This window comes from Lissotriton vulgaris, unplaced genomic scaffold (assembly GCF_964263255.1).
Source record: "Lissotriton vulgaris unplaced genomic scaffold, aLisVul1.2 SCAFFOLD_3151, whole genome shotgun sequence".
Lineage (NCBI taxonomy): Eukaryota > Metazoa > Chordata > Amphibia > Caudata > Salamandridae > Lissotriton > Lissotriton vulgaris.
This window is the reverse complement of record NW_028245309.1, coordinates 165668-237756: the sequence shown is the minus strand read 5'-3', so window position 1 is coordinate 237756 and position 72089 is coordinate 165668.

The following is a 72089-nucleotide window of genomic DNA, read 5'->3' as shown; positions in this document are numbered from 1 at the left end:
CTTCGACCCCTCACAGTCTGGCTTCCAAGCCAACCACAGCACCGAGACCGCCCTCATCGCTGCCACCGATGACATCTGAGCCCTGATGGACAACGGAGAAACAGCGGCCCTCATCCTCCTAGACCTCTCCGCGGCATTCGACACTGTCTGCCACCGCACCCTAGTGCAGCGCCTCAGCAACGTCGGAATCCAGGAGAAGGCACTGGAATGGATCATCTCCTTCCTCGACGGAAGAACACAGAGAGTCCGTCTACCACCGTACAAGTCAGAGGCCACCGAAGTCATCTACGGCATCCCTCAAGGATCCTCGCTGAGCCTCTTCAACGTCTACATGAGTCCCCTCACGGCCATCGCACGCCAACACAACCTCAACATCATCTCCTACGCTGACGACACCCAGCTGATCCTCTCCCTGACCAACGACCCGCCGCCGCCAGAGCCAACCTTCACGAAGGGATGAAAGACGTAGCCGAGTGGATGACGACCAGGCGCCTGAAACTGAACTCAGACAAGACGGAAGTCCTCATCCTGGGTTCCTCGCCCTCCGCCTGAGATGACTCCTGGTGGCCCCCCGCCCTGGGCAGCGCACCCAAACCGACAGACCACGCACGCAACCTGGGCTTCATCTTGGACTTCTCCCTCACCATGACCAGACAAGTCAACGCCGTCTCCTCGTCATGCTTCAACATCCTGCGCATGCTACGAAAGATCTTCCGGTGGATCCCCACCGAGACCAGGAAGACGGTCACCCAGGCCCTCGTCACCAGCCGACTGGACTACCGCAACGCCCTCTACGCCGGAACCACCGCCAAGCTCCAGAAGAGACTCCAGCGGATCCAGAACGCCTCAGCCAGACTCATCCTCGACATCCCACGACACAGCCACATCTCCGGACATCTGAGAGACCTGCATTGGCTCCCCGTCAACAAAAGAATCACCTTCCGCCTCCTCACCCACGCACACAAAGCCCTACACGATCAAGGCCCGAGCTACCTCAACAACCGCATCAACTTCCACGCTCCCAAACGACATCTCCGATCAGCCAGCCACGCCCTCGCCGCCGTCCCCCGCATCCGAAGAACGACAACAGGAGGAAGGTCCTTCTCCTACCTGGCCGCCAAGACCTGGAACTCCCGACCAACCGACCTGCGCCTGACCCAAGACCACCTCTCCTTCAGGAAGAAGCTCAAGACCTGGCTATTCGAGCAGTAGCAGCACTCCCCCCCCCCCAAGCTCCTTGAGACCCTCCGGGTAAGTAGTGCGCTCTATAAATGTCTGTGATTGATTGATTGACTTCTGGTCGGCATCTTAATTTAATATTTTGATGAAAATGTCAATCTGTAAAACACAAACATACCAAATATTATAGTTGACTACTAGCATATAACGTACAAATTAAAACCACAGATTCATTTTCTAAGTAGAATAAAGAGAATAACTGAAAGTCTCTGAACAGAGTAGGAAATCCTGCAGTGAATGTTGATTCTAAATTTATCACAGTCCATAGCTGTTTTAACATTATAGACATATTTTTTTAATTCTAATTTTTTAAAGCATACAAACAGTACACTTTTTTAAAGAACTATCGGTCATCGTAGATGTTTGAATCTTTTTTACTACAATCTCTTTTACACTTCATGAGAACATGTCTTATCACTCTCATAAAGCAGATCAACGATGAATAGGAGAAGAAAACTGTTTTACTATCAAAAATATTTTTATTTATTCAAAAGTTCATAATTTAGTAGAACTTCCAGCATTACATCATCAGGGACTTCTTCAAATCCAAAGTCCTCATCCCCTTCTACCATCTCTAAATAAGCAGAGTCTATAGAAATGTCCGTAAAATCATCATTTTGATTGTCTATTTCCTCTAGAAAGACCGCTTCTAAAATTTCCTCCATCACTTCTTTAATAATATCGAAATGAATTTGTTTGTCTTGCGAGCAATTCTCCATGTCTATATTCACTTTATTCTTCTGTATCCTTTTAAAAAAATATAGAGACTATATTATATCTTTTTTCATAAATATATAACTTAAAAGTACCTTTACTAAATTTTAAACTACATATATTTTTGTAATTTCTAACTTATTAGCTCTATATATTTTAAGATAGCACGTTCCTCTTGTTTTGAAAAGAAATTGGCAGTATAACCCTAAACATTAACATTGATCCTTTTTTTTGCATTAAATAATTACTGTTGTAAAAAGACATTTTACTGTAAAATTTCTTTTTAGATTTTCCAGATATCAGAAATATTGATAAACTTTAGAATTAATTTTTAGAGATCCATTTTCTGAGTTCACCAGTACAAAGTGCTATGCAAACTATATACACTCTAAAGAGAAGGCTCACATTATACAAACCATAACATTCACCTAACAGATTACTACTTCCCACAGAGACAGTTGCTTTTATGTTTCAACAGCATACTCACCATGTAAATGTCATAGCATATACAAAATGTCATGCTAACCATGAAGAACCACATCATAATAAAGCTCTGCAAATATATGTAAAACAGTGCCTATACATAGTATAATCACAGATATGCAGGAAAGACGCCCATCACACCAAGAACCATATCATAATACCCCTCTGTAAATAAAAGAGAAAGACTGCCAAACATAATACAACAAGATTTCAAAAATAATGAGCACTTCACAAGAATTATTTAATGGAAACCGGAAAGAATTATACTCAAATGATCCGTAAATCTGAACTCCATCAAAAAGAACACATGCACCAAGCCCATTAAAGGATAATTTCAACTGTCAGTGGAGAAATATCTCAAAATACATATCTAGTATAAGCAGATACAACCATGGGAAAAATATAAGATAAAATCATGTTACAAACCGAAATTTTACAAACATTTAAAAAAATCTTCTTTATTATTTTAATGTGCACCCAAAAAAATTGCCTATGCAAAAATACCAACTCACCTGAAAAAAAGAATATAATTCCTGAAATTGTGTGAATCCGAAGGCAGGTTGTTGCTTTTCAGCACCAAACACTATAAAAAAGAAAATAATGAAATTTAATTACCATATTACAGACTTATTTCTTACACAACATACAGCCATTGTAGCAAAGAACAAGCATAACAGATAAATTCCCCAAGATTCTCTATCATTAGAATAAAATACAAAACGTCTCATTTATGAAAGCGTTGCGCCACAGATACGTCACTTTTTCCCATGTTAAAAGTGATGCACCAGCGGCACAAGGCCTTCATAATTAAAAGCCCATGTGACGGAGAACAACTGCATACACAGAAAATGCTGGGCCGGTCTTAGGCATATGCAGGCTGTACACCTGCACAGGGCCACCAAACCCCAGGGGCCACCACACCAATATATATCCTTAATATAATAATCCTCTGAGTATGGATACATATTTGCGTGGCGGCCCATGCCAGGTATTTGGCAGCCTCTGGCTCTGTTCCACTTCCAAACACCCTGACCCCCCCCCTCTTCACTGGGCTCCGCACTCCGCCCCACCCGGACCCCCTCTTACGGGGCCCCCTACCTACGCTCCCTGCCCAGGGCCGCCATGAGCCTAGAGCCGCCCCTGGAAAATGTATAAGACACAGCAACAGTAAAAATCAAAGAATAGGCAACATGCAGAAAAACTGCACAGTAGACAAAGAAACATATTTTTAGATAACCCCATTGAAAAACATGTAGTAATTTTTTTAATCTGCCATGCATCTAGCCCTCCAGGACCGGTTTGGAAACCCCAGCTTTAAACCTTTACATTTCATTTTCAAACGATACACACGTTTTTTTTCAAAGCTGCACATTAAACGCCTAAACACTTTTCCCTTTTTAGAATCCGAAGCCACAACTGCAACATCACTAATGCACAAATTTATTAGTGTACCTTTCCCGTTTTTTCACTCTTTAAATTCTATAAATTTCTTCACATAAATGGATACCACCGGCTCAGTACCTCCTACAGTCATAAAACGAAGTTGCTCCCTTTCACTTACAAATGCCTTTGAGACGGGAGAAAAATGTTGGGCAGATTTACAATCCCCTTACGCCACTTTAGCCTCACTTTTAACATGTGACAAGTGAAGCAAAACTGCCGCACGGAGCATGTTAATCTGCCCCTAAATGTTTATACAAATGACTGTACCCAAACATGTAATTAGTCGTCCACATGCAGGCACTTTCAATCACATAACTTATTTAACTAGAATCCCTGTAATGTTGCATATTTTTTCAAAGATACACCAGTGCCTGCTATTATGACGACTTTTTCTTCATTCTACATCAGTGATATTTTTTTTAACATATAATGAAAATTACTATGACTTTTTAAACGACAAAGCTTACGTGGTAAAAATCACTCTGCATTTGCTTCCCTTTAAGAATTTAGTTTATCTACCCCCGCATGTGAACCTTGATGTTTCCATCTGGCAGCGAATTCCGGCCTTGAATCACAAGACATGAACAACAGTCTTATTGTCACAAAAACAAGTTAGCGTAGCATCTGTTCGTACACATATCTTTCACTTAGCTAATATTCACAGAGAAGAGCATTCCTTATAAAATAGTTACCTTCCTTTACAATTTGCTGAGGTGACTCCCTTAATTTTTAACGCATCCTCCACTTCAGGACAGGCTATTTTTTTATAACTACTAAGCAATGGTTTAGTGACTACTCTGCCAGAAATTATATCAAGTCATTCTGCTACTCTTCACTCCATAGTCGGCGACCTATTTTTCTGGACTTCCTGTTGAACTGCCAGTGCTGCGACTTTTCTGTTCCCATCTTGTTTATTTCAAAATGGATGTCCCTCCTGTCTTCGCAAACGAGCCGGAACACTTAGAACTATTTCGCCAGAGGATGCTTGACTAGTACGGCATCTTAGCACTCTCGACTTTGAATGCATCATATCGATTATCATTTCGATATTCCTATTTCACCTGTGTGCAGCCTGTATTTCATTGCCTGAGCTGTGATTTCATGTGGGCCCTGGACTTATGTCTCTGCAACTTGGTACCTCCTGAAGTGAATTACAATCATCTCATGAATCCGTTAATTGATCATGAAGAGCTTTGTTGCAACAGAAGGATTATGGCCTTTGCAGCGATCAAGGAGTTCTGGGTCATTGGAATATATTCGCAGCGGCGCAAGATTTCCTGTCAGACAGCTACTTTGAAAACCCACCGAGCTGTCCTCTGATGGTAATAGAGGCTTCGGTAATAGAAGACCATGAATGCTGCTTTCTTCTTTTCAATTGGATGGCTGACATGTTTTCGGATGATAACAGTGACTTCCTTTTAGAAGCAGTTGCTGCCTACTTCGCCTACACAATTGTAGGATGACTCTTATGCAAGCCATTGACGTCCACATTTCGTTTTGCCTCCCTATCTTTTTCACATTTTCTTGGATATTTTTTTACATTAACAGACCTATTGGCTTTACTATCAGTGGACATTATGAATTCCTGCTGGTTACATTTTTGTCTTTTATGTGGACTAAATTTTTTTTCTTCAGCTACTCGATTTCAAACTTTATTTTTTATTAAACTCTAATCTCAACAATTCTATTGCATATCTTATCTTATGTTATTTCAAACGTACTCGAAGCAAAACTCGCTAATATATGCTACATGTGCCCTGATTAATGTGTAAATATAGCATGAGTTTTTTTTAACTGTAAACGCCATTTCGCCTTTGAACTGCTTATTTCCGGCTCACACACCTCTGCTCCTTTAATTTTCCATAAACTTAAATATTTATAATACATAAGAGAAAAATATGTTCTTTCACTAATATTTCCATTGCTTTTCGTGCTGTATTTCAAATGCAATACTGCAACCTTCAAAAGATATGTCAATACAGTAGTTCTTCTCAACACTGATTTGCGAACGATACAACAGATTACATACATGCACCTTCACCCAACTTCTCTCTTTTGGCGCCTTTTTTTTTCCTCAGACAACAGCATAACACAAACTTGATAGTGCTTCGCATGCACAGAGCTGATTGTTAATGAGATGATGTCTAACCACTAGCATTTTCATGTATCGTTCTTAAACTGAAAGGCCAGAGACCTTCTTACATTTATTAAAATATAATGTACTTCCTCATAACAGTGTACAATTAATTTAGCTAAACCATATTCATTTTACATCAACTATACCGTTTGTATTCTATGTACTAGTGACTATACTGATTACTTTGTTTCTTGCAATGTCTGTACTCGTATTAGATAAGAGACTTGCCTTGAAAATAGTGCATTTATGAATATACATTTCAAATATACACGTTCTCTCTTTTAATCCATAATCTCAACTGAAATAATTGTATACTAAAAGAATATTCATGTGTTCCACGTAACCTCAGCTGTACTAACTTCATGTTTTCTTTTGTCGACCTGACTTACTCATACTAGAACCCGCGGGCCTATGACCCGTCAACCCTTTCTTAGTGGGTCGTGCACCATGCAAACAGTTGTACCTCTGTAAAAAAATAATTGATTACTGTTACCAAGCACCGCCGCAGTTCCGCTTGATTCAGAGTTAATCACTGCTCCCACGCTTCTACAGACCAGACGCTATGTCGTATTTCACTCCTTATCACCCTTTCATCTCCACATTAACAAACACTTCTCCGCCAGCCACCAGAGAACAGAGTGCAGATGCAGAGGCACCAAGTAGTGAAATACGACATACCCTCTGCTCTATGGAAGCAACCGAGCGGTAATTGTGAAAGAAGACATTCACTAGCGCTTTAAAAAAGCATCTCAATTATATAAATATTTTTTTGAAAACATTCCAACTACTTTGATGCGACTATCTGTGTGTGCCTGCACAGCAAACTTCCTCAGCCCGGACTGAAGGCAGACGCAGACAGACACACACACAATAAGATAACACAGAGCAACGTAGACGGAAAACAGAAGGGAGATTAAGATGCACTCAAACAGCAGGAGTGAGAGAGATATTTTTATACTCGGTTTGCTACCTCAATGTATGAAGACATGTACTGCACAAACCTGTGTACAACCTCATGGTCAGAACTTTTCATTTTATTTTACTCGACCACCTCCCCCTCTCACCCCACCCCCACCAGTGCAGGCCACGGCCACAAACCACACTTTAATTTTGTCGTGTGACAGAAAGTTTATGAACACCTTAATCATTACCACTTTGGCCCCCTCCCCCCCCTCTCACCCCACCCCCACCAGTGTACGCCACGGCCACAAACCACACTGTAATTTTGTCGTCTGACAGAAAGTTTACGAATTCATTAACCATTAGCACTTTTTCACGACGGTATCACATGTAATTTACCATTTCTCTCTGTATCTGCATTATCTGTCTCTCTGCTAATACCATTTTTTCACTTCATAAACAACTTCTCTCATTATATGTAAACGCTTCAAAATCACACAAATAATTACTCTCTATATTAAACATATTTTATACTCCATATTTCACTGTTCACCGCCCCCCCCAAAAAATGTTGTTCCAGTTTCGTCTGACTCACAGTGATTTTACAAAACTAACAGTAAAACATTACATAACAATATGACTGAACACCATTTACCTTATTGAAATTTATTATCCAAAATGTAAAACTAATAATTTTTAAACAAATAATGTCGATAAAGAGTGATGAAACGAAATGGAAAAATAGTTTTAGAAATACAAGACATTATGACAGCCAAAAATGAGTTTAGCTTCAGACTATGAGGAAAATCAATCAATGTTTGTGACTGTCACGGGTCCAACAAGCGAGAGTCTGTTACACCCAAAGACTGGTGGTCCGCCACCCCCTTTCACCCTGCACATTTTCCCCACAGCCACAAACCGGTACTTGGTACGAGGACCCCGAGGACATCGAGAAGGATTGGCCAGACGAGGCTAACGCGTTCGGCTCCTTTAAGGCAGAGGATTGTGATTACGAGGCTCCACCCCTGATGACGACAAAAGCAGGAAGTTCAAGCACGAAGACGGACGGCGATTCCCCAGCGGCGGACATCGAGGAGGAAGCAGGACGAGAACGAGGACGTAAAGGGAATGTGAACGACAAGCCAGGAGGGGTACAAAAAAACCTACGACAAGGGAAAAAGGCTGAGAACCTTAGACGATAGAAAATGGGCTCTCGTGTTGTTGCCGTCTATCAGTAACAAGAACAAAAACGAGTGGCAAGGCCCCTATCAGGTTATTGAGACAATTGGAAAAACCACCTATCGACTACGTCTATCACCTACCAAATCCCAAACCTATCATATCAACCTATTGAAGGAGTGTTTTGGGACCGGTTCCCCAGGCAGGCCATTTCGTGGGACAGGTCGGTGTCCCGAACACCTCCACACTGGAACAGCTGGTAGTGAACCCGGCATTAAGTCCCGAACAAAGGAAGGAGTTAACAGATACATTAAAGCCGTATGCTGACGTGTTTTCTGACTTACCTGGAAGAACTGACCTAGCAGAACACCGCATCGAAACAATTCCAGGAGAAGTTGTAAAACAGAGACCCTACCGAATTCCGGCAGCACGGAAAGAAGCTGTACGTCAGAAAGTCCAGGACATGCTCAAATTAGGGGTCATCCGGCCCTCCCAGAGCTATTGGTCCTCACAGATTGTCATGATTCCTAAACCGGACGGAACCAAAAGGTTCTGTATGGACTTTCGGGCCCTAAATGCAGTCTCACACTTGGATACGTACCCTATCCCTAGGGTTGATGATTTGATCGACCATCGACCTCACAAAGGGGTATTGGCAGGTCCCCCTTCGCGAGGAAGATAGGAAGAAAACGGCCTTTGTGACAGACGAGGGGGCATTTGAATTCACCGTTCTTCCATTCAGACTGCATGGAGCTCCAGCGACGTTTCAACGTCTGATGAACAAGGTTTTACATCCCTACAACAGTTTTAGCTCGGCTTACTTAGATGATATTGTCATCTATAGTCACGAGTGGGAAGAACATCTCCTGCATTTGCAAACCATTCTTACAGCCCTTCGAAAAGCAGGACTCCATATCAACGCAAAGAAATCGCGAGCGGCTTTCCGGAGTGTGAACTACCTGGGATACGTACTAGGCGAGGGAACCATTACTCCACAGAGTGAAAAAGTGAGAGTGATAGCAGCAGTCCCGTTCCCCAGCTCCAAAAGAGACCTACAAGCTTTTCTTGGGTTAGTCGGATACTATCGACGATTCATTCCCGGTTTTGCTGAGCTAGCTGCCCCCTTGACCAACATGCTCAGAAAAGATACCAAGAATCAGAAATTTAGTCACCCCTCTGCAGACACCTTACAGGCGTTCCATCTCCTGAAAACCACCATGACTACTGCTCCCGTTCTAGTGTCGCCTGATCATAGTAAACTCTTCCTGCTTGCCACTGGCGCTTCCAATCAGGGGATAGGGGCAGTTCTGTCTCAAATCAAAGAGGGGGTTGAACATCCAATTCTATATGTAAGTAGGAAGTTGTTCCCCAGGGAGTGCAGATACTCTACCATAGAGAGGGAGGCCTTAGCTATAAAATGGTCAGTTGAAAAGTTAAGGTACTACTTGGAGGGCAAACCATTCATCCTACATACTGATCATGCCCCCCTGAAATGGATTCATCAAAACATCAGTCACAACCCCCGGGTATTGAGATGGTTCTTGTCCTAGCAGCCATATTCCTTTACGATTCAACACCGAAAAGGAAAGGACAATGCTAATGCAGACTTCCTTTCCCGTGTTTTCCCTCTCCCCGAACGGGAGAAGCCAGGGGGGAGGTGTGTCACGGGTCCAACAAGCGAGAGTCTGTTACACCCAAAGACTGGTAGTCCGCCACCCCCCTTTCACCCTGCACATTTTCCCCACTGCCACAAACCGGTACTTGGTACGAGGACCCCGAGGACATCGAGAAGGATTGTCCAGACGAGGCTAACGCGTTCGGCTCCTTTAAGGCAGAGGATTGTGATTACGAGGCTCCACCCCTGATGACGTCAAAAGCAGGAAGTTCAAGCACGAAGACGGACGGCGATTCCCTGGTGGCGGACATCGAGGAGGAAGCAGGACGAGAACGAGGACGTGAAGAGAATATGAACGACAAGCCAGGAGGCCAACGGTTGGATGCTTTGCCCTGCCATTCGCCCTCGGGAGGAGCGTGGCTTCGAGAGGTACGGGGCCGGGTCGCGGGTTGGGTTGGGAGGCGGAGGCAGCCACCACTGTAAAACCCCGCAAGAGAAACCCTTTCCCCTGAGTACGAGCACTCCTAGGCATGTCCGTTTAAATAAGTTTGAGTCTTCACCCTGGTTGTGTTCTCTCACTCCCGGCCCTTATCGCCATTCCCTGAGTACAGGACGTAACTCGTCTTCCTATTCATTTCTTTTATGGTACAACGCAAGAACCTTGTGCAGAGACGTTTCCTGGATGAAAACCACCAAGACCACAAGGCATCGCTACGGAACCCCTTATTCAGAGACAAGAGACTCCTTTTTGAGTTACATGAAAAAGACGTATATTCCAATAAAGCCCTCCTTGAAACCCTAATTGAAGGCACCTGTGTTTCTATTTGACCCACCAGCCCCGTCTCAGGTGGTCAACACCCCTGCTAACCCGGCACCCCCGGGACAGTGACTAAACCACATTTTACGGTACATGACAAAACAAGCAGTTACAGACTTACCTTTACCAATGCTTTGTACGATGTAGAACAATGACAGTCGCAAAACAGATATTCGTTTGACAGAACTCTCAATAATGCCTGTATCACTGCAACCAAAATTCAATGGCACAGATATCCAGTCAATACAGACTCATATATGTCTCTTCAGCCAATCATATTTCTTCCCGCAAAATTTTGAAATCAAATTTACATTTCAGTTGGTTGTCCCTCACAATATTTTCAATGTCACATAAAAGTCACCCATCACCCACTGCCATCTCTGGTTGTTTCCATGGTAACACCTCATTCTGCACCTGGCTGAAGGCACAGGTCAAAAGTTCATATCTCAACGTTCTACAGCAAACTAAGAACACTGTTTTCCCTCCAGAAACACCTGCCTATCCACAGCTCTGTTACATGTCATTTTTTTCACGCCCAATAGTACTTTTGGTTTTACATAACATTAACATGCAACGTAATCTTCAATCTTGAGGTATTACAATCAACCAATCATTTTCAGTTTTTCAACCACACCAAGCCTCATCCATTTTTTTATCCTGACTTTCAGCTTCCAACTACCATTCCACTTCCAGAACCCATCGGAGTACCAGTGCATCTGCCTTGAAAATGAAGGTTTGGCTTTTAGGACACAGCTATATTCACTGGAGTGGAAAATATGCAGCAAACAGACGAATTTCCAACCTTGATTTACCAAATGTGCAGATAACGTGGATTGGCCAAAGAGGATTGAGATGTCACCAATTAATACCATTGGTAAAAACGTTTATGCATCTCCCAGAACCAGACCTTATAATTGTGCACTGTGGTGGGAACGATCTAGGCACATTGACTGGGGTAGGTCTGGAAATGCTTCTAAAAGACACTTTTCGCCAAATGATGACACTTTTTCCTTGAACTGCCTTGGTGTATTCCAATATATGCCAAAGACAGAAATGGAATTGGTCCAATCAACATTGTGCATAAATTGAGAAAGCAAGGAGACATGTAAATAAATCTGTTTCTGCTTTCCTCAGAGATTATAGCATGGGTTCTATTTACCACAACAACTTGCGTTACCACATGCAAGACATCTATAGGAGAGATGGTGTTTATTTCACGGATGAGGGAAACAGAATCTTCCTCTGCAACATCAGGCTCTGCATCGGTACTTACTTATAAATGCAGACAAAACTCAATTAACACAAGGGCTCTTTTCAGAGCCACCTTATATCTAAGCACTCAAACTTCTGATTTATCTCCATTTTCACACTCTTGTAAATAGGTGTGCGCGACCCGGTGCGCGCACCCCGCAATTTAAAAAAAAAATATATATATATATTTTCGCGTTTAAGGGCCTTACTGCACACCCTGAGAAAACCTACGCGGCAAGACAATCTCTACCTTCTCCCCTTTCCATGTTCCAATGCTTTGAAATGAACAATATATTTACTCGCAGTGACAAAATGGCGGTCAACACTTCCTGATTTCCTTCGAATCGAACATTAACAGACGTCAGGCAGCAAAAAAAAAATTCCGCTCACGCGCAGCCGCTTGAGTGCGCGCACCCGTGCGCGCGTATAGATATATAATTGACTTCAACTTTAATTTTCTCAGCAACTACTGAACGGATTTACACCATTCCAAAAAAAGCGTAATCTGCGAGCCGGACTCTACCGTTTTGCCAAATTTCTTATAAATCCATTCACCCGTTCGAGCTGTAGCCGTGTCTAAACGTCCTATGGAAAATAACATGGAGAAAACACGTTTTGGGACCCCCTTTTATCTCAGCCCCCACTTGACGAATCCCCCCCAAACTTTCAGGGAAGGAGCGCAGTGGACCGAGCCATCTTCTTTGAGAAATTCGCAAAGATTCATCCACCAGGGCCAAAGTTAATCCAAATAGAATGTTGAGGATTTCCTATGGAAACCAGGTCCTAACTATAACTACCTACTGGCAAAGCCCAGTAGGTAATATATATATATATATATATATATATATATATATATATATATTTATCCAAGGATTCTCCCATATGAAGAAACGTACAACGACACGCCAGGAGTTGCTGTGCTTCAAGAATTTAATCGGCAGCAAAAAACAAACAACGCGTTTCACCTCACAGCTTGCTCACGTTTGTTGTGAACTCAAAACAATAGTCCTTTTACATTCTCAATGAATAGTCATAAAAGAAGGACTTCCTGTGCACACCCCCAAGTGAAATAAGTGCAGCGGACATGTTGGAAAAGAAATTTAAACATTACGTTTTAGTCCATTGTTAGATGTTAATGATTAATATCATGCTGTGGCAACAAATTACAACCATCTGTAGTATTCCAATGCTATATCTGCCAAGATAGCATTTAAAATATACTTTTTTCATGATCATTATCATCAATTGGTCTAGTAATATTTTTAGACAGTTTCTCTGGGAGAACCAAGCGCGTTAATCTCGATACTACCTTAACTGTATTCAGTTCATAGAGCCTGGCATTATATACATATTAAATACATGTTAACCATCTTCTTGCCATCCTGCCCAAGTGGGCGTTGGTTTAATGCATAATATGAGACTAGATAATAGTTTTGAAATTACCAATGCATGTAAGTTCCACAGAAAAACAATTTCATTCCTCTAAAATTGAGCCCAAGTGGGCATAGGAGCATTGTCGAGATCCAATACGTAAATGCATGATAACACATAGTTTGAATTAAGGTTACGGCAACATGTGGTCCCGTCTCAATAGTCCCAAATTATTTTTCAAGGTAGGCTCATATCATCCAAAAAGTTCTTGGCATCGTATGTTATATGATTGGTTATAGTCTCAATCTATCTTGTTCATACCATGGTTGATAAATGTCTCCTGTGCCACTTGAACTCATTGGTTTAATGGACTTTCTTGTTTTTTACTTTTCCACTGTCCCAAAATGCAAAATCAAATTCTGTGAATTAAAACATAAGTATACAGTTTAAAAAGACGACTATAAGGTAGACAGCCACTCAATTTGAGAATCATTGTACAAATACTCAATTTTCAAAGCTAAAAAGATCATTATTCATTTTTCAAGATGGACAGAAAGTTCTTCATGATTATTCAAACCCTGAGGGAACGTGCATTCAAAATCAATAATGAATCCGGATTCCATTTTACGGAGGCATGTTGTTCTATCCCCCCCACGTATCCCCAGATCCACCTTATCCAATACTACAATTCTTAGCAAGTTTTCATTTAGGAAATGGTGTTCGAAGAAATGTCTAGCCACAGGATATTGCGCATTGTGGTTCTTAATAGCTCTAAGGTGTTGTAACACTCTCTCCTTTGCTTTCAGAGTACTGCTCCCTATATACCACTTATCGCAAGGGCAAATAAGTAAGTATACACAATACATGGTGTTGCATGTCACATTTTTTTGTATAGTAAAAACTTTTCCCGTACAGGGTACAATTACCTCTTTACAGTTAATACTATTGCGACATGCCTTGCATGACCTACAGCACCTGACGCCAGGTATATCTTTAGGTTTGGTAGTACTGGTCACATAGTTTAGACTTAGCTCGTCCCTCAGTGATCTACTTTTTCTAAAAGTGATTTGTGGATTGTGGTTCAAATGAGGTTTCAGGTGTTGATCAGTTAACAGCACATGCCAGTGCTTGTTAAGGATCTTTTTTTAATTGTACCGAAATAGTAACAACTCGCATCGAGAGGCAAAGAATGTATACACATGACATGTATGATAGAATGCATGTCTTATCAGAACAATTTAGTCCAGATGGATTATATACATATAGTGCATGTTGTTTTAGCCACATTGTGGAAACAAATAAACAGTCCAGCCCCAGTGGGCAATTAGTACCCATATCCATTGATTTTTGAATTCTTAACCGCTAAACATCAAGGCCCCAGTGGGCAAATTCACAGTCCTTGGAAGTAAATCTGAGATGTCATTCAGATATGTGCAACTACATGTTCTTCCACATTTTATTTGTGTTGACCTCAAATTCCATAGCCTCACCTATCCATCCAGTACCTGTGAAAAATAAAATACATAGAACTGTTTAAAAGAAAGACCATATCAATCTAACTGCAGATTACAACTGTACTTAAGAAATATCAATTTCATCTTCATTTTAAGTGTACCGCTAGTTCTTCAATAATGTTCAAACCATTCGGGTTACTGAAGATAAGTAAGATACTAAAAGAATGCGAGATACCAAAACGAAATCAGGAAAGATAAGAAAATAAAAGGAAAATGAGTGAAAAGGAGAGGAGTCTAAAAGAGGAACTATTAATAAGAAAGAGGAATAGAAGATGACTGAGAGTGAGTGAAGGGGAGTCACAGAGTGAATGGATGAAGGGAATGAGGTTAATATAGAACGATGGAGGAAAAAGGAGTGAGAGAGTAAGTACACAGAAAAACAAAGGGAAGGACTGAGTGAACTGCAGTACAATGAGTGAGAAAGGAAAAAGAGTAAAGGAGCAAAAGAAAGAAAGAGAGGGGAAGACAACTAAAGCAGTGGTACTGAGAGAATGTGAGAAAGATGAAAAATGGTGGAAGGGAGAGAGAAAATGCAGACAGTTGAAATTGAATTGAGGAGTTGTGAATGAAGTGGAATAAAGGAACAGCGATGAAACAAAGTTAAAAAAATACAGTGTAAATGAGTAAAGAGAGCTAAATAAGGGTGGAAAAAGGAAAATGAGTGTGAGACAATGGGAATACAATATAAATTACACAATGCAAACTATAGAATAACTTCTACAATATGTTACATTGTTTATTTTTGCTGTTCTCAGAATATATTGAATTTCACTGAAATTAGTGAGTTCAAACTCTTCATCATATAACAGCGGGAAAAAAAAACACAATCTAAAAGATTGTGTTTAAAAAAAACATAAAAACTTACAACTCATATAACTCATATATGTACACTAATCTTTGATTCACATACTTTTCCGTGAGGCCAAATAGAAGATAGTGAAGGTCCTTTTGGTGGAAAAAAAGTCTGCCGGTAAGCGCTCCCTAAAAAAAGGTTGGAAAGTAATTTACAGAAAAACCACTGGAGACATTTTCATCAAATATAGAATAGGCCCTACTACATAGCAGTCCCTACCATTTACCCAAATTTGATGGAATTCCATTGAGACAATTATGCTGTAGGCCTGACTAAATATCCTGAGGTAAATTACATGACAAAAACACATATGAAGTGTTAGAATTGACAACCAATTAAAATGTAATTTAAATTTTCGACTATTATTTCAAGACATTTGATTGGTTATGTACCTGAATATATATAAAGAAAGAGAGAGAAACACAGCCATTTTGACTACTACTTCCTGAAGTACATTTCAAGAGCATTTTCACTGACAACTTAAACTTCTTTTTGAAAGGTAAGATGCTATTTTAAAAACTGAAGTATGTTGTGCACTTTAAGTTAATTTGGAAAACATTTTCTGATAGTTATATACTATCCCTCTGTAATAGTTATAGAATAAGATAGACTTCTCTGTTATAGTTATGGATGGAGTTAGGCTTGTCGTGTATAATTATAAATTTACTTAGGCTTTATCACATACACTTTTTTTTTATTTCTACTTCCAGTCAGATACCATACACTGCCCAAAGATAAAATCACTGTTAAAAAAACCAAAGTACCTGTCTGAACTTAAACCCAACTGTGCCCTATCTCTACTGATATATATTTTTTTAATGCAAATTACCGCACAAAAATGGAAGGAGAGCAAAAAAATTCCATCGAAATTGTTCTGGAGAGCAACAATAATAAAGTTATTGAACCCAATGACTCAGAATTCATGGATGAATCACGGGACTATGAACTACTTCAATGTGTACAATCAGTAGATTTCCTGATTCAAAATGAGGACATTTCTGACAATCAAATATTAGAAGTTCTGTTAAATTTGGAAAAGGGATCTGAAAAATCAATTTATATTTAATAATTCAAAAATTGTTTGAGACATTATTCATTTTTATATGTATTTCTTGAACTAGTACCAAATTGATTATAATGTAAAGTCAGACTTAAAATATGCTGTGCAACTTTTTTGTGTTACATAGTAAGTTTGCTCATAGTTACTTCCTTTCTCCCACTATATTATCTCCAATGTGTATTTAACATCTCTTTATCATCTCCTGCCTCCATATTGTTTCTGCTTTCCTGACAGACTATGCTATGAATTCCATATACCACAATAAATTCTGTAACAAAATGCAAGATATCTACAAAGGAGACGGTGTATATTAAATTTTAGACTCTGCATTGGTACCTACATGTTGGTACTTAAATAATTTTTTTTTTAAAACAACAAAAAGAACAATTAATAAACATACAATATTTGAAAAGTCTATCATTCTTTTTTCCCCATAGTACGCTCCCCGGTCCGCTTCCTGGTGCGCGTACCGGGCGCTCCCCCCGCAAAAAAACCAAAAACATTATTTATTTTTTTGCCCCGCGGGGCCCTTTTAAAGCCCCCACATCAAACTTAGGGGGTCAGGGAGGGTCTACTCTTCCCCCTTATGGTCATTTCCCCCTTTGTTTTGGCCACCTCTCATGTCTCAATCCTACCGAGACACAAGATGGGGGCCGCTCTGGACTGTTTAGAATGTTTACAGACACCCGAGAGCCAATCAGCTTTCCGTACGCAAGTCGTGTGGCGCGCCCGGTGCGCTCCCCGGTGCGCATACCGGGGCACGCTTATAGATATATATATTTATTTTAACCTAAATAACTCAAAATCCACTGGAGCACATATCTTGAGACATAGCAAAGGCACATCGGGCTACCAGTCCCTACAATTTTGCCAAATTTGGTGTAAATCCATTCAGCCGTTCGGGCTAAAAGTGAGGTCGACTGCCCCATGGAAATTAACATGGGGAAAATGCGTTTTGGGACCCCCCTTTTATCTCGTCCCCCGCTTGACGCATTCCCCCCAAACTTTCAGGGAAGGACCGGAGCTCGACGAGGCCATTTTGAGAAAATTTTCAGGCAGATTGGTCAACCGGCGCCAAAGTTATTCCAAATAGAATTTTGAGATTTAACATTGAAAAAAATCCTAACTATAACTACCTACTGGCGACCGCCAGCAGGTAATATATATATATATATATATATATATATATATATATATATATATATATATATATATATATATATATATATATATTCACTGAAAAAGCCATAGGTTTCAGGCCTTATATAGTTAGGAATTAGCATTTAATAAACCTTTAAAATTCACTCAAAAAACTATAAGTTTTAGGGGTGTTATAGTTAGCTGGACATTTCACTCATACAAAACCATTGAAATTGCTCCTATATAGTTAGTTGTACTAACTATATTTCGCGCACCCGCAATCCACTGCTGATGATGTCACATATTACATCATTCATGACATGGTAAGTGACATCACTGATGACATCTCAAATGACATCACTGATGACATCATCCATGTAACAATCACATACACCTTTTCATACACTAGTAAAATCTTTCATCACTCTTTGTAAAATACAAAATTTTAAAGGTTTTTTAAATGCTAATTCCTAACTATATAAGGCCTGAAACCTATGGTTTTTTCAGTGAATTTCAAAAGGTTTTTTAAATGCTAATTCCTAACTATATAAGGTCTGAAACCTATGTTTTTTTCAGTGAATTTGCAAGGTTTTTTAAATGCTAATTCCTAACTATATAAGGCCTGAAACCTATGGTTTTTTCAGTGAATTTCAAAGGATTTTTAAATGCTAATTCCTAACTATATAAGGTCTGAAACCTATGTTTTTTTCAGTGAATTTGCAAGGTTTTTTAAATGCTAATTCCTAACTATATAAGGCCTGAAACCTATGGTTTTTTCAGTGAATTTCAAAGGATTTTTTAATGCTAATTCCTCACTATATAAGACCTGAAAGCCCACCAGGAATCTCCAGTATGTGCCAGGGGACTGCATTGCAGAGAGGTGTAATGAAGCCACGCCCCTTTTTACAACTCTCTGCAACGCAGTCCCCGGGCGTGTTTGCAGAGGAGGAACTAATTCCCTTTGCATACTGGGGGTCCCTGGGGGCCAACTAGCTCACCTTGAACCTGCAGTATGCACCAGGGGGCTGCATTGCCGAGAGGTGTAATGAGGCCACACCCTTTTTTACACCTCTCTGCAACGCAGCCCCCCGTGCATGTTTGAAGAGGGGGAACTAATTCCCCTTGCATACTGGGGGCCCCTGTGGGCCAACTAGCCCACCTGGAACCTCCAGTATGCGCCAGGGGGCTGCATTGCACTGAGGTGAAATGAGGCTATGCCCCTTGTAACACCTCTCTGCAACGCAGCCCCCTGGCGCGTTTGCAGAGGGGGACCTAATCCCCTTGCATACTGGGGGTCCCTGGGGGCCAACAAGCCCACCAGGAGCCTCCAGTATGCGCCAGGGGGCTACTTTGCAGAGAGGTGTAATGAGGCCACACCCTTTTTTACAACTCTCTGCAGCGCAGCCTCTGTGCATGTTTGAAGAGGGTGAACCAATTCCCCTTGCATTGATGTGTTTTATCCAGGAACCCGAATCAGTATTGCTATTTTATGCCCTTGTACGGCTATAATCAATAATATCCCTATAATGGCATAAAAAATAATCTGATCCATGTTTAGTAAATAGCCCCTGCAGCCCACAGCAAGACAGGAGCTACTTCCTTGGATTCCTAGACAGCACAACGAGTTCTTTCGACACACAAAACCTCCAGCAACCTGGGAAATCCCGCTTGCTTTTGTTTTGATTTGTCATTAAAACTCCTGCGAACACTAAATGAACAGTCAGTTCTTAGTGACATCTTTATTGACGTCTTATGTCCAAACCTTACGTCAAATTCGGCACCTTTCCGGTATAAATATACCAACATTGCCTCAAGCAAACACACGGTGGTGGTTTTGGAGCCGAGCAGCCATCTACTTGCCCGAGAACCCAGCTGATGCGAGAGCCCACGGACGCTGCCCCTCCTCTTTGATGCGCTGAGAAAGACGTTGTCTTTTTCTCCAGGCGAGAAAATCCAGCTCCGGCGTTTCCAGCCTACCCTTGCGGGTGGCTGGAATATCGAGTCCTGAGGAAAGAGATACCAGACCTCCTACATTCTATTCCCAAGGTACGGTGCTGACTAAACCCTTAATGAGAATTCTTGAGTCAGATTCTTGGCAAAACCAACTTAACTTAAACTTCTACTTACTTACTCCTTCCCACATATTAGGCTTAGGTCAGGTACACTGGGGTAGGCATATTTAGAAGCACCAGTTGAGTACGTTAGTCAATGTATATATGTATGTATATATTTTATCCATTTTAAAGTGTCCTATGGCTAAGAAACCATATCAATGCTTTTCCAGTATTATTTCATAATACTGTTTTTACTGTACGCACTCTACTTTATATTAAGTATTGCAATTGTGGCAATTCATTTCTCTTGCATGAGAAGGAAGACTGCTCAATAAATTATACCTTTTAATGAAAACGCCCGTCTCTCTCTTCTCTGCACTCTGGTGAAACTAAGTACGCACAATGACTGAGTGAAATAGCTGTCTATTGTTTACACACAACTCTAGAGATATACTCTTATTCTGGGGGAGCAAAGTTGTCATGTTATATGGTTGTCGGAAGCTAATCCCTTCTTGTCTATCCAGGGAGGTTAAACTCCTCCTCGTTTATTCGAGAAAGTTTCTAGTGACCTATGAGCTAGCTGGCAAACCTTAAGTCTAATATAGTCAGTAGAGACCTAGTCGACCTCAGTCCTACGTCTACACTGCTAAATATATTATTCCAATGCGCAGAGCCTATTGGGAATATAGGAACTACACTACAGCATACTTGGGGTCCCTGTTAGTGTGGGGGGGGATTGGGCACCCCCCATACTTCTTTATCACTATACCCCCGCGATTTGGTCCCCCTGGGGGGTAATTTTTAAAAAACATACTGTGTTTTTAAAAAATTTTTAATTTGGCCTGGGGGGTCTTTGTCAGACCACCTTAACAGGCCTAGGGGTCAGGGTGTTTCTACCCTGCCCCCTTTTTATGTTCTACACGTTTGTTTTTCTGCTTTCTTGTGCCTCAGTCTATTGAGCACAAGATGGCTGCCAACACTTCCTGGTTTGGATTGTTGACGGCCAATAAGCATGCAGCTTTCTCGGAAAGGTACGCACACCGTCCGCGTACCGTGAGCATACGTACATGGACCCGTGCGCGCACGGTACGCGCACCCCGCGATTTTTCGAAAAAATGTATTTATTTTTTTTGCCTTGGGGGGTCCTAGTGGGACCCCCTGAGCAGGCCTAGGTGGTCAGGGTGCTTCTACCCTGCCCCCTTTTTGAGTTTTACACGTTTGTTTTTCTGCTTTCTTCTGCCTCAGTCTACCAAGGCACAAGATGGCTGCCAACAATTTCTGTTTAGGAGTGTTGACAGACATTGGCAGGCAATCAGCATGCAGCTCGCGCACGCGAAGGTCTGTGCACGTATATATAAATATATATATATTATAGTTAGCTGGACATTTTACTCATACAAAACCATTGAACTTCCCCCCTTATAGTTAGTTGTACTCACTATAACTTGTGCACCCGCAATCCACTGCTGATGATGTCACATATTACATCATTCATGAGATGGTCAGTGACATCGCTGATGACATCATCCAGTGAATGTGGTTTGCTTTGATATTTAAATATGTATTATAAATACACTACTTTGCATTGAAGAATGAGTGGATATATAAATATAAATGTGTGGATGGTGGATTTAGTAACAGTGTCATTGATTGTTTCCTTGACTAATTTGTAGAGTCTCACTATATATAATGTGTAGTTACTAATTGTGTGAAAGTCTTTATTGCTTTGTCTTAATTGCTATGTTAAAGACTATATTTGTTATTGGTTTCCTAACTGAGTATTTATATGGGTAAATGAATGTCTATGTGGTTTGGTGGGGGGTGTGTGATTGCCAAAAAATCTGTGAATAGTTCCTTCAGTAGGTATATGAGGTTAAGACTACATGTTATAACAGTTGTTTCAGTGAGTGTATATGTTTATGGGTGCGGTGGTGATGAAATATTTCTCTCAATGGTACATCTACAATAAACTTGAAAAAAAGGCAATGTATGTGACAGTTATATCTAATTAAGTGTGCCTAAGACTTAGTGATTGTATGAGTCACTATATGGATAACTGTAAACTTGTAATCGTGATTTTATAACACACTAAGTGTGAGTTACTATCTATATAAATAGATGAAGTGGTGTTTGTATAAGTGTGTAGGTGAGTAAATATAAGGATAATCAATTGTTCGCATAAGTCAGAAGGATGTCTTTATAAGTGAATACAATGTGTGCTGGTGTGTAATGTTGAAATAGGCATATAAGTATATTTGATAGTGTTCTGTTGATTATTCACTGCATATAACACTGAATCTATAGGTAAGTGATTAGATGTGTGTATAGTTCTATGAATAACTGAGTGGGTGTTTAGAAATTTCTATTGGTGTGTCAATGGTTTCAAATATGGCACTTTCTATTTTACAGTGAGTGATGAGAGATTATACTAGTGTGTGATGCGGTGTATTTGATTGTCACATGGATGATGTCATCAGTGGTCATCAGTGATGTCATTTGAGATGTCATCAGTGATGCCATCAGTGATGTCACTGACCATGTCATGAATGATGCACTTTTTGTGACGTTCCGGTGGCGCAGACCAGTTAGATCAAGTACCCTAGAAACTATTACACAGAGAGTCGAGCGTGATCCACCACTGAAGTTTACTCCTGTTGTAGAACAAGTGGTTCAAGAACTGACGCCATCTAGGTCCAATCAAGGGGGAGCTGATACTGATGTAGAAGGTGACCTGATTACGAGGCAAGCAACTGTAGTTCCCGTTCCCCAGTAGCAAGCCCTATACCAGGGGCTAGTAACAGCGTGGCCTTGAAAATTGGGACAACACTAGTAGGGGAAAGTCCAACATTAGTTAGGGAAAGATTAATTACGCAACACAAAATTACCTTGATATCTTGGAACATCGCTGATTTGCTAAAAAATCTTTCTGACCCTGATTGGTCTGACTATATAGATTCCAGTGACTTCTGTTTGTTTCAAGAAACCTGGACCCTTGCAATACCACACAGGGTGGGATATAGAACCTTCAATATCGAGGCAGTTCCTTCAGTTAGAGGCAGACCATCGGGGGGCTCACGGTATGGGTCAGTGTGTCATTGGAGGTTAATATTACACAATTAAATACTGATTCCGCAGATATACTAGGACTTGTAGTTAACCTGAAGGATGGTAGGCGCATTGTTGTGTTTAATGTTTATAACCGACCCTGTGGGCTATCAAAAGACTCAGTAATTTTTGATAAACTGGACAAACTCCTTACAGATTATGCAGACATGACTAGCAGCATAATAGTATGCGGTGATTTCAACTGTAACTTTGAACCGACTATACGGTTTGGAGATGTTTTCTCAGATGAGGATAGGGCCAATAACATCCCCTCCTTATCATACACGTAAGCTGTACGACCCTAGCTACCCAGATCATGAGATTGGTATCTGTAGGGGGCCTGTAATGGCCGTTTTCCATCAGACTCTCCAAAAGCACCAACCTTTGTTAAATGATTTCCATAGTAGGATTGACTATATTTTGGTATCCTTTGACATTTGCCCTTCTTATCTGACTTCGTAATTGACCCTAGATACGAAAGTGACCATCGGCCATTGCACTTGTCAATGGACCATAGATTAGTCCCTAGTACTAGAAGTCCAATGGATTATAATATGTTGGATATCCCAATTACCGATGGCCCTTTGATGAGCAATAACAGGCGTTCCCTTAAATGGGCTAGCATATTGGGTAATAAAGAGGCATTATCCAGCATTTATTTACTTCTTGCAGATACCTTTGCCAAACATCTGCTCCAACCAGTAGAGGGTATGGTTTTTATTGACCTGCATACTGAATTTTTCAAAGCCTTAGTACCATTCGTGTCGAAAATGCCAAATAAAAAAGGCTGCAAAAAACTACCTCTATTGGTACTAAACCCTGGTACAATAAGGAATGTCGTAACTGTAAGGGGTTACTCTTAGAGGCAATTAAGAGCAAAAAACCGCATGTAATCAGGACCCTGAGGCAAGAATATAGGAGGGTGCAGAAAAAGGCTAGAATTAACTGGGATGAGGAATGTTGGGAGGACATGCTAATAGCTGTCAAAGCGAAAGACAATGTGGGTTTTGGAAATTAGTTGCTAATGAAAAAATTGGAGAAAGGTCACTGGATGATGTGTTTATTGATGAACAAACCTGGGTCAACCATTTTACTCATTTGTACGAAGCACCAGGTAGTGAGGTGATTGCTGATGGAAACAATCCATGGTTGGTCCCACTTGCAAACACTATAGAGTTCAGTCTTGAGGAAACAGAGCTAGCAATAACTGCTGCGAAAAATGGTAAAGCCCCAGGACTAGATAAAATACCGGGGGACCTGTACAAGCATGAGATTAGTGTATGGGTGCCATACATAAACAAGCTTTTTAACACATTAGTTGCCGGAGGAAAAATACCCAGACAGCTGGCGGGGCGCAGAAATTATATTAGTTTTTAGAAGGGAGATAGATATGATCCTTCTAACTATCGTCCCATTTGTCTACTAGACATTTTACAAATAAAAATTTCTAGGCATCTTTTAAATCGAATGGATTTGTGGATCAATGAGAATGAGATCTTTACAAAGTTCCAAGCAGGCTTCAGACGGAACACAAGTACGATAGACCAAGTATTTAGGTTTTGTTGCATTTGCTGGAAATATGTTTTTTTATTAAAAGGACATATTTATGTAGCTTTTGTTGACCTTAGGGCAGCTTTTGATTTAGTTTTGCGGGATCGTTTATGGGAGTGTTTGCTTGCACTGGCCTTACCAACTTGTATACTCCAGCAGATTAGACGTCTACATGACAACAACTTTGCAAGAGTACGTTGGGGCCCGAAAGGGGAACTAACAGAACCCATACCGATCAGACGGGGAGTCCGCCAAGGATGTGTGCTGGCCCCTACACTTTTTTCTTTATTCGTCAACGACATCCCAGAATACTTAGACAAATGCAATAATGATTCCCCAAAACTGAATGGTGTGAGGGTTCCCTCACTCCTATTTGCGGACGACACAATCCTGGTTTCGCAAACGCCCATGGGTCTACAAACACTTCTAAACTCCTTTAAAACGTACTGTGATTCAAAAAGGACTAGAAATAAACACACAAAAAACCAAATGTATGTCCATAAATCCCCACAAATCATTTAAAGAGCAATTCTTTCTAAATAGCCAAAGGCTTGAACTGGTTTCAAACTTCTCGTATGTGGGTGTTTCCCTAGATTCAACAACCTCATGGAAAACGCAAATTGAAAAATGTAAAACTATCTTTAACCAGAGTACTTTACCTATTATAAAGCGTCATGGGGCAAGTTTAAGTAAGTCCATTTTGCAAGCGCTAGAAGTCTTCAAATTTGAGGCCCAATCTGGTGCTTTATATGGAGCAGAAATCTGGGGTATAAATGCAGGTAACATCTTTACGATCAGCGAAAATACTTTTTATAGAAGGCTTTTGAGACTGCCCAAATGTACTCCACTTGTACCATTATTTATGGACTTAAACATGAAAAGAACAGACCACATTGCATTACTTAGGCCACTTTTGTTTTGGGTCAGACTCTGTAGTACTCTCGAACTTGCAGATTATAGACAAGGAATCCTAGAAGTTAAGAACCTTGATGTTCATACTACTAACCCTTGGCTTAAGTATGTTAAAAATTGGTTTTACCGGATAGGCCTTGCCCACTTTTGGGATGATCCAGCGTGCTTAAGACAAAGATGTACAACTCTGTTCAAGGCAAGATTTTGGTTTTATATAACACACAATTACCAAAATGACTACTCATGTGGATGCATTACACGTAGCTTTCTTGATTTTAAGGACTCTCCACTTTTTGAAGACTTTTTAAATGAGATTCAACCACCCCTAGCAAAAAGCCTGTACTTAAAATTTAGATATGGTATACTTAAAACAAAATCAGTACTAGCGTGATGGGATAAGTCCACTGGGCAACCAAAAAGCAAAAATTGTACATGTTGCCATTTAAACCAAAGAAAGGATGACAGCCATATATTATTCTTCTGTACTATCTATGAACTAGCGAGGAGAAAATGGATTAAACCCTTGTGTAAAGCCTTAGGTATACGATCATACCTGGAAGCACATAGGATTGTTAAAACAGACACTGGACGTCTTACAGTGTTTTGTGTCAGCAGATTCCTATTGAGTGCTAGTTATACCCATAAAAATTCAGCTCTTGAACTGTAGATATTAAATGGGTGTAAATTGCATGCAAGTTAGGTTGCCCTGATACTGGCTAGTGGTGGTTTTTGTAAAAATACCTTTTTTTTAATTTTTCATTATTATGCCTATTTTAATCTGGATATTTATTCTAATAGTTGATGAATTGTATATCTTCTGCTTCCCATTGGTATGTTGTATCTACTGTATGTTGTATCCACTGTGCAAAATGTATTGTTGTTGCTTATGCATCTTTTATGGCCGAACAAGCCGAAATAAAGATTAAATGAATGACTGACATGGATGATGTCATCAGTGGTCATCAGTGATGTCATTTGAGATGTCATCAGTGATGCCATCAGTGATGTCACTGACCATGTCATGAATGATGCACTTTTTGTGACGTTCCGGTGGCGCAGAAGATGGAGTGATATTTATCAGGCAGGACTAAGCCACTTTTTGTGGCGTAATCCTGCCTGATAAATATCAGTCCCTTTAACGCAGTGTCCTGCGTTAAAGGAGTGTGCAATGGGTGTTTCTGGGGGAGTTCCCAGCAGCATCCATTGCCTTGAGTAATTTATAGCATCCTCAAAGTCAGTCTTTCAAAAATTCCAAAGTATAGGACATGATAATCCAAATCCAAATGTTTCTCAAGAATGCATGTTATTTACATGAAAGTTTGAAAAACACTTATAAAAGCAAAGCTAAAAAGCCACTTTATTACAAACAGAATGGCTTTAACTTAAAAGAGGGCGAGATCTATTGCATTTTCAATGGTTGTTCACTTTGGTTCCATCAAGAAGGCATTCAGATGTGTCACACATTTGCCATAAATTCTGAATGTTAGCACTCTAGTTGCTCATTAGATCACTGTAGTAAAGCTACTGCTCACCAGGGAAGTCTGCTGCTGGTATTTAAAGTGCATGTTTCAGTCTGCATGTCAGAATTTTTTTAATGAAATAGAAGAGGATTTGAGAAGTCACTCAAAATGTGCCCTAATTTTTCTTTCTGAAGCACTAATCATACTTTCTATGGCACAATGAACCCCTCATTTTGTTTCTTTTTAAATTAAATGTTTTCAGACTAACCACTTCATTCCAATCAAGATTGCTTCTGGTGTGCCATACTTTTGTCATAAGTAAGACTGTTAGTGCTCTAGTTGTTCTTTAGAACACTCTGGGACATTCTGTCATTGGGCTATACCTGAGCTACATCTGGGTGATATTTGGGCTACAATTGGGCTCTTTTGTCTTTGGTGGCCATCTTGGGAGACTGCATGTCAGAATTTTTTAATGAAAGAGAAGAGGATTTGAGAAGTCATTTAAAATGTGCCCTAATTTTTCTTTCTGCAGCACTAATCATACTTTCTATGGCAAAATATACCCCCTCATTGTGTTCCTTTTTAAATTAAATGTTTTAAGAGTTACCACTTTATTCCAATCAAGATGGCTTCAGGTGTGCCATACCTTTGTAATAAGTAGGACTGTTAGCGCCCTAGTTGTTCTTTAGAACACTCAAGGAGGCTGCAGTAGAACACAAAGGAATTAACTGACAGTCTCTGTCCTTGTTGGATGTACATGTTTTACTGAGAATGTCAGACTTCATTCTCACATGACTGAGAAAGATAATGTGAATTTACAGAAATATGCTTTCAGTTTAGCTTATAGATCCCCTTCCAAACCACTGTGGGAAAAGCATTAGATAATAGTTTTCTTTCAAACATGATTCATGATATCCCAGCAGAAGGCTTTTTCACATGGTAAAACCACCTTAGAACACACCACAATTCCTAAAATGAGTAAGGGACCATCAACAAATTATTTATAAAGTAAGTAAAGTCTTAAAACCTTCTATTAACTGCAATGCTTTTTAATGAGGTGCTATCATGTATGCGTACCCCGTGATTTAAAAAAAATATATATATCTTTTTTTGGGCCTGGGGGGTCCTTGTGGGACCCCATGAGCAGGCCTAGGGGTTCAGGGTGCTTCTACCCTGCTCTCTTTGAGTGTTTTGCACCTTTGTTTTTCTGCTTTCCTGTGCCTCAGTCTACCGAGGCACAAGATGGCTGCCAACACTTTCTGGTTTGGAGTGTTGACAGACATTGGCAGCCAATCAGCATGCAGCTCGTCCCTGGAATGGTACAGAGTACAGTAAGCTTACAGTAAGCTGCTATAGATATATATATTTTTTTTCTCATTTAATTTTCTCAGGAACTACTGAAGGGATTTACACCATTTCAACAAAAGGCACTTCGGCGTAGCAGTCCCTACAATTTTGCCAAGTTTGGTGTAATTCCGGTCAGCGGTTCGGGCTGTAGCCGTGTTTAAATGTCCTATGGAAATTAACAAGGGGAAAACATGTTTTGGGACCCCCCTTTTTTCTCAGCCCCCGCTTGACAAATCCCCCCAAAACTTTCAGGGAAGGAGCGCAGTGGACCGAGCCATCTTCTTTGAGAAATTCGCAAAGATTCATCCACCAGGGCCAAAGTTAATCCAAATAGAATGTTGAGGATTTCCTATGGAAACCAGGTCCTAACTAAAACTACCTACTGGCAAAGCCCAGTAGGTTATATATATATATATATATATATATATATATATATATATATATATATATATATATATATATATATATATATATATATATATATATATATATATATATATATATATATATATATATATATATATATATATATATATATATATATATATATATATATTTATATATATATATTTATCCAAGGATTCTCCCATATGAAGAAACGTACAACGACACGCCAGGAGTTGCTGTGCTTCAAGAATTTAATCGGCAGCAATATATATATATAAAAATTCACTGAAAAAACCATAGGTTTCACACCAGTTATAGTTAGCTGGAAAGTTTACTGACATAAAACCATTGAAATTCCATGTTATAGTTAGTTGGACTCACTATAACTTGCGCGTGTAATGCACTGCTAATGACTTCACATATTACATCACTCATGACATGGTCAGTGACATCACTAATTGACATCACTGATGAGACCATCCAGTGAATGTGTGTCTTTCTGAAAAATAAATATGTTTTATATATGTATATGTAAAGGTCGATGGAAGAATAAATGTTTAAATAAGTGTTTTAATGAATGTTTAAAAACAAAATTGATTGGTTAACTGGCTTATTAAGTGTATCTTAGTGAATACATATATTAGCGAGTAATGTTTAAATATTTAAATATATGTATCAGTGTTTCACTTTGTGTATAATTGGCTGCATGGGTCGGTGAGTAGGTACATGTGTGTGTATATGGGTTATTAGATGTTTTTTTAGTATCAGTATGAGTCTCTGTATGGTTTGGTGGGGGTATTACTTAGCACATAGATGCATCAATGACTGACTCACTGTTTGTATGTGTTTTGAAGACAGCATATGTGCAGGACTGTATGGGTTAATGAGTGTGCATATGTGTGTGTTAGTGAGTGAATGACTGTCTCACTAGTGTCTTTATCAGTAACGACATATGTTTTAATCTAGTATATGTGAGTATTGATGTTTATAAGTGAGTATATGTGAGATTGTAAGAGTTCCTGTTTAAATAAGTATGTGTTTCTATAAGTGATTGTTTAAGAGAGTACGTATGTGTAAGTTTCCTTAGAAGTAAGGTGGTAGTGTGTGTATAGTTGTATATGCAAATAAATGGATGTTCAATAGTTTATTTGCATGTGTGAGTATGTGTGTGAGTAACTTTTGGATGACTGTCGGTGTGTAACAAGATGTATAGGTGTATTACTACATATGATGAGTGAGTATATGTATAAGTGACTATATAGAACTGTTGGTGAATGAGTGGATGTGTATATAGATGGTGGTATTACTGAATTGGTTGTTGTAACTGGTATGGATATCTCCCTTTTTTTGAAAATGTTAATTTCTATTTTCGAATATGTGTTTTAAGGGTTACATTACACTGAAAGGAGGTCTGTCACTCTGTCACAAAGATGGTGTCATCAGTGAGGTCATGAGTGATGTAATATGTGACGTCATCAGCAGTGCATTACACGCGCAAGTTATAGTGAGTGCAACTAACTATAACATGGAATTTCAATGGTTTTATGTGAGTAAAATTTCCAGCTAACTGTAACTGGTGTGAAACCTATGGTTTTTTCAGTGAATTTAATAGGTTTTTTAAATGCTAATTCCTAACTATAACTGGTGTGAAACCTATGGTTTTTTCAGTGAATTTCATAGGTTTTTTAAATGCTAATTCCTAACTATATATAAGGCCCCAAACCTATGTTTTTTTCTTTGAATTTCAACATTTGGTTAATAGCAAATGTCTATAGCTATGAAATGTAATATTTTTGCAAATGAATGAATCCTATATTTTATTTGTAACAATGTTTTGGTTTTTTTTGACCCTGGAGCGGTCCGGGGGCGTGCCCCGGAGAGCGTAGTCATTTGAAGCGCCCCGGTGCGCGAACCGGGAAGCGTCCCGTTAGCGCCAATGTCGTGAACGAAAACATGATCGTGAAGTATCGCATAGCCGCGTCTGCGTGATTTGCACGGCGTAAGCGCACCCGGAAGCACTCGAGTGAATACGATCGCGCAACGTAAACATCCGACGCGCTTATGCGACGCGACCCGGGGCGCGCCTTGGGGCGTGTCCCGTAAGCACGTCGGTCATGTAACCTGAAAATAACACTTTTAATTGGTGCAGAACAGTTTTAGTTTCATAATGATGAAATCCCAGGTCTTGTGACCTGAAAATAACACTTCTCATTGGTTCAGGCCTTTTTTTTTCCAAATGATGAAAGACCCCACCTTTTTTCCTTATTCTGACTTTGTCCTTTGACTGAGGAAGACCTGATTGTACCTCTCTGTACCTTTTTGATCTATATAATGGCTTCAGTAGCAGCAGCAGCTGGTGCATCTGCACCACCACCACCACCACAACCACCAAGAGGACCACCACAAGATTACATTGGTGGTCAACAAGAGGAGGTAGAGGAGGAGGAGGAGGAGGAGGGGAGGAGAAGATGGCTTGAAGAACACAATACCCCATACCAGCCGAGACCACACATTATATGGGAGTTTTTTTCAATCCCAGAGGGGAAGAAAAAAGTAAATGCAGACAAGGTGACTTTCCTAATCTGTGGCATGGAACTTTCTAGGGGGAACCCTAATAAAAAATATTCATTCGGAAACAACACAATGATTAGACACATGCAGCGCAGGCATCCAATCAACTATTCTGCTGCAGAGATGAGGGAACTGGCCAGAAACCCTCCCCAAACTACAAGCACCACCTCCAAAAGAAAGCAACGCACTCCGTCGGGACAAGAGGCAAGAGAGACGATGCCTTGCATTCAGCCACGGTTTGCGGATTTCCGAATAACCTGTAAACATTGTGGGAAGACCATCTCCTACGGAGAACAGAGCATAAAGCTCATCGTCCTTGCTGGGGACAACCACAAATGCCCCAATAAACCCTAATTATTTCTTTTCTTTTTTTTTGCTCCAGTTGAGCCATTTTCAATTCCCTGTTTTTTCGTTTCTCCCCATGAAAAATACAAAAAAACTATAAAACTGTTCAGAAAACCCAAAAAAAGTTAAAAATATTCAAAAAAAACTATAAAAAATATAAAACAACAAGAAGAAAAAAACAGTTCTTTTTAGAACTAACTCCAATTTATATAAAAAGGCTTCATTTTTTTAAAAACTCTGTCATTCTTTTTTGGTCCGCTCCCCGGTACGCGTACCGGGCGCTCCCCCCGCGCAAATCAAAAAAAATGTTTTTTGGGGCCCCACTGGGCCCTTTTATGGCCCCCACATCATAGGAGGTCAGGGGGGTCTATCTCTGCCCTCTTCTGGTCATTTCCCCCTTTTTTTCCACCTCTTGTGTCTCTTTCCTACTGAGACACAAGATGGCGGCCGGTCCGGACTGTTTCAAATGTTTACAGACACCCGAGAGCCAATAAGCTTTTCGTGCGCATGTCGCGTGGCGCGCCCGGAGCGCTCCCCGGTGCGCGTACCGGGGCGCTGCCATAGATATATATTTTTATTTTAACCTAAATTACTCAAAATCCACTGGAGCACATATCTTGAGACATAGCAAAGGCACACCGGAACAAACTATGAAAAATAAAGAAATAAATTATGGGGTGTACCTGTGCTTCCTGTTTTTTTGCAGGAGAACTTGAATGGACTCTTGTCCAAAGGCTATTAGTTTCTGGCAACGAATGCATTGCATCATCAAATTCTTAAGTGCTGGTTGGATATTTGCAGCCATTGATGCTTGCATTGGTGGTGCTGTTGGTTGAGAAGAAGTGCTGGGAGCAGACCCCTGCTCCTCTGATGATCTTTTCATTACAGCTTTACTCCAATTGTTTGGGTGTATATTCTTGACATGGCGTTCCATGCTAAAAGTTCCAAAGCTGTACTTCTTCTGTGGATCCCCTCTTGAAAGTACTGTGTCACAGATTTTGCATGTGATAAAAGGCGCATTTACCTTTTTCTGTCCTTCTGGGAATTAAAAAAATTTCCAAACTATGGACTCTTTCGGTGATCTAGGGGTTTCAGGAACAAACTCTTATGAAAATGAACTAGAAGAATCCTCAAGTTCCTGGTGTTCAGAATGCTCAGGTTCCTCATGTTCAGAATGCTCAGGTTCCTCATGTTCAGCATGCTCAGGTTCCTCATGTTTTGAATGCTCAGGTTCCTGCTGTTCAGACATTTCAATAGATTTTTCAGGAGCAAAGTGCTGATGAAAAAAGGTGTTTCTTCCTCAAAAGCCAAAGAAGAATGATGAAGATGGGAGGGGTCTTTCAAGAATTGGAGTAGGAAGTATTCTAAACCAATAAAATCTTTTGTTATGAGGTCACATGGTTGGACGTAAGCTTACGGAGCGTTTAGGGAGCGCTTACGTAAGATTACGGTGCGTTTTCATATTATTTACGGAGCACCTACGTCATCTTACGATGCGCTTACGTAGTACGCACCCTCGCTAGATTTATAATTGTTTAAATAAAGTTATGAATGATCTTTAATAGTTTAAATTAACATGTTCTTTATTATCCCAGATAATGTGTACCTTTACATTGTGCAAAGAATACGTAGATATAACGATTTAAAGTTTATCAAGCTTTCGGGGGTAAGAGCTCGAAGCTTTTACGGTGCACGGACGGAGCTCTTATGTTGCGTGCACGTGCGACGTACCCTCGTGAGATTTGTTACTACTTCAAAAAGTAATGTACTGTTGTTAAAAGTTAAAAAAAAAACATTTTCTACATTAAAGCAGATATTGTCTACCTTTAAAATCTATGTTAAAACCGTAGATATTCTGTTTTAGAAATTTAAAAAATGTGTCGGGGTAAGAGCTCAGAGCGTTTACGGTGTGCTTACAGAGCGCTCACGGTGCGCGGACCCTGTAATCATATAAAAAAAAATTGAAAATAAAAATCATATATATATATTATATTAAATATATATATTCACTGAAAAAACCATAAGTATCAAGCCTTACATAGTTAGGTATTAGCATTTAAAAAACCTTGCGAATTCACTAAAAAACCATAGGTTTCAGGTCATATATAGTTAGGAATTAGCATTTAAAAAACCTTGCAAATTCATTGAAAAAACCATAGGTTTCAGGTCATATATAGTTAGGTATTAGCATTTAAAAACCGTGCAAATTCACTGAAAAAACCATAGGTTTCAGGTCATATATAGTTAGGAATTAGCATTTAAAAAACCATTGAAATTGCTCCTATATAGTTAGTTGTACTAACTATATTTCGCGCAACAGCAATCCACAACTGATGATGTCACATATTACATCATTCATTACATGGTCAGTGACATCACTGATGACATCGCAAATGACATCACTGATGACATCTCAATTGACATCACTGATCACTTCACTGATGGTATCATTCATGTGATAATACGATGCACCTCTTCACACTCTAATATAACCTTTGATACACCTAGTGTTGAACACAGACTACCATTCATGAAACCATTGACACACCAATATCAGTTACTACATATGCACACACTGATTGCTAGGTCTATACACACATACAATCATTTACCCATAGAATCACTCATACATACAGTCACTCATCAATACAACACTATCATCTGCACTCAAACACCTATACAGACACTCATACTTTGCCACTCATCCATGGAGTTACTCACACATCTAGTCAGTCATGCAAAGAATCAATCACACTTTCATTTCCTCAACTATACAGTTATACACACAACACCTTACTTATTCAAACAACTACTAACACATACTTACTTTGTTATACAATTACTGATACAAGTACACAATGATCCATACAGCCACTCGCACAATCAGTGGCTCTCATGTATAGTCATTTATATATGCCAGCTACCCACACACACTCAGTCTCCCATACAAACACTCGGGCAACCAATCAATAACACATATAGCCACTCATATAGCTACTGATCAACACATGCAGTAGCTTACACAACAACAGACTGGAAAGGGGCGACCATTCGGTCCCCCCGAACGTATGGTGGAGTACCACGATCCCCCCGGGAAGCCATCTTGGGCGGGAGGCGTGTCTCGGCTGGTATGCCCGAAGCGGCGTAGCCGGGGCGCGCCTTTTTCCCGCCCTAGAGTGGGCTGGCCTAGACACCGACGCGGCCGGCCACGCCCTCGGAGGCAGGCGGGGGCGGGTTTACGCCCTCCCTGAAGACGGATAAAAGGAGCAACGAGGCAAGAAAGCATCCTCTTGTTCCTGTGCTCTGAAGCTGCACCTCCCCGCTGCACGTGAGCTCGAGACGGAACGAAGAGCCAATTTTGAGCGTTGTAATCCCTCTTTTTGTCTTACAGATATCCCGTCTAAGAATGCCCAAGAAGGTCGGAAAGCGGGTCGGTACCGATGAGATGCTCCGTATGCTCATGAGGGAGATAGCCGATCTGAAGAGAAAGGTTGAGGCCAAGGACGGGGAGGGAGGACCGAAACGGCCTTTACCAGGAACAATTCCAGGTGGAAAGAGCAAGAGGCCTAGAAGGGGAGCTCTTGGGGGGGAAACCCCGGTTCCCGAAACGCCACGAGAAGAGCCAACTCCGGCGCCAAAGGAGGGGAACCCAATCCCTGTGGTGGTCACCCATGCGAACAGGGAGGATATGCCCCCCGAGTTAGCAGCGCAATTGGCAGCATGGTTGGGAAACGATAGCGAGGGCGCCACGGCTGACGACGCCCGGGCAGTGATGAGACAGCTGCGGGAATCGAGGGAGGCTGCGAAAGCTCCATCTCCTGTTCCCCCGCAGGTCCCAGCGGTTGGAAGTACAGCAGGCCCAAGTTCGGCGACAAGCGGGGGGTCTACTTCAGGTAAGCGGCCATTGCCGATTGCGGGGGGGGACTCTGCACCTTCTCGAAAGGAGAAGATTGCCCAGCACGTCCCACTAGAAGTCAAGGAGTTGATTTGGGCGGACAAATATGTAAACATGTTTTCATTGCTTACCGACCATTACGAGATCGAGCATGTAAAAAGTCAAAAGGAGCTCATGCATCCGAGTGTTTGGCGCGCTAAAATGGCCGCCTTTAAGGTTGATGAGACCATTGGTACTTGGGGCAGAGCGTGGGGAATTTTTACTTCCATCATGGGGGAACGCAGACCTGAGTTGTTGACCGAGTTACCCATCTATCAGTCACGTATTATGGAGTATTCTGTGGCATATGGGGGCAATCAGTGGTTCTGTTATGACAATCTGTTTAGAAAAGCTAAGGAACACAACCCGTTGTTGTCCTGGGACTGTTACGACTCTGTGTCTTGGCAAAAAATGGAAAGTACAGGGATGTTGAAGGTGCCGTTAGTAGGTAGTAGCGGGGGGGAATCCTCCCGCCAAAACCCTGGGACGCCCTTTCGGACAAATTCAGGTAACGAGTCCCACACGAAGCCGAGTGGCAACACAGGAAAAAAGGGGATATGTTGGAATTTTAACAGGGGCAAATGTACCAGGCCCCAGGGGTCATGCAAATTCAGACATGAGTGTGGGGGTTGCGGGCAGCCATCCCATCCTGAGTCCATGTGCAGAGCCAAAACGGGTGATAACGGTGGTAAGGGAGGCGCCAAACAGTTCTAATGTAGTCCGAGGGGCGCCTTTACCGACCCCGATTGATACCATGGCAATGATTCCTTGGCTCAGCGAATACCCAGACTATGCTTCCGCTGGGGTGTTGCGGAACAGGTTTTCATATGGTTTCCGCATCCCAGTGGGGGATTTTCAAGGGGTACCGGACTGTAAGAATCAAATATCGGTCTTACAGCACACGGCGGTGGTTCAGGTAAAGATTAAGAAAGAGGTGGCTCGAGGTCGTGTCGCCGGTCCATTCGACTTTCCGCCAGTTTCTAATTTTGTGTGTTCTCCTCTAGGGGTGGTTCCTAAGAAGGACCCGGGGGAGTTTCGGCTGATACACAATTTGTCAGCCCCACATGGTCTTTCTGTAAATGATGCGATAGATCCGGAAGTATGTTCGGTGCGGTACGCATCTTTCGATGAGGCCGTCGCCATGTTGAATCGCCTGGGGCCCGGGACGCTGATGGCCAAATCGGACATCGAGTCAGCGTTCCGGTTGCTCCCGGTACACCCAGACGATCAGCGTCTCCTTGGTTTCCAGTTTCAGGGTCGCTATTACATGGATAAATGTATGCCAATGGGATGCTCGATTTCATGTGCCTATTTCGAGAAATTCAGTTGTTTTCTGCAGTGGGTATTCACGAGGAAGACAGGTTTTCAACATGTTATGCACTATCTCGATGACTTCCTGTTTCTGGGGGCAGCCGGGGATTCTGAGTGTGGACAGGCCTTACATGAGTTTTGTGTCCTAATGAATCAATTTGGTGTGCCATTGGCACCAGGTAAGACTGTCGGTCCCTCGACCTTGATCGAGTTTCTGGGAATTGAGCTCGACTCAGTGGAAGGTTGTTTTCGTTTACCTAAAGAAAAGGTGTTAAAATTCAGGTTATCCCTTGAGACATGTATTCGTGCAACAAAAGTGAACTTGCATCAATTGCAACAGGTGGTGGGTCAGTTGAATTTCGCCCTAAGAGTAATGCCGATGGCGCGCCCCTTTTCCCGCTCGATTGCACAATCCATGGTCGGCTTGAAGGAAGGACATCATCGTACGAGACTCTCGGCAGAGGTTCGCCAGGACATGCGCATTTGGATTGCATTCCTGGCGGATTTCAATGGTCGAATTGTCTGGAATAAACCAGCAGTGTCTTCCGAGGAGTTGGGACTATGGACAGACTCGGCGGGGAGTGTGGGTTTTGGCGCCATATTGGGTACACAATGGTCGGCTCAAAAATGGCCGTCATGGTGGCATGAGTGCGGGTTGACGAGTAACATTGCTTATCTCGAACTGTTCCCTATTCTGGTGGCCTTGAAAACATGGCCAGAAGGGTTTAGGGGTCACTCTGTGGTTTTCTGGTCTGATAACATGACCGTGGTTGAATGTATCAATAGTCAGGCAGCACGTTGCAAATTGATTCGGAGACTACTCAAGGAAATTGTGTTGTTGTGCATGCAACTAAATGTACTGTTTAGGGCGCGGCATGTGCCGGGGGTGATGAACCACGCGGCTGATGCGCTCTCTCGTTTCCGTATGCAGGCCTTCTGGGGTTTTCTGCCCACAGCGGACCCGGTGGCGGCACCCTTTCCCGAAGCTCTCTGGTCTCTCGGTGCCCCGAACTACAAGACCTCGTGGGAGAGAGTTTAGCACCCAGGACGAGGAAGGCATATGAAGGGGCGTTCCGTTCCTATTGGGCCTTTTTGGGTACTGCCGGGAGGAGGCTTTGGGGTCTGGAAGAGTCTGTAGTAAGATTCCTGCTCTCTTTACGTCACGCAGGCAAGTCAGTGGCTACGGCCCAGAGGCATCGGGCCGCCATTTCCTTCATGGCAAGGGCTCATGGGATCCAGGACCCGACAGCGTCTTTCGTTGTGCAGAAAGCGTTACGTGGGTGGCAACGCCTTGAGGGTCGCAGAGTAGACGATAGGCACCCGATAGGTTTGGATAGGTTGGCCCTGTTATTATCCGTGCTACCGGTAACATGTTCATCCCAGTACGAAGCAGTGTTGTTCCGAGCCACATTTGCATTAGCATTCCATGGGGCTATGCGGGTAAGCGAATTAGTGGCAAAGAACAAGCAGGATACGTTGGGGGGACTGTGCCGGGAACACATTCAGGTCAGAGAGGAGACAATGACGGTCTCGTTTGTAAAGTCCAAATCCGATCAGGATGCCATCGGGGACTGTGTAATCATCCAGAGGATCCCCGGGTCTGCCATGTGCCCTGTGGGGTGCGTAGAAGCATATTTAGCGCAGAGGGTGGCAGCATGGGGGGGGACATTGTTAAGACACGCTGACGCCACCCCACTGACGAGGTTTCAGTTTCAGCGGGTGCTTGCGATGTCGATTTCTGCTGCGGGCTTGAACCCTGGCGATTTTGGGACCCATTCCTTTCGGATAGGGGCTGCTACAGAAGCTACAGCCAGGGGTCTGAATGTTGATCAAATAAAACGTGTGGGGCGTTGGTCCTCGAACTGTTATAAGAGGTATGTACGGTTGCACATGTTGTGAAGTTGTAACGATGTACTCACGCTTCTTGTTTTTGTTTGGTTTTCAGTTGCGCAAGCCTACGAGGCGGGGCGGACTGTCCAGTCGACCCGACACCGGGGGGCCAGCGGTCAGGCATTACCAGCTGTGAAAAAGGAGGTATGGGTCGTGGGCCACTCATACGTGAGGCGTGCCGCGGACGTATTCAAAGCAGGTGACATGATTCACGTGGCTGGGGAATACGGGTACAGTGTGTCCTTCTACGGAAAGGGCGGTCTCTGTATTGACCAGTTTCAAGCATTTTTTGAGGGTTTGTTAGGGCGGACAAGGTCACCGCCGTCTGTAATCATAGTACATCTTGGGGGCAATGATTTGGTGACCACTGGTAGACGACTTCTTCTTGAGGCGATGCTTTCCACGGTAAGTTGGTTGGCGAGAAGAGTTCCAGGGTGCACAATTGCATGGTCCCATATGATCCCACGGAAAGTGTGGCGGGGGGCTATTTCTGTTTCTGCGCTGAATCATTCAGTAAGGAAAATTAATAATAAAATGAGTAGATTGTTTCGTTCAAGTACACTGCATTCTGTTTCGCATGGTTGTATTAAAGGGGACAGTATGTATTTGTGGGACGGTGTTCATTTGTCCCGGGTGGGGAACGAGTTACTCATAGGAGACTTCTTAGCCTGGTTAAAGTGTTTACAGCATGACCTTTAGGTAGGAGTGTTTTGTGGGGGGTCCGGATAGCCGGTCAACTATCCGGCCTGTGGCGGTAAGGTCATGATCGGTGAGCAGTAATTGGAAGATCCCTATGAGGGGGCGTCACCCATTACGGATGGGAGCGCGCGGGGGAGGTGGCCAATTGGCCCCTCAACGGGGAGGCGGTCCTGTCTAAGGAGAGGCCGCCGGAAGGAAAGGAAAGGTGGTCAAGGCCCCTTCCTGGATAGGAGGGGCTACGGCCCCTCCTGGAGAATTTCCCGGGGCCAGGACATCTGCGACGGCAGATGGGTAAGTTGTGTGGGGTGCGGGAGGGGGTTTACGCTACCTTTTAGACACCTTACACGAGTCCTCGAACGACCGTTAAATGGCGTCGAGTCTATTGGGGCCCCCGTCAAGTACAAAGGGAAATTGGTAGATGCACTTGAGGTACGCCTCGGTGCGGTCGCCCCTCTCACAAGTGAGGGGGGTATGTCTGGTTTAGGGATCTGACACCGGTTACGACCTTGCCGTTGGCCCTTAACGTTAGGATGTACAATTTCAAGTCAAATGTTTTGTAGGATGTTAGTTCGGCTAGGAGAACCTCTGTATTAGAGATCTGTTAAGGTTAGCCAAACATCGTAATGTGGAAATGAAATTGTACATAATATGAAACTGTTATTTTAATGTTTTAAATTTTGTTTCATATTTTTAATAAATACGGCCGGGAAGGGTTTACTCCCTTCCCGCCTTCCAAAAGTTCAAGAACTGTTTCCGGTTTCCCAAATCTTGGGGATTGTGTTGAGAGGGGGTGGCGGGTATCTCGGCCATAATACTGATGCACACATTCAGACAGTTTAGTCACTAACCCATGCATTCAGTAAGACACATTTAATCACTCACTCATACATTCAGTCATGTATCTACTAAATCTTTCATCCAGACACGTATACATCCACTCATTCTTCAATATGTAAAACATATTTAAACTTTACAGAAACACACAGTCACTGGATGATGTCATCAGTGATGTCATTTGAGATGTCATCAGTGATGTCACTGACCATGTCATGAATGATGTAATATGTGACATCATCAGCAGTGGATTGCGGGTGTGCGAAATATAGTTAGTACAAATAACTATATAGGAGCAATTTCAATGTTTTTTTTAAATGCTAATTCCTAACTATATATGACCTGAAACCTATGTTTTTTTCAGTGAATATATATATATATATATATATATATATATATACATTTTGCACTTTAAATACCATAGTATTTTGCGTACATCAGCTGCCAAAGTCTATTGTCTAGTTTTATTGTACAGCAATCAGTTAGCCTATTTTCCTAATAGTGCACACTATTCACTTTAAATACAACATTGTAATGGAAACGCATCATGTGATCAAACTCCTAGGAGGAGCAAAACGCGTCATGGAGGACACTGGTCCATGTAATTACATGCCAAAATAAATTTGCACTGCCTACCCACTAAATTTGTGTGGAAGTCCATAATTTCCTTTGGAGAAGCTGTGAGGTCCGAGCCTGTTTGGTCCGGCTCCGTGAATTGGGGCGGATAGGACGAACCGTCCTGTCCTAGGAGTTGGATCACATGATGAGTCTCCATTACAATGTTGTATTTAAAGTGAATAGTGTGCACTATTAGCCCTAGAAAATTGGATAACTGATTGCTGTACAATGAAACTAGACAACAGACTTTGGCAGCTGATGTACGCAAAATACCATGGAACTTAAGTTCAAAATGCATATAGCAGTCCAATTTTTAAGCAAGCATTTTGCAATTTTTTTAGCAAGCATTTTGTCTTTTGTATTATAAAATTATCATATGGAAATTGTAATGATTTTAATTAATTATGCAATAAATCTTTTTGACTTGACTTTGACTTGACATATAGCAGCTCAAGTAATAAATACATAGTGTATACAATTGTACCATTTGCTGACATGTTGTTATTATATTCAGGTCAGAAATTACTTGCTGTGCAAAATACAATAAAATAAAGTGCATAGTTCGAATAGCAGCTGATAGATTGAATAATTGCATAGTGCAAAATAACCTTATCATAGCCATGTCTGCCTGAAATTCAGCACCATCATCATATACCAATACATTACAACACATTCAAAGTACTTGTTGTGGGAAGGCAATTTCAAAACATATATTTATACTAAGCAGAATTTCCGAAGTATTGGAGCAGCACCTGTGTGCATGGTTATCAATCAACAAACAATATTAGAGACATTCAGTATATAAAGGGCAAATACAGATTTCATACGATCATGTCAATAACTAATTAATATATGTCTGAAGATAAAACCACTGATATTAAAAACGGAAATCTCTGCTAATAAAAAACCACAATAAATAGGTAAAATGCCTTATTTACAACTATCCAATGAATGCAGAAAATGGACAAAAAGTGCTAAATGTCTGATCTGTGCAAAATAGTGCTGTGCAAAAAAAGTGTATAATGTGCAACAAACAAATATTCATATAAACAGCAGAGAAGATTTCTTGAGCCTAAGCAATCCTAAAGTGCAAATGTGCCTACAGTCACATATCAGAGCTAATATAGTACAACGTGAGAATGACATCAAAAGTGATAGACTTTATCATTATCCTCATCTATTAAAAACCACAGTATAAGTATGCAAAAGTGGGGGCTTAACTAAAGACTCTACAGAAAATTATGAAGATCTTTGTTCATATTCAGACCATTAGATACTCTTGTGTTGAGAGCTAAAATAAATTGGGATTACTTTTGTCTTAGCAGCTTGTCTCGATTCCCTCCCCGTCCGGGGTTGGGGACAGATCCCAAGACTGTGTACTCAAGGTCTTTAAGTTTATTGTTGTATATGTATGTATATATGTGGGGCGGATCCAACTAGCCGGAAGAACTATAGGCCAATCTCCCAGCTGCCGTTTCTGTCAAAAATTCTAGAACAGCATGTATTAAAATCATTGTCACCCCTCCTGGAATCACATCACCTACTCCAGGAGCGGCAAGCTGGTTTTCGTGCCCACCATAGCACGGAACTAGTAATGCTGTTGGTGCTGGACGAGCTCAGATGCATGGCTGACAGTAAAAAACCAAGCGCCCTGATACTATTAGATCTTTCAGCGGCGTTTGATACTGTCAGCCATGCACTGCTCCTGGACAGACTAGCCATGTCCGGGATAAAAGAACAAGCTCTCCAATGGCTAACGGCCTTTTTGCTAGGGAGGACGCAGAGGATCCAGCTGGCAGATCAGGTATCTGACGTTGGCGCCTTGGTATGTGGAGTCCCGCAAGGGTCCGCACTTTCACCACTTCTATTTAATTTATACCTGCAGCCACTGATAGACTCTTTGGCAAACATGGGCTGTAAAGTTTTTAACTACGCCGATGATACTCAGCTGCTGCTGAGTATCGAAAATACAACATCGGCTCAGTCCATGGCCCAAAAGATATTACGGTTCACAGTAAACTGGCTGACGTCCAACCTATTAAAAATTAATCCAGACAAAACGGAGGTCCTTGTAGTCTCAACCTCTGCCTCCCCCTGGAACGATCTGTTCTGGCCCCAAGAACTCGGACCTACCCCAAAGCCATGTCCTAGTGAAAGAGTCTTGGTATGAAAATCGATCAGGAGCTCTCGATGACCAACCAAGTATCCGCTGTGGTTGGATCATGTACTGACCTGATTGGGCAGTTGCGAAAGCTTGTCCCTCTGCTCTCAACGAACATGCTTCGAACCATTGTTTCAGCCACAATAGTTTCCAGAATCGATCACCGGAACGCATTATACCTAGGTCTTCCAAAAAATTCAATAAATCGTCTACAAGTCATCTTGAACGACGCAGCACGGCTAATCTTTGGATTACCCAGACGGACCCACGCCTCCCCTCTACTTTATAGGTTACACTGGCTCCCTATAAAGCAAAGGGTTGAATTCAAGAGCCTGTGCATTTGCCATAAAGCAATTTATGGGCAGGCGCCGGCCTATATAAAAGAGAGGCTTGAAGTGTATGAACCCAAGCGAGTTCTGCGATCCTCCAATTCCCTTCGGCTATCTTGCCCACGTTTTAAAATGGCAACCAAAGGTGGCAGATCCTTTTCAGTCCAAGCCCCCACCATTTGGAATAAGCTACCGGAGGTGCTTCGTAGAGAATCCAATCTTCTCCGCTTTAGGAAATCCCTGAAGACTTTGCTCTTCAGGGATGCGTTTACATCCCCGTAAGATAGGTCGGCAATCCGCATCCCTTCTACCCTTCCTCTTGTTGCTGTACTTGGTCAGAAGCGCTTTGAGACCTGTCGGTGATTTAGCACGATATAAAACCCAGATACAAATACAAATACAAATATGTATATGCTGCACGACCGCTGCTCTATTGGAGAAGGCTTTGGTCTGTGCCGGAGCTTGCATCCTTTAGGGCAGAGTTCACTGCAATCTGGGGTCAGCTACAGCATAAGAACATACCCTGGCTGGCCCATGTTAAGGCTTCTTTCCATCAAATTGGTATGCCACACCTTTGGGATGCACCTGAAGACAGTTGCGTGAGGACGCAAAGGTCCCAAAGAGTGGCGGCTGTAAGGTCACACAATCTTAAAACCCTACACTGCTCGACCGCCTTGGGAAGGCTGTCCACAGAGTTTTTATTGACGAAAGTTAGCCCCAGGACGGAGGTGTTTCTGGACTTGGTACAGCCCCCATTCGCAAGAAAACTGTATACCCAACTGAGGCATGGCTCCCTACCGATAGGGGCACAAACATCCAGATGGTCACACTCGATGGATGCCAATTGCCCTGCTTGCAACTATTGGAGGGAAGACATTGTACATATATTTTTTTTCTGCCCCACATACAGCGGAATTCGGAAATGCTGGATCCTTCCTCTGTGTAAAAATCTGGGCTTCAGACAATGTGCTCAAGCTACAAGAGTTCTAACCTATGATACTGCCCCTCCCATTGTCTTTGCTGTTTCCCACTTTTTATTTGGCATGTGGCGGAGAAGAACCCTTTTTTTAGTGTGAAATAATGTCCCATACTTACCTATACCTTTATTCTCTGATAACTCATTGTTTAATAACTTTTTAATCTAACTGTATTTGTGGTTTTTATTATTGTGCTTGTACATATTTTATTGCACTTTTATGGTCTTTTGACCGAAATAAAGTTATCAAATGAAGTATATATAGTTAGGATATTTTTCAATGCAAAATCTCAAAATTCTATTTGGAATAATCTGCCTGAAAATTTCCTCAAATTTGCCTCGCGGAGCTCCGGTTCTTCCTTGTAAGTTTCGGGGGGATTCGTCAAGAAGGGGGCCGAGATAAAAGGGGGGGTCCCAAAACTTGTTTTCCCCTTGTTAATTTCCATAGGGCGGTAAACCTCACTTTTAGCCCGAACGGCTGAATGGATTTCCACAAAAAATTGGCAAAATTGTAGGGACTGGTAGCCCGATGTGCCTTTGCTATGTCTCATGATGTGTGCTCCAGTGGTTTTTGAGTAATTTATGTTCCCAAAAATATATATATCTATGGCAGTGCCCCGGTACGCGCACCGGGGAGCGCTCCGGGCACGCCACGTGAGGTGCGCACGGAAAGCTGATTGGCTCTCAGGTGTCTGTAAACATTCGAAACCGTCCGGAGCGGCCGCAATCTTGTGTCTCGGTAAAATCGAGACATAAGAGGTGGAAAAAACAAAGGGGCAAATGACCATAAGGGGGCAGAGTAGACCACCCCGACCCCCTAGGTTTGATGTGGGGGCCATAAAAGGGCCCCGCTGGGCAAAAACATTTTTTTGTTTTTTTCGATTTGCGCCGGGGGAGCGCCCGGTGCGCGCACCGGGGAGCGACCGGGGAGCGTACCATGAGGAAAAAAGAATGACAGAGTTTTTAAAAACTGAAGCCTTTTTTTATAAATTGGAGGTGGTTCTAAAAGGAAGTGTTTTTTTATTCTTTTTGTTGTTTTATATTTTTTTATTGGTTTTTTAACATTTTTTTTTTTTTTTGGCTTTTCTGAAATTTTTTTGTTTTTCTTGTATTTTTTAAAGGGGAGAAACAAAAAACAGGGAATTCAAAAGGGCTCATCAGGAGAAAAAAAAAGCGGAACAAATTAATGTTTCCTTGGGCACTTGTGGTTATCCCAAGTACGATTAATAAGTGTGATGCATTGCTCTCCATAGCATATTGTTTGTCCACAAAATTTACAAACCATTTTAAGATTTGAAAATTTGGTTTGTATGGTGGAGCATGTCTCCCTAACTTCCGGTCCTGATGGGGTGGAAACATTAGTTTAGGAGGTGCTGGCAGAAGATTGGACAGGGTTTCTGGCCAGTTCCCTGACCTCTGCCCTAGCATAGTTATTTGGATGCTTTCAAAGCATATGCCTGATCATTGTGTGGTTGCCGAAGGAGTATTTTTTGTTGGGATTCCCCCTTGACAGCTCCTGATGACAGATTAAGCAGGTTGCCTTAGGTGCATTTACTTTTTTTTTGTCGTTGGGGATTGAAAAAAATTGCCATGTGATGTGCTCTTTTGGTTTGTAGGTAATATTGTCCTCTCGGACGAATCTACTCTCCTCCTCCTCCTCATCCTCCTCCTGTTCTTGATCTCCACCACTGTGATGTTGTGGAGGTCCTTGTGGTGGTGGTGGTGGTGGTGGTCCAGAAGATCCAGCAGCTGTAGCTAATGTAGCCATTTGCGACTGATATAAGTGCAGGTCTTCCTCTCTCAAAGCACAAAGGTAGAATAAGGAAAAAAGGTGGGGGCTTTCATCAGTTGGAAAAAAAAAATATCCTGAACCAATGAAAAGTGTTATTTTTAGGTCACATGACCAGGGGTTTCATCATTATGAAACCAAAACTGTTATGAACCAATGAAAAATGTTATTTTCAGGTCACATGATCCGACGCGCTTACGCTACGCGCCCCGGGGCGCGTCCCAGGGCGCGCCCAGGGGCGGGTCGCGTAAGCGCGTCGAATGCTTCCGGGTGCGTTTACGCCATGCGTATCACGTGGACGCAGCTACGCGATACGTCACGATCATGTTTTCGTTCGCGACATTGGCGCTAACGGGACGCTCCCCGGTACGCGCCCTGGGGCGCTTCATAATACTACGCTTTCCGGGGCGCTCACCGGGGCGCGCACCGGGAGCGCTCCGAAGCAAAAAAGAAAATTAACAAAAAAAAAAACCAATATAAAAAAAAATTTGCAAAATTGAAGGGACTGGTAGCCCGATGTGCCTTAGCTATGTGTCAAGATATATGCTCAAGTGGTTTTTAAGAAAATTAACTTTGAAGAATATAAATTGGGCTACATTGGGCTATATATATGTTAGAGCCCAAATGTAGCCCAAATGTAGCTCAATGTAGCCCAATGTAGCCCAAAGAAGGCCACCAGAGACAAAAAAATACAAATGTAGCCCAAATATCAGCCAGATGTAGCGCAACTATAGCCCAATGACAGAATGTACTAGAGTGTTCTAAAGAACAACTAGAGCGCTAACAGTCTTACTTATAAAGTGAGACTTATAGTTAGGAATAACCATTAAAAAAACCTTTGAAATTCACTGAAAAAAACATAGGTTTCACACCAGTTATAGTTAGGAATTAGCATTTAAAAAAGCGAAGAAATTCACTGAAAAAACCATAGGTTTCACACCAGCTATAGTTAGCTGGAAATGTTACTGACATAAAACCATTGAAATTCCCACGTTATAGTTAGTTGGACTCACTATAACTTGCGCGCCTGCAATGCACTGCTGATGACGTCACATATTACATCACTCATGACATGGTCAGTGACATCACTCATGACATCACTGATGACACCATCCTTGTGAGAAAGTGACAGATATCCTTTCAGTGTAATGTAACCCTTGAAACACATATTCAAAAATAGAAACTAACATTTTCAAAAAAATGGAGATACCCATACCAGTTACAACAACCAATTCAGAAATTACACCATCTATATACACATCCACTCATTCACCAACAGTTCTATATAGTCACTCATACATATATTCACTCATCATATGTAGTGAAACACCTATACATCCTGTTACACACCGACAGTCATCCAAAAGTTACTCACACACATACTCACACATGCAAGTAAACTTTTGAACATCCATTTATTTGCATATACAGCTATACACACACTACCACCTTACTGCTAAGGAAACTTACACATACTTACTCTCTTAAACAATCACTTATAGAAACAAATACTTATTTAAACAGGAACTTTTACAATCTCTTACTCTCACATATACTCACTTATATACATCAATATTCACATATACTAGATTAAAACATATGTAGTTACTGATAAAGACACTAGTGAGACAGTCATTCCCTTAATAACACACACATATACACACTCATCCACCCATACCGTCCTGCACATATGTTGTGTTCAAAACACACACAAACGGAGAGTCAGTCATTGATGCATCTATGTGCTAAGTCATACCCCCACCAAACCATACAGACACTCATACTGATACCAAAAACAACATCTGATAACCCATATACACTCACATGTAGGTACTCACAAACCTTTACAGCCACTTACACAAAGTGAAACACTAATACATATATTTAAATATTTAAACATTACTCACTAATATATGTATTCACTAAGATACACTTAATAAGCCAGTTAACCAATCAATTTAAAAAAAAAACATCCATTAAGACACTTATTTAAACATTTATTCTTCCATCGACCTTTACATATACATATATAAAACATATTTATTTTTCAGAAAGACACACATTCACTGGATGGTGTCATCAGTGATGTCATGAGTGATGTCACTGACCATGTCATGAGTGATGTAATATGTGACGTCATCAGCAGTGCATTGCAGGCGCGCAAGTTATAGTGAGTCCAACTAACTACAACGTGGGAATTTCAATGGTTTTATGGCAGTAAAATTTCCAGCTAACTATAACTGGTGTTATGACATGGTCAGTGACATCACACATGACATCACTGATTACATCTCAAATGTCATTACTTATGACATCACTGATGACATCATCCAGTGAATGTGTATTTGTCTGAAAATTAAATATCTTTTAAATATCTATATCTTAAGTTCGTTTGAAGAATAAATGGGTATATAAGTGTATAAAAGGATAATGTTTTTGTAAAAATGTATTGTATAACTGACTGATTAAGTGTATCTTAGTGAATACATGGGTTAGCGAGTATTGCTTAAATATGTAAATATCTGTATCAGTCTCTCACTTTGTGTATAAATGACTGCATGGGTTGGTGAGTACATGAATGAGTGCATAGAACTGTTGGTGAATGAGTGGATGTATGTAGATTTTGGAATTACTGAATAGGTTGTTGTAACTGGTATTGGTATCTCCATTGTTTTGAAAAATGTAGTTTCTTTTTTTGATTCAAAGGTTATATTACGGTGAGAGGAGGTCTGCCACTCTTTCACAAGGATGATGTCATCAGTGATGTCATTTGAGATGTCATCAGTGATATAATATGTGACGTCATCAGCAATGCATTGTGGGCGCGCAAGTTACAGTTAGCTGAACTAACTATAACAGGGGAATTTCAATGGTTTTGTATGAGTGAAATGTCCAGCTAACTATAACATGTGTGAAACCTATTGTTTTTTCAGTGAATTTCTAAGGTTTTTTAAATGCTTATACCTAACTATAAAGTGGCTAAAACCTATGTTTTTTTTCAGTGAATTTCTAACGTTTATTAAATGCTAATTCCTAACTACAACATGGCTGAAACCTATGGTTTTTTCAGTGAATTTTAAAGGTTTTGTAAATGATAATTTTAAAATGTATTAATTGTTATATTTTTTTATACTAAATTACGATATTGTTTTAAACTATTTATATTTAGATGTTTTATTTTTTTAATTACATTACATATTTTTAATATAAATTGAAAAAAACGTTTAAAAAATGAAATTGTAATATTTGATTTTTTTTATTTTATATTTTTTTAATTTCTATATATTTTATATAGCAGGCAAGGATATCCTATGGAAGAAAATTCAAGTTACTGGTAAGTATGGTTAAAATTACTTTTCAGGATCAGTACTGGGCTGAAAGATGCAGCACTGAGGTCTCTCCTGATAATATTTATCCACATTTCTAAAGCGCAAACAATCACCCGTAAGGGTCTTTAGGCGCTGGGGGCCGTCGGTAAGATTAAGCAAGCTATTGCCCAGAGTCACATGGTGCTGGGCTAATCTGCCACCGGCACCGGGGATCGAACCGTGATCCCCAGATTCCGGAGTCAGTCGCCCTGGGTGCGGCTCCACACCTCTTCTAACAGGTGAGTAAATTGGAATTTGTAGTTCGGCTGATTTTAGAGGAATATTTTAAAGTTCCAAAACTCCACACTTAGAAGAATTTCCAAGTGAAACCAGTCAATGTTAGCCTATGGAAGGAAATTCAAGTTTCTGTAAGTATGGTTAGAATTACTTTTCAGGATCAGTAGTGGGCTGAAAGATGCAGCACTGAGGTCTCTCCTGATAACAGGTGAGTAAATCAGAATTCGTAGTTCAGCTGATTTTTCAGGGATTTTTTTGAGTTCCAAAACTCCACAGTTCGAAGAATTTCCAAGTGAAACCAGTCAATGTTAGCCTATGGAAGGAAATTCAAGTTACTGTAAGTACGGTTAGAATTACTTTTCAGGATCAGTACTGGGCTGTTTGGCCCTCACTATTGAAAGAAAATTAATTCCTCAACTTTAAACACGCCACGGGGCGCGTTTGCACAGTGTTCAAGGAGATGGGCAGGGCCTGAGGTGACATGTCTGCAAACCAGCCCTCTGACTCGTTTAAGTTGGGGAATTAATTCCTCCTCAATCCTGAGGCTCCCTGGGGGCCAACTAGCCCACCAGGTACCTCCAGTATGCGCCAGGGGGTTTTATTGCAGAGAGGTGTTCATAGGTCACACCCCTTTTTACAACACTCTTATTTTTCGATTTTTTTTGTCCTGGGGACCGCATCCCCCAGGGCTTGCCCCTAATTTGTATTTTTTTTATTGGGAGGGGGCTGCGTGACCCCCCTCCTGAGGCTTCTTTTAGCCCTGGGGACCCCATCCCCCGGGGCTCAGCCTTGTTTTATTTAAAAAAAATTTGGGGAGGGGGTTGCGTGGCCCCCCTCCTTTTTTAAAATTAGTTTTTTGGGGAGAGGGGCCGCGTGGTGTTCAGAGGCCACGCCCCTTTTTACACCTCTCTGCAATGCAGCTCTGTGGCACTTACTGGAGGTACCTGGTGGGCTAGTTGGACCCCAGGGACCCACAGGATTCATGGGGACTTAATCCCCCAACTTAAAACGTGCCACGGGGTTCGTTTGCACAGTGGTGACATGTGTGCAAACACGCCCTGTGGCACGTTTTAGGTTGGGGAATTAATTCCCCTTCAATCCTGAGGGACCCTGGGGGCCAACTAGCCCACCAGGTACCTCCAAAAAGCGCCAGAGTCCTGTGTTGCAGAGATGGTAAAGGCCATGCCCCTTTTTCCACCTCTCTGCAATGCAGCTCTCCGAGCAATTGGTGGTGTAAACGACCACAACTTTTTTTTAAGTTTTAAAAACGAAAGCAAAAATAAAAGGCATTGTCATTTGGCAATGTCAATAGCTCAGACTCGTGTAAATGTGAGACCTATTGCATTGCAAATGCTTTTTTAGGTAAAAATGCCTGCCTTTCACCACAACAGTATTTACAACAAGGGGTGGTGAGGGACAGAGTCTCTGAATTAAGCAGAAAGCTCTCACCCAGTCAAGAGATCAGGACTAGATCCAACACCGTTTTTTAGCTCACTGCACCATCCCAGTTTCAGAACCTGGCTGTATGCAAATTAGTCTGTTCCTGTCCCAGTGCATGATGGGAACAGGGCAAACCAAACTACAAAAGCCAATTCTTACACTGGGAAGGAAACAAGCTCCCGGGGACCGGTTTCTGGCATTACAGCCGTCTTCGGCCCGGTTTGCTTGAATCCTGATGGTGCAATGAGCAAGGGTCTCACATCTGAGAATACCCTTCCACGCTTAGGGTGGACAAAAATATTTACAACAAGGGGTGGTGAGGGACAGAGTCTCTGAATTAAGCAGAAAGCTCTCACCCAGTCAAGAGATCAGGGCTAGATCCAACACCGTTTTTTAGCTCACTGCACCATCCCAGTTTAAGAACCTGGCTGTATGCAAATTAGTCTGTTCCTGTCCCAGTGCATGATGGGAACAGGGCAAACCAAACTAAAAAAGCCAATTCTTACACTGGGAAGGAAACAAGCTCCCGGGGACCGGTTTCTGGCATTACAGCCGTCTTCGGCCCGGTTTGCTTGAATCCTGATGGTGCAATGAGCAAGGGTCTCACATCTGAGAATACCCTTCCACGCTTAGGGTGGACAAAAATATTTACAACAAGGGGTGGTGAGGGACAGAGTCTCTGAATTAAGCAGAAAGCTCTCACCCAGTCAAGAGATCAGGGCTAGATCCAACACCGTTTTTTAGCTCACTGCACCATCCCAGTTTCAGAACCTGGCTGTATGCAAATTAGTCTGTTCCTGTCCCAGTGCATGATGGGAACAGGGCAAACCAAACTACAAAAGCCAATTCTTACACTGGGAAGGAAACAAGCTCCCGGGGACCGGTTTCTGGCATTACAGCCGTCTTCGGCCCGGTTTGCTTGAATCCTGATGGTGCAATGAGCAAGGGTCTCACATCTGAGAATACCCTTCCACGCTTAGGGTGGACAAAAATATTTACAACAAGGGGTGGTGAGGGACAGAGTCTCTGAATTAAGCAGAAAGCTCTCACCCAGTCAAGAGATCAGGGCTAGATCCAACACCGTTTTTTAGCTCACTGCACCATTCATCACCACCCCCCTTTTTGTAAATCATTTTTGGCCACTATAGGTGTGGCAGGGTATACTCAGACATGAGTCCCTTTCTCACTGCTCCATCAGGATTCAAGCAAGTTGGGCCGAAGACGGCTGAAATGCCAGAAACCGGTCCCCGGTAGCTTGTCTCCTTTCTGGTGAAGAATTGGCTTGGTAGTTTAGTCTGCCCTGTTCCCATGATGCACTGGGCCAGGGACAGACTGATTTGCATATAGCCAGGTTCTGAGCTGGGATGGGGCAGTGAGATAAATAACGGTGATGGATCAAGCCCTGATCTTTGGACTGGGTAAGAGTGGTCTGTTTTACTCAGACACTCTGTTCATCACCACTCCCCTTTTTGTAAATCGTTTTTGGCCACTATAGGTGTGGCAGGGTATACTCAGACATGAGTCCCTTTCTCACTGCTCCATCAGGATTCAAGCAAGCCGGGCCGAAGAAGGCTGAAATGCCAGAAACCGGTCCCCGGTAGCTTGTCTCCTTTCTGGTGAAGAATTGGCTTGGTAGTTTAGTCTGCCCTGTTCCCATGATGCACTGGGCCAGGGACAGACTGATTTGCATATAGCCAGGTTCTGAGCTGGGATGGGGCAGTGAGATAAATAACGGTGATGGATCAAGCCCTGATCTTTGGACTGGGTAAGAGTGGTCTGTTTTACTCAGACACTCTGTTCATCACCACCCCCCTTTTTGTAAATCGTTTCACCACAACAGATCCAAGCCTCGGTTGACATGCCTGGCTCTAGCTCCACCTGTGCCCCTCATGCAGAAGAAAACAGATTAAATAACCAAGTGTGGCTGCTAAAGTGAGCTGACCGTGCTGCTGTTTAATGAAATAAACAAGTGCGGCCAAAAAAGTAAAAGCAGACTGCGCTGCAAAATAATTAAATAAACAAGTGCGGCCTCTAAAGTGAATGCGGAGCGCACTGCAAATTAAAAAAATAAACAAAATATTGCTGTTAGCCATGTTAAACAGTAAAAGCCCCAGTATGCCCAGTAAAAGCCCCAGTACTTATGGGCAGTAACAAATGGAGACAAGGCGATAACAAGGAGGGACTTAAAAGCCTATATACCAATCAGAAGCCAGCATTTAAGAAGGACAATGACACAAATAAAGTCCTAAAAACGTTGCAAGAGGAGATTGGATCACCTCTGGCCACTTCAATAGAAGGTATAGGTGAGAGGATGTGGCCTAATGAGGAGAGGATGTGGCTGAACAGCTATGGCAATTGACCTCGAAGCTGGGTAACCGGGTTCGAGTCTGGCAGGGACGCTCAACATCCTGTGAATCTGGGCAAATCACATAATCGCCTTGCGCCTAACTAAAATGAATGTGTCCCTCTGAAACGCAACTGGTGCTCATGTAAAGCGCTCTCGTACCTGCAGGTTTAGTTTGGCTATACAAAATAACCTCCACCCCTCACCTCCCCAAAACTAACCAGAAATAAAGACTGTGGACTCCAAATTGTTACTTGAAAGTCAGGTAGACAATGTGATGGAAATACCTTTCTACACAATGAGATCTCTATGGTGAAGCTTCCTTACCAGCCGTCTCCATATTGAGTGTATGCCTCAACAGCATTGGTGCACACACACAGATAACCCTCAATCTCACAAATACACCTTTCCCATGCATCTTCTCCCACGCCTTATTGTTCTTTCCTCTTACACTCTTAACTTCCCTTACACTCTGCCTTCTCTCGTGCATATGCTAACTTGTTTCATCTGTTATGGCTGAGATACCCGCCACCCCCTCTCAACACAATCCCCAAAAGGAAGGGAAACCGGAAACTGTTCTTAAAGTTTTTGGATGTGGGATGGAGTGACCATCCCGGCCGTATTTATTAAAACAAAAGATTAAAACATTAAACGTTTTCATGTTATGTACAATTTCATTATCACATTACGATGTTTGGCTAACCTTAACATAATCTCTAATACAGAGGTTCTCCTAGCCGAACTAGCATCCTACAAAACGTTCTCTAAGAATACTGAAATTGTACATCCTAACGTTTAAGGGCCAACGGCAAGGTCATAACCGGTGTCAAGATCCCTAACCAGACTTACCCCTCCCACTTAGGAGGGGCGATGGCACAGGGGCTTACCACAAGTGCAACTACTAACAATTTCCCTTGACTTGACGGGGGCACTTAAGACTCGACGCCATTTAAAGGTCGTTCGAACACTTGTGTGTGGTATCTAGAAGGTATCGTTGACCTCTCCCCACCCCACACGACTTACCGCATCTGCCGTCGCAGATGACACTAGCCCCGGGAAATTCCCCAGGAGGGGGCTGTAACCCCTCCTACAAAGGAAGGGGCCTTGACCGCCTTTCCTTTACTTCCGGCGACCCGCCCTTAGACGGGACCGCCTCCCCACTGAGGGGCCAATGGCCACCTCTCCCGAGCGCTCCCATCCGTGTTGGGTGACGCCCACTCATAGGGATCTACCAATTAGTGCTCACCGATCATGACCTTACCGCCTACCAAAAGATAAATACGACAGTTCTTCAACCTATGAAAACATTGGTCGCTACGACCGAAGGAACATGCTAAAAATGCAACATCACATCAAATCACTTTAATCATAACAACCTAAACGATATTCACCATCTTTATTAACTACAAACTGCTACTGTTATAGCCTGTAAACGAAACGAAAAAACAAACTTATCAATTCACTTTATTGCACAACAACTTTGCTGTCCTCAGGGGCTGGTGGGTGGGTCAAAATTGGCTCTTCGTTCCGTCCCGAGCTCACGTGTAGCGAGGAGGTGCAGCTTCGGAGCACAAGAACAAGAGGACGTCTTCTGGTCTTGCGCCTTCTTTTATCCGTCTTCAGGGCGGGCGAAAACCCGCCCCTGCCCGCCCCGGGGGCGTGGCTGGCTGCGTCGGTGTCTAGGCCAGCCCACTCTAGGGCGGGAAAAGGCGCGCCCCGGCTACGCCGCTTCGGGCATACCAGCCGAGACGCGCCTCCCGCCCAAAAATGGCTTCCCGGGGGGATCGAGGCACTCATCCATACGTTCGGGGGGACCGAGTGGTCGCCCCTTTCCATATGGCTGAGATACCCGCCACCCCCTCTCAACACAATCCCCAAAAGGAAGGGAAACCGGAAACTGTTCTTAAAGTTTTTGGATGTGGGATGGAGTGACCATCCCGGCCGTATTTATTAAAACAAAAGATTAAAACATTAAACGTTTTCATGTTATGTACAATTTCATTATCACATTACGATGTTTGGCTAACCTTAACATAATCTCTAATACAGAGGTTCTCCTAGCCGAACTAGCATCCTACAAAACGTTCTCTAAGAATACTGAAATTGTACATCCTAACGTTTAAGGGCCAACGGCAAGGTCATAACCGGTGTCAAGATCCCTAACCAGACTTACCCCTCCCACTTAGGAGGGGCGATGGCACAGGGGCTTACCACAAGTGCAACTACTAACAATTTCCCTTGACTTGACGGGGGCACTTAAGACTCGACGCCATTTAAAGGTCGTTCGAACACTTGTGTGTGGTATCTAGAAGGTATCGTTGACCTCTCCCCACCCCACACAACTTACCGCATCTGCCGTCGCAGATGACACTAGCCCCGGGAAATTCCCCAGGAGGGGGCTGTAACCCCTCCTACAAAGGAAGGGGCCTTGACCGCCTTTCCTTTACTTCCGGCGACCCGCCCTTAGACGGGACCGCCTCCCCACTGAGGGGCCAATGGCCACCTCTCCCGAGCGCTCCCATCCGTGTTGGGTGACGCCCACTCATAGGGATCTACCAATTAGTGCTCACCGATCATGACCTTACCGCCACAGGTCCGGATAGTTGACCGGCTATCCGGACCCCCCACAAAACTCCTACCTAAAGGTCATGTTCCAAAGATTTTAACCAGGCTAGGAAGTCTCCTATGAGTAACTCATTCCCCGCCCTCGACAAATGCACACCATCCCCCAGATACATACTGTCATCATTAATACAATTATGCGAGATCGAATGCAATGCCTTGGAACGGAACAACCTACTCACTTTGTTATTCAATTTTCTAACCGAATGATTCAAAGCAGGGATCGAGATAGCCCCCCGCCACACTTTTCGTGGGATCATATGAGACCATGCGATTAGGCACCCCGGAACTCTCCTCGCTAACCAACTTACCGTGGAAAGCATAGCCTCCAGGAGAAGTCGTCTACCGGTGGTGACCAAATCATTGCCCCCCAAATGCACTATGACTATGGACGGCGGTGACCTCATCCGCTCTAACAAGCCCTCAAAAAATTCCTGAAACTGGTCAATACAGAGACCGCCCCTTCCGTAGAAGGACACTCTGTACCCGTATTCCTCAGGTACGTGAACCATGTCACCTGCTTTGAATACGTCTGCAGCCCGTCTCACGTATGAGTGGCCCACGACCCAAACCTCCTTCCTCACAGCCGGTGACGTGCGACCGCTGACCTGGTGTTGGGTCGACTGCTCAGTCTGCCCTGCCGCGTAGGCTTGCGCAACTGAAAACAAACAAAAACAAGAGGCGTGAGTACATGATTACAGTTTCACAACATGTGCAATCGCACGTACCTCTTATAACAATTGGAGGACCAGCGCCCCACACGTTTCACTTGTTCTACATTAAGACCTCTGGCTGTAGCTTCAGTGGCAGCCCCTATACGAAAGGAGTGGGTCCCAAATTCGCCCGGGTCCAAGCCCGCTGCAGCAATGGCCATTGCAAGCACCCGTTGAAACTGAAACCTCGTCAGCGGGGTGGCGTCTGCATGCCTCAACAATGTCCCTCCCCATGATGCCACCCTTCGTGCTAGGTAATCTTCTAAGCACTGTACCGGACATATGGATGAGTCGAGGTTCCTGCGGATGATCGTGCAGTCCCCTCTCCCATCTTGGTCAGTCTTGGACCTGAGAAAGGAGACAATCATCGCATCACCCCTGATCTGGACATGCTCCCTGCACAAGCCCCCCGTCACGTCCCGTTTGTTCCTTGCAACCAGCTCACTAACTCTCATAGCCCCGTGAAATGCCAGCGTAAATGCAGTCCGGAACAAACAGGTCTCGAACGGGGACGAGCATGTGTTCGGGAGCGTGACCAGTAACTGGGACAACCTGTCTAGACCTATCGGTCGTCGTACATCTACTCTGCGACCCTCTAGACGTTGCCACCCACGTAGCGCTTTTTGTACCGTGAAAGACGCTGTTGGGTCCAGGATGCCATGGGCCCTGGCAACAAAGGAAATGGCGGCACGATGCCTTTGGGCCGTAGCCACCGATTTCCCAGCCCTACGTAAGGACATCAGAAAAAGTACTACCAACTCCTCCTGACCCCAAAGTCCTCCTCTCTCTGCCCCCAAAAAGGCTAAATAGGCCTGGAACGCCCCTTCATATGCCTTCCTTGTCCTGGGTGCTAGACTCTCTCCCACGAGGTGACGAAGTTCGGGGCACCGAGAGACCAGAGAGCTTCGGGGAAGGGTGCCGGCTCCGGGTCCGCTGAAGGAAGGAAACCCGAGAAAGCCTGCATGTGAAAACGAGACAGTGCATCAGCAGCCTGATTCATCACCCCTGGGACATGTTTTGCTCTGAATACTACGTTCAGTTGCATACACAGTAAGACAATTTCTTTGAGGAGCCTCAAAATCAACTTACAACGGGCTGCCTGACTATTGATGCATTCTACCACGGTCATATTATCGGACCAGAACACAACAGAATGATCTCTGAACCCTTCTGGCCAGGTTCTCAGGGCCACCAGAATGGGAAATAGTTCGAGGAAAGCGATGTTACTTGTCAGCCCCTTCTCGTGCCACCATAGGGGCCACTTTTGTGCCGACCATTTCGTGCCGAAGATGGCGCCAAAACCTACGCTTCCTGCTGAGTCTGTCCATAGCCCAAGCTCTTCAGAGGAGACGGCTGGCTTGTTCCAGACGACCCGGCCATTGAAGTCCGCCAAGAATGCTAACCAAATCCGCATGTCCTGGCGGACCTCGGCCGATAACCTTGTGCGATGATGACCCTCCTTTAAGCCGACCATCGCTTGGGCAATTGAGCGGGAAAAGGGGCGAGCCATTGGTATCACCCTCAAGGCAAAGTTCAACTTTCCCACTAACTGTTGCAACTGATGCAGTGTAACTTTGGATGCCTTTAAACATACTTGGAGGGCTGCCCTGAATTTCGACACTTTGCTAGCTGGTAAACGGAAGCACCCCTCCCTTGAGTCCAACTCGATCCCCAAAAACTCGAGGCAAGTCGTGGGACCCATAGTTTTACCTGGTGCCAATGGCACGCCAAGATGATCCATTAACACACAGAATTCAGCTAAGGCCCGGGCACATTCGGAAGTACCGGCGGGGCCAAGGAACAGAAAATCGTCAAGGTAGTGCATTACATTTCGGAAACCCGTTTTCTTAGTGAACACCCATTGCAGGAAAGTACTGAATTGCTCAAAGTAAGCACATGATATAGAGCATCCCATTGGCATACACCTATCCATGTAAAATGACCCCTGAAACCCGAATCCCAGAAGACGCTGATCGTCTGGGTGTACCGGAAGCAACCGGAACGCTGACTCGATATCAGATTTCGCCATCAACGTCCCGTGCCCCAGGCGATTCAAGATGGCTACCGCCTCATCAAAAGATGCGTATCGCACCGAACAAACTTCTGGCTCAATTGCGTCGTTCACCGAAAGACCATATGGAGAAGATAGATTATGAATCAAACGAAACTCACCCGGGTCCTTCTTGGGGACCACCCCTAACGGAGAACAAACGAAATCCGGTACCGGGGGCTCACTAAACGGGCCGGCGACCCGTCCCCGGCTAACCTCTTTCTGAATTTTTTCTTGCACTACAGATGCATGTTGTAAAACGGAAAGTTGATTTTTGCACATCCCTACACCCTGAAAGTCCCCTACCGGGATGCGGAAACCATGTGTAAAACCGTTCCGCAGCACCCCGGCAGAAGTGCGATCCGGGTATTCGCTGAGCCAGGGAATCATTGCCAAGGTATCAATCGGGGTTGGTAAAGGCGCCCCTCGGCCTAGCTTAGACCTGTTTGGCGCCTCCCTTACCCCCATTCTCACTCGTTCTGGCTCTGCACGATGACTCAGGATGGGACGACCCACACGTACTACACTCATGTTTGAATTTACACGATCCCGGAGGCCTGGTACACTTCCCCTTGTTAAAATTAAAACAGAAACCCTTTCTCCCTGTATTGCCTGCGGGCCTCGACTGGTCGTCGGTGCTCGTACTTGGTCGAAAGGGCGTCCCCACATTTTGGCGGGAGTAATCAACAACAGTGCTCCCGACCAATGGCATTCTTAACATTCCCGATTCTTTCATCTTATCCCATGTTAAAGAATCGTAACAATCCCAAGTCAAACCCTTGTTATGTTCCTTTTCTTTCCTGAACAAATTGTCATAACAAAACCAATGGTTACCTTGATACGCTGTCGAGTAACCCATAATTCGTGATTGATAAACGGGAAACTCAGGAAGCAACTCGGGCCTACGTTCCCCCAAAATTGATGTGAAAATACCCCATGCATTGCCCCAGTTGCCAATGTTCTCATTTACCTTAAAGGCGGCCATCTTTGCGCGCCAAACACTCGGATGCATTAAGTCCTTCTGACTTTTTACATGTTCCACATCATAATGATCAACAAGCAGGGAAAAAATATTCACGTACTCCCCCGCCCAGATCTTTTCCTTTATAGCTAAAGGCACATGTTGTCCTAATCTCTCTCTACGAGAGGGTGCTGACTCGTCCCTTGCAATCGGCAATGGCCGCTTACCTGCACCGGACGCAGCTTCTGCCGCTTGCGGCTTGTCTATCCCCGCCAACGGCGTAGCCACTCTAGCTGCCTCTTTCTTCTCACGAAGCCCTTTTATCAGCGCCTGTGCTTCGGCAGCCGTGGCGCCATCACTACTATCCCCCAACCATGCTGCTAGCTGTGCTGCCAGCTCGGGGGGCATGTCTTCCTTGGATGTCGGGGTGACGACAACGGGGATTGGATTCCCCTCCATCGGTACTGGGGTCGGCGCCTCGAGCGGGGCAGAGGGAACCGGGACGGCCCCACCGGCTGGAACCTTTCTCGGCCTCTTAGGTCTCCCTCCAGCCGGCGGGGTGCCCGAACCCTCCTCCCCATCTCGCTCCGCCAACCGTTTCTTTATGTCGGACACTTCTTTGCAAAGGGCCCGCACCATCTGATCGGTCGTCATTCTTTTTGCGCCTTTCTTGGGCATCTCTCCGAGGAAGTATCTAGAAGACAAAGAAAAAGATCAAAACGCTCAAAATTGGCTCTTCGTTCCGTCCCGAGCTCACGTGTAGCGAGGAGGTGCAGCTTCGGAGCACAAGAACAAGAGGACGTCTTCTGGTCTTGCGCCTTCTTTTATCCGTCTTCAGGGCGGGCGAAAACCCGCCCCTGCCCGCCCCGGGGGCGTGGCTGGCTGCGTCGGTGTCTAGGCCAGCCCACTCTAGGGCGGGAAAAGGCGCGCCCCGGCTACGCCGCTTCGGGCATACCAGCCGAGACGCGCCTCCCGCCCAAAAATGGCTTCCCGGGGGGATCGAGGCACTCATCCATACGTTCGGGGGGACCGAGTGGTCGCCCCTTTCCATTCTCAGACACATTCACTTTATCCCTCTCTCTCACTTACACAAACGCAAACAACAAGGACGGCTGGTTGTGTTAAAATGTTGCCTGGAAAGTTTTTCAAACTTGTCCTGGTGAAAAACCGTGTTAGGCAATTAGGCAATGTCAGCTTTCAGGCCCTGTTAGGTCTACAAAAATAAATCCTCTCCAGAATAGTACAATCAGTGTGATGATTTCAACATGAAACAAGGGGTGTTGCGGAAAGGAAGAAAAATACAGTTCTAAGGTCATTTACAGCTTGCTGTTTGGTGCTGATTCTTTGTTTTACCACATATTCAGGAGTAGGTGCGATCTAATGATTATGCCAGTGCTGTATGACGCAGGCAGCCCTCTCTTAAGTAACAATACCCAGGTCAGCACACACGCCAACCTCTGCTAAAAGGTTTTGAATGTGAGCGGACCAGGGGCCTTGCGACTCCAGTCTCAATGTTGCACCTTCTAAAAATCTTGAGGGACGCTCCTCACACAATGGCTCCCCGTGTGAAAGGGTGCCTTCGCCATGTGATTTTCAATGAAGTAAAAGCAGAATGTTGTTTTTCAGGCGGTCTCCGATGAAAGGGCTAACGATGCTCTACTGTCATCTAGTGGTATTTGATGCTTATAACATGGAAATCTTGTTCTGCATTTTGAAATTAGACCTTTTAAATAAGTACAATACTGTGTTAATGAAATTAATAATACATACTTAGCACCCACCTCAATGTTTTTAATTGTTGCTACAACACTAAAAAAAGAAATACTGAAATGTAATATGTTGTTAGATAGCGGATTCTTCCTGATTCACCACATTTTGTATCATATTTATATTAAAAAAAAAATATATATATATATATATATATATACATATATATATATATATATATATATATATATATATATATATATATATATATATATATATATTATTTCACAAACGTTGCAACGTCGGTGCTGCTTTACTAGCCTATTGTACCCGCAATAACGTAACAGGTGAACGAATGAGTCGATATTCAAGTGAGTATGTGTTGAGCGCATAGAATCAGATTTACTATTACTTTGCACTTTCCCCAAGTGTGCAAACAGACACAAATCAACGTAAAGCGATGCACTGATTCTTGCTTTCCTGCGCAAAATGCCAAGATATAAACAAACAATGGTCCTGAACCTATAGATTATAGTATTTGACTTAATCAATGATCAATTAATCCTTGTATCTGAGCAACATTGTACAGTCTGCTCTATAGTACTCCAATACTTATTGTACAGCAAAAAACCTACCACCACGGTTAAAGAAAAATATTTATTCTATTTCATTCAAATTTCATTGGTTATACTCATATTGTTACAATACACGATTCAAAAAATGAATAAAAACAGATAGTTTGCCCCAAAGGGAGCGTGCAAAGAAAAGGTGTGTTCAGAGAATTGAAGCAAGAAAAGGAAAGGAAATACACAGAAGTGGGCACAAAATTATTCACTGTTATTTTTACAAGCAATATCGGTCATATAATTCACCGTATTGAGAACCTGACCAAATTTAATTTGTATTATTGCAATCACAACATTGTAATACATAAACCTATTTGCACTATCAACAATGGTGTTGCACAGGTTGGTCCAAGGTAAAGTAAAGAAGGTGTCGAAGTTTCGACTCGACTTAACCAAACGGTGATTTAAACCTGGGGATTGCGAGTCTTCATCAGGACTGTAGAAACAAACAGGGACAACCAAGGGATTTTTAAATTACCCTAAAGAAGAAAAAAAGGGAAATTACTAAACCGTGGTGAGGATTAAAACCTAACAACCTATAACCCACACAAGGGAGGGTGGTTTTTCTTACCCTTCAGAATAGAGCAAGCGGTGGAAGGAGATCCAAATCAACACTTCCCAATAGATATACTGTAGGAACAAATTAAATTCTAGAATGTATCTAGATCAGGTACTCGACAATTCACTAGACGTAATCAAGAGAAAAATGGGGGGCAAGGGGTCTATTTACCTTGAGCCCGTGTCCTCATCCATGTGGGGAAGGCGATACTTCATTCGCTATTCAATGGCGAAATGATACCTACAATTAATTAGGTGGCATCAATATACCTTCACCATAGACAATAAGAATACTTCCGAATAATTCATAATTATTCACCATGGGGATGGTTACCTTGATATAGGTGTCTGGAATCCTCATTGATGTTTCCAAGTGGTACTCTGCACCGCAAATTAGGAGGGTCCTAAATTATTTCCGGACTCCTACTCCTGGATTCCCATAACTCTAAAAATGGGGGGGACATGAATAATTGGACTGTCATAGACCATTCATTCAGTTGTATTGATATTGGAGTTATTTAATCAAAAAACGCTTACCTGATTCGAATCAACTAATTCACAGGTAAGACAGTGGTTCAAACCAGAATCCCAATTGTTTTCTACAAGGGAGACAACAAAATAAGGTCTCATTCAGTATTTTCACGGATATCTGTGCTTATTCGTCTAATGGGACGAAGTGTCCCCCTCAAACACGGGTCAAATTCAATTAGAACCTACCCGATAGTCAATAATTCGACTGTTCACATATCCAAGCCTCCCGGTGCCTCAGAAAGACGCCATCCTCGTTCCGGCACTTCCGCGTTTGTAAATAAGCCCACAATGCCCCGTATAACTAACATAGAAGATGGGCTAGTTCACGGACTGACTCATGACGACTGACATAGTAAGAGGACTAGTGTCAGGAGGATCGTTTAAATTAAATAAAGAGCCTCCGTGTCCGGGATTCATTGTTTACGACTTACATTGTGCCCATATTTCACCTTTATGGAAATTTAATACGTCATTCCGGCATATTAGGGCGATTTCACAATTTCGGCGATTATGACGATATACTGGGTAAATTGGCATACGGAGGCATGATTTTTTCAAGAAGCATTTTTACATCATAGTACTCCATTACAATTATGAGAGAAATCAAAGAAGGGGGCGATTTCACAGTTTCGGCGATTATGGCGATATACTGGGTCAATAGGCGTAAGGAGGCATGATTTTTTTTCAAAAGGCATTTTCACAACAAAGTACTCCATTACCATTATGAGAGAAATCAAAGAAGGTCGATTAGCCTAAATTCTACACATAGGTGTTATGCTGAATTGGAGAGCGATTAACCTAGATTCTACATATGGGTACCTGACAACAGATACCAATGGGTTCAACCTGTGGTTTCAAGGGTTTTCTAGTTAGAAGTTGTACAAACTTTGTAACATATGAATTAATACCGGTACAATTAAGATAAAATACTGTCATAGTTCGATAAAGGACAGATGTTATTCATAAATTGTTTTTTATACAAAGTTATACAATCTGTTTCTCAAACAACATTTTACAAATATACAGTGCATGGCAGAAACATAGTGTATTATATTCATATTCCCAGCAATGCCACTTATTTATTCATTTCCTCAAGATCGTTGAGACCCTTGTTAACCGTATTCAGAATATATATCCATATGGCTGAGATACCCGCCACCCCCTCTCGACACAATCCCCAAGGATGGGAAACCGGAAACGGTTCTGAACTTTTGGAAGTCGGGAGGGAGTGACCCTCCCGGCCGTATTTATTAAAATATGAAACAAAATCAAAACATTAAAATAACAGTTTCATATTAATGTACAATTTCATTTCCACATTACGATGTTTGGCTAACCTTAACATATTTCTAATACAAAGGTTCTCCTAGCCGAACTAACATCCTACAAAACATTTAACTTGAAATTGTACATCCTAACTTTAAGGGCCAACGGCAAGGTCGTAACCGGTGTCAGATCCCTAAACCAGAAATACCCCCCCCACTTGTGAGGGGCGACCGCACAGAGGCGTACCTCAAGTGCATCTACCAATTTCCCTGGACTTGACGGGGGCCCCAATGAACTCGACGCCATTTAAAGGTCGTCCGAGGACTCGTGTGAGGTGTCTAGAAGGTAGCGTAAACCCCCTCCCCACCCCACACAACTTACCACATCTGCCGTCGCAGGTGTCCTGGCCCCGGGAAATTCCCCAGGAGGGGCCCGTAGCCCCTCCTATCCAGGAAGGGGCCTTGACCGCCTTTCCTTTCCTTTCGGCGGCCCATCCTTAGAAGGGACCGCCTCCCCGTTGAGGGGCCAATGGCCACCTCCCCCGAGCGCTCCCATCCGTAATGGGTGACGCCCCCCCATAGGGATCTTCCAATTACTGCTCACCGATCATGATCTTACCGCCACAGGCCGGATAGTTGACCGGCTATCCGGACCCCCCACAACCACTCCTGCCTAAAGGTCATGTTTCAAACTCTTTAGCCAAGCTATCAGGTCTCCTATGAGTAACTCATTCCCCACCCGGGACAAATGGACCCCATCCCCCAGGTACATACTGTCTCCCTTAATACAACCATGCGGAATAGAATACAGTGTACTTGATCGAAACAATCTACCCACTTTGTTATTTACTTTCTTCACTGAGTGATTCAGAGCAGAAACCGAATTCGCCCCCCGCCACACTTTCCGTGGAATCATATGGGACCATGCAATTGTGCACCCTGGAACTCTTCTCGCCAACCAACTTACTGTGGAGAGCATTGCCTCAAGAAGAAGTCGTCTACCAGTGGCCACCAAATCGTTGCCCCCAAGATGGACTATGATTATAGACGGCGGTGACCTTGTCCGCCCTAACAAACCCTCGAAAAAGGATTGAAACTGGTCAATACAGAGCCCGCCCCTTCCGTAGAAGGTCACCCTGTACCCGTATTCCCCAGCCATGTGAATCATGTCACCTGCTTTGAATACGTCCGCGGCGCGCCTCACGTATGAGTGGCCCACGACCCACACCTCTTTTTCCGCAGCCGGTGATGTCTGACCGCTGGTTCCCAGGTGTCGGGTCGACTGCACAGTCCGCCCCGCCTCGTAAGCTTGCGAAACTGTAAACCAAACAAAAACAAGAAGCGTGAGTATATCATTACAGCTTCACAACATGTGCAACCGCACATACTTTTTGTAACAATTCGAGGACCAACGCCCCAAACGTTTCACTTTTTCCTCACTCAGACCCCTGGCTGTAGCCTCAGTAGCAGCCCCTATCCGAAAGGAATGGGTCCCGAACTCGCCGGGGTTCAAGCCCGCGGCCGAAATTGACATCGCAAGCACCCGCTGGAACTGAAACCTCGTCAGTGGGGTGGCGTCAGCGTGTCTCCACAAGGTCCCCCCCCCATGATGCCACCCTCTGCGCCAAATATTCCTCTACGCAAACAACAGGGCACATGGGAGACCCGGGAATCCTATGTATGAATATGCAGTCCCCAATCGCACCCTGATCGGTCTTGGACCTGACAAACGAGACCGTCATCGTCTCCACCTCAACCTGAATGTGCTCTCGGCACAGTCCCCCAACCGTATCCTGCTTGTTCTTTGCCACCAGTTCGCTTACCCGCATAGCCCCATGGAATGCTAGTGCAAAAGCGGCTCGGAATAACACTGTTTCATACTGAGATGAACATGTCGCAGGGAGTACAGAAAATAACAGGGCCAACCTATCCAGACCTATCGGGTGTCTCCGATCTACTCTGCGACCCTCCAGGCGTTGCCACCCACGTAGCGCTTTCTGCACCACGAAAGACGCTGTCGGGTCCCGGATCCCATGAGCCCTTGCCATAAAGGAAATGGCGGCCCGATGCCTCTGGGCCGTAGCTACTGATTTGCCTGCCCGATGTAGAGACAGCAAAAAATTTTTTCGACAAGCTCTTCCTGGCCCCAAAGCTCCCCCCTAGCAGATCCCAAAAAGGACCAATAGGAACGAAACGCCCCTTCATATGCCTTCCTTGTCCTGGGTGCTAAACTCTCTCCCACGAGGTTTTGTAGTTCGGGGCACCGAGAGACCAGAGAGCTTCGGGAAAGGGTGCCGCCACCCGGTCCGCTGTGGGCAGAAAACCCCAGAAGGCCTGCATACGGAAACGAGAAAGCGCATCAGCCGCTTGATTCAATACCCCCGGGACATGTCGCGCCCTAAAGAGCACATTCAACTGCATACACAATAACACAATTTCCTTGAGCAGTCTCAGGATCCATTTGCAATGTGCTGCCTGACTATTGATACACTCAACCACGGTTATGTTATCAGACCAGAACACCACAGAGTGATCCCGGAACCCCTCAGGCCATGTTTTCAGGGCCACCAAAATAGGGAAGAGTTCGAGAAAAGCAATGTTACTCGTCAGCCCGCACTCGTGCCACCATGACGGCCATTTTTGAACCGACCATTGCGTACCGAATATGGCGCCAAAACCTATACTCCCCGCCGAATCAGTCCACAGCCCCAGCTCCTCGGAGGACACCGCCGGTTTGTTCCAGACAATTCGACCATTGAAATCCGCCAAGAATGCCAGCCAAATGTGCATGTCCTGGCGAATCTCTGCCGAGAGCCTTGTGCGGTGGTGTCCCTCCTTCAGGCCGACCATGGCTTGTGCAATCGAGCGGGAAAAGGGGGCGGGCCATAGGCATTACTCTGAGGGCAAAATTCAACTGGCCCACCGTTTGCTGCAATTGATGCAGGTTTTCCTTAGACACTCGAATACATGTTTCAAGGGATGCCCTGAATTTTAACACTTTTTCCTTGGGTAACCGAAAACAACCTTCCTCCGAGTCGAGCTCGATCCCCAGAAACTCGAGTGAAGTCGAGGGACCCACAGTCTTACCTGGTGCCAATGGCACACCAAAATGATTCATTAAGACACAAAATTCGTTTAAAGCCTGTCCACATTCTGGATCCCCGGCTGCCCCCAGGAACAGAAAGTCATCGAGATAATGCATAACATGCTGAAAACCCGTCTTTCTTGTGAATACCCATTGTAGAAAACAACTGAACTTTTCAAAATAAGCACAAGATATAGAGCATCCCATTGGCATACATCTATCCATATAATAGCGACCCTGAAACATGAAACCAAGAAGACGCTGTACCGGGAGCAACCGGAACGCTGACTCGATGTCTGATTTTGCCATCAGCGCCCCGGGCCCCAGGCGATTCAACATGGCGACGGCCTCATCGAAAGATGCGTACCGCACCGAACACACTTCCGGGTCTATCGCATCATTCACGGAAAGACCTCGTGGGGCTGACAAGTTATGTATTAGCCTAAACTCACCCGGGTCCTTCTTGGGGACCACCCCTAATGGGGAACAAACAAAGTTAGCAACTGGTGGAAAATCGAATGGACCGGCAACACGCCCTCGAGTCACCTCTTTCCCAATCTTTACCCGTACCACCGCCGTATGCTGCAGGACCGACAGTTGGTTCTTACAACTTGCTTTACCCCGAAAATCCCCCACTGGAATGCGGAAACCATATGAAAAACCGTCTCGCAACACCCCAGCGGAGACATGATCCGGGTATTCGTTGAGCCAAGGAATCATTGCCATGGTATCAATCGGGGTAGGTAAAGGCGCCCCTCTGACTATTTCAGACCTGTTTGGCGCTTCCCCTACCACCGTTATCACCCGTTTTGGCTCTGCACATGGTCTCAGGATGGGAGGACTGTCCACACCCCCCACATTCATGTCTAAACTTGCATGACCCCTGGGGCCTCGTACATTTTCCCCTGTTAAAATTCCAACAAATCCCCCTTTTACCTGCGCTGCCACTCGACTTCGAGCGGTGCTCGTTACCTGCACCCGTCCGAAAGGGTGTCCCAGAGGATTGGCGGGAAGACTCACCCCCGTTACTCCCCCGACAATGGTACTTTTAACATGCCTGAATTCTCCATTTTTTGCCAAGAAATGGAGTCATAACAATCCCATGTTAGAGCTGGGTCGTGCTCCTTAGCCTTCCTAAACATATTGTCATAACAAAACCACTGATTGCCCTCGTATGCCAGAGAGTACTCCATGATACGTGTCTGGTAAATAGGCAACTCCGTCAACAATTCAGGCCTTCGCTCACCCATAATGGAGGTAAAAATGCCAAACGCTCTGCCCCAAGTACCTATGTTTTCGTCGACCTTAAAGGCGGCCATTTTTGCGCGCCAAACACTCGGATGCATAAGCTCTTTTTGGCCCTTCACATGCTCCATCTCGTAATGGTCAGTAAGCAAAGAAAACATGTTCACATACTTATCGGCCCAAATCTTTTCCTTAATTTCAAGTGGAACATGCTGGGCCACTTTCTCCCTTCCTGAGGGTACAGACCCCTCCCCCGCAATCGGCAGTAGCCGCTTACCTGAACTAGGTGCTGTACTTGCTGCCGAACTGGCACCTGCTGCAATCTCAGCCACCGGAACCTGTGGGGGAACAGAAGATGGTGCCTTCGCAGCCTCTCTAGATTCCCGCAGTTGTCTCATTACTGCCCTGGCGTCATCAGCCGTGGTGCCCTCACTATTTTTTCCCAACCACGCTGCCAGTTGTGCTGCCAACTCGGGAGGCATATCCTCTCCGTTCACGGGGGTGACTACCACGGGGATCGGATGCCCCTCCTTCGGAACCGGGATAGGCCCCTCTATCGGTGTATCGGGAACCGGGGCCTCCCCCCCAGGTGCCCCTCTCTTGGACCTCTTGCCTCTCCCGCTAGGGACTACTCCCGGCAATGCTGGTCTGACGATTCGCTTCGGTCCTCCCTCCCCGTTTTTTACCGCCATCTGCTTCTTCAAATCGGCTACCTCCTTTATGAGCATGCGGAGCATCTGATCGGTCCCGACCCACTTTCCGACCTTCTTGCCCGGCATTCTCAAACGAAGATATCTGTAAAACAAAAACAAAAATTACAACGCTCAAAATTGGCTCTTCGTTCCGTCTCGAGCTCACGTGCAGCGGGGAGGTGCAGCTTCAGAGTACAGGAACAAGAGGATGCTTTCTTGGCGTGTTGCTCCTTTTATCCGTCTTCGGGCGGGCGTAAACCCGCCTCCGCCTGCCTCCCTGGGCGTGGCCGGCCGCGTCAGTGTCTAGGACAACCCACTCCAGGGCGGGAAAAGGCACGCCCCGGCTACGCCGCTTCGGGCATACCAGCCGAGACTCGCCTCCCGCCCAAGATGGCCTCCCGGGGGGATCGGGGTACTCCACCATACGTTCGGGGGGACCGAATGGTCGCCCCTTTCCATTTACACTCCCTTCTATTTAGGATGATGTGTAGGTCACCTCCTCAAGGGTTGGCCATTATTTTTTCAATGACCCACCACCTTAGGCTGTTCTCTGGGTGTTCGAATCTACTGAAATGTTCAACCAACGGAGCACCCTGGACTTTGCACCTTATGCGGCTCATATGTTGTAGAATCCAACATTTTATTTTTTGGGTGGTCTGACCCACGTACAAAAAACCGCAGGGACATATGACTGCATAGATGACCCATGCAGTGTTACAGTTGGTGTGTTGGCTAAGCTTATATGTCCGATCGTTGTGGTCAAAGCTATTGCACTCTCTTGTGAGGGGACAGGCCTTACACATTCCACATTTTCTATGCCCGTCTACTGAGGGTGCCCGCCAGATAGTTGGCTGACTTAAAGATTGTTTCTTTGGTAACATTGATTTTACTAGGAGATCCCGAATATTTCTCCCTTTGCGGAATGCATGTAAGGGCGGCGGGATACCACCCAGTTCCCCACTAATCAAGTGCCAATGACAATTCACACATTTCTTGATGGCATTACCTTTGGTGTTAAACGTCGTAACACAGACTAACCTTTCTTCCTTCGATTTTTGGGTGCTTTGTAGTAGGAGCTCGCAATGGTTATGCCTGGCTCGTTTTCTAGCTTTCTTAAGGAGTCTGGGAGGGTAGCCACGTTCACTCAGTCTGGACATCAAAGTTGCAGATTCCTCTAGGTAATCATCCTTTTTAAAACAATTCCGACGCAACCTCAGGAATTGCCGAAAGGGCAGATTGTCCCTAAGATTGCGTGGGTGATGGCTAGTATACCTGAGGAGGGTGTTTCGTTCACTACTCTTTCTGTACAGGGTAGTGTACAATTTTCCATCTGCAGTTTTTATTTTTAAATCCAAGAAATTTATAGACATAGGATCCGATTCCAAAGTGAATTGGATATTATTTGTGCAGGTATTAATCCAATTATGAAAGTCCTTAAGTTCAGAATGCCCACCTTGCCAGATCAAGAGAACGTCGTCAATATACCTTACCCACAATAAAATATTATTGAGGTAAGGATTATATTGATTTTGGATGAATCTAGTCTCATATTCACTCATGTAAATGATAGCAAGATTGGGGGCAAAGCTCGCGCCCATAGCTACTCCGCTTGTTTGAATATAATATTCGTTTTGGAATAAAAAAAATTTTTTTGTCATTGCAATTTCCAAAAGGCGAATAATGAAATCTGTAGGTACTCTATGTGGGGCCATTCTTGTATTGAGAGCACGTTCTACACAGGTCAAGGCCTCATTCTGAGGGATGTTCATGTATAAGGATGCGATATCCATCGCAGCCAATATACACGTATTGCAGTCATAATCAAACCCTTCCACCAACTGGATAGTGTGCGTGGTGTCACGTACATATGTGGGGGTAGCAATGGCTAAAGGCTTTAAAAATACATCCACGTATTTACACAAAGGTTCCAGGAGAGACCCACAACCCGAAATTATGGGTCTTCCCGGGGGATCCTGTAATCCTTTGTGGACCTTTGGGAGGGTGTATATTGTGTGTGTTCTTGGGTTTTTGTTATTTAGAAACTCATATTCGTGCTTGTTGATAATGCCCTGTTCGAAAGCCCCTTTAGTCAATTTCTGAATTGATTCACTGATCGTTTTTGTGGGATCTTTCCTCAAATGTACATAGTTACCAGGTTTTCCTAATTGAGAAAGAATTTCAGAGGTGTAGTTCTCCAGGTTCTGTACAACAATCGCTCCGCCTTTATCGGCGGGCTTTATAACAATGTTACTGTTATTTTTTAAGGATTGTAGTGCAGTCTTCTCATCCCGACTTATGTTATATGGGACATATTGTCTTGCCCTTAAGGTATCATTTACGTACCTTAACACCACCTGTTCATAGGCCAATATTTTACTGTCGATTGAATGTGTTGGAGGATTGAACCTAGAGGGTGGTCGTAATCCACTGCCTGAAAATACCGGATTAAACGGGATCTTTTGAAAGTAGTGCTTAAGCCGGATTTTTTGAAAGAATTGTTGTAATTCAATTCTAATATTGAAATCATTAGGCATGTTAGTGGGGACAAAGGACAGTCCCTTCGATAAGACCTGTTGTTCTGTCGGGGATAGACTATAATCGGATATATTGATTATAGGATTGTCTGGTTCATTTCTCACCATTTGTATTGTTGACG